Here is a 69,972-nt window from a genome sequence, read left to right as displayed (position 1 = left end):
CCAACTCAACATGTATCTTCGGAGACACCTGTAGAGCTCCTTTATAATCACCCAGTTACGTTGTGACGTTTGGTAGCACACAAAGTGTTCTTCCGGTAAACAGGAGTTGCATAATCTCATAGTCATAGGAACATGTATAAGTCATGAAGAAAGCAATAGCATCATACTAAACGATCAAGTGCTAAGCTAACGGAATGGGTCAAGTCAATCACATCATTATCACAATGATGTGATCTCGTTAATCAAATGACAACTCTTTTGTCCATGGCTAGGAAACATAACCATCTTTGATAAACGAGCTAGTCAAGTAGAGGCATACTAGTGACACTTAATTTGTCTATGTATTCACACATGTGTCATGTTTCCGGTTAATACAATTCTAGCATGAATAATAAACATTCATCATGATATAAGGAAATAAATAATAACTTTATTATTGCCTCTAGGGCATATTTCCTTCAGCTGGCGCGTAGCACAGTAATGGTCGGATATTTGGGGTTCAATTTCCTCAGGGCTATCATGTTCCTCACTGTGTAGGCAATCCGCACTGGCGAATTCCTAACTCCTCAGTTAGAAAAAATTCCTGAGAGACCAGAAGATCTTTGTCTCTGTCACTGAAGAAATTGACTGAACTGATATGAGATTTCCAATTGCTTCACTCGAAAGGATTGAATAGGTGTAGAATTTTGAGATGAGCATCACTTGGAAATTAGTTTCCATAGTATTACCTCGACCCCCTTTAATAGTACGGTGTTTCCTATGACTCAAGAAAGAGAAAATGAAACTATGAAAACAAAAGTCTTCACGCTTCATGATCCTTGCATGAATATCCAAGTCTTAAAGGTCACACTAATTTCTTCACTTTCAAAGTCTTCAGGAGACCAAAGTCTTTAGCTGAAGCCATTCATTTTTAGGGGTCGACTTTCATCGTAAATATCAAACTCCTCATTGACTTATAGCGCATGTGTACACTCACAAACATATTAGTCCCTTAACCTATAAGTCTTCAATACACCAAAATCACTAAGTGGCACTAGAGATGCACTTACAGTTTACACTGCTTCAGAGAAACCGGAAGTGTTGTGAAATGTCTGCAACACCCCGAATGCCAGGAGCAGGGAAGCTGCCCAATGATGTAGTAGAGCATAGATCATGGAAGGGTGTGGTTTGTCAGGCCGGACCAGATTGTAGAAAGGTGTGGCTGTTGGTGAGGGGTGAAGGACCAACATGGCCACCGACGGGGATGATGCAGGTGCATCTCTGGGCAAAGCAGGTGGAGGCTGGGACCATGGTGAAACGGCGGGCGTAGGTTGAGGGCATGGACGCCAATCGACCGGAGCTAGCGGGAGTGCCCTTGCAGAGTATGGTGGCTAGAGCTCGGAGAGGGGCGACATACGCAGAGCTCGGAGGCGGCACATCACAGGCGGAGCTCGTGGGCAGTGGCGAAGGTAGGGCCCGGTGGCCGGAATATGGAGAGGGGCGAAGGTGTTGGCACTGGATCTATCCGTTCTGGGGCGCACGGGGCCAGAGAAGTCGGTGACGTGCCGGCGCGGAATAGAGCCCCGCATCGCCCTTGTCTCTATGTATTTTCGTTCCTGGGAGAGGATAACTTGTGGTGGAGAATTTGGGTCAGGGGAGGAGTGGCATTCCCATTGTAATAACGAGGAGAACTTGGGCTGATCTTCTAGTTCGATAAATGGCAGTTCGGGAATCACCAAGAACCACCAGATACGCATCTTCGGCTTGTGAAAGTGCGTTACGTCGACTAGAGGGGGGTGAATAGGCAATTTTTATGAATTCTTCACTGAGGGATTTCGGGGTGAGGAAATTCCTAAGCGAAGAACTACTTGCAGCGGAATAAGTACTCAGGTATAAGCATAACAGAGCAACAGCATAGTCATCATGATGAAATGAAAGACAAACACAAAGTACAGAAAGCGTAAACATAGGATAAGCAGGATGAAGACAAACAGACTGAAGAATTAGGATTGAGGAAATTAGAGAAAGTCTTCAGTCAAAGTCTTCAAACAGTAATGATCAGGTACATCAACACATAACTGAGGAAATGAAAGGGTTGAGGAAATAGAACCAGTAGGCTTGGTGAAGACAATGATTTGGTCGACATGTTCAAACTGATGTGACAGTTGTACGTCTGGTTGGAGCGGCTGAGTATTTAAACTCGAGGACACATAGTCCCGGACACACAGTCCTCACCGTATTCTCCTTGAACTAAGATCACGCAAATCTCGCCCAACAGTAATGGTAAGTCTTCACAGGTGACTTCCAAACCTTCACAAACTCGGTCACTCGGCAATCCACAATTCCTCTTGGATGCTCAGACCATGACGCCTAACCGTCTGGAGGATACACAGTCCTCAAAGGTAACAAGCGTCGGTTCCACGCAGGAACAATCTCTTCAGTGATGCTCAATCACTTTGATTTTTAGGGTGTTTGGGTTTGGGATTTGGGTATTTCCTCACTTGATGTTTTTCGCTCAAAGTCCTCGGAGGATGGGATGCTCTCAAATGACAAGTGTCAGTTTCTCTCGGAGCAGCCAACCAGCTAGTGGTTGTAGGGGGCAGCTATTTATACCCTAGGGAGCATCCCAACATGATAAGACATAAATGCCCTTGCCTAATATGACCATTAGGTGGTAGGATATTTTTGGAACAGCTGGCGTGCGGCTCAGCAACGGTCGGATATCTGAGGTTTGAATTCCTCAGGGCTATCATGTTCCTCACTGTGTAGGCAATCCGCACTGGCGAATTCCTAACTCCTCAGTCAGAACAAATTCCTCAGATACCAGAAGATCTTCGTCTCTGTCATTGAAGAAATCGACTGAACTGATATGAGATTTCCAATGGCTTCACTCGAAGGATTGGGTAGGTGTAGGATTTTGAGATGACAATCACATGGAAATCAGTTTCCTTAGTATTACCTCAACCCCCTTTAACGGTACGGTGTTTTCTATTGACTCAAGAAGAAGAAAACAAAACTATGAAAACAAAAATCTTCGCGCTTCATAATCCTCGCATGAATATCCAAGTCTTCAAGGTCACACCAATTTCTTCATTTTCAAAGTCTTCAGGAGAACCAAAGTCTTCAGCCGAAGACATTCATTTTTAGGGGTCGACTTTCACTGTAAATATCAAACTCCTCATCAACTTATAGCGCATGTGTACACTCACAAACATAGTCCCTTAACCTATAAGTCTTCAATACACCAAAATCACTAAGGGGCACTAGATGCACTTACAATCTCCCTCTTTTTGGTGATTGATGACAATATAGGTTAAGTTTTCAACGGGGATAAACATATGAATTGAAAGTACTCAATATTGAGGAATTTGATTGCAAGATATAGAAGAACCTGAAGATGTGCATAGTGAGGACTTTGCTTTTGAAGCAATGCACACTTGAAGAGTAGAATCATGGAGATCTTCCCCTATATCTTGTAATTCATACACGCATTTAACATATGAATTAAAGAATTTGAAATGCATGATGAAATATGGTGACTGATGTAATTCATCATGCGTGCATAACATTAAAGAGGAAATACCATGCATAAAAACACAGCAAAAGTATCAGGTCACCATCGGACTTAAGTTTACAACTCATTTAACAAAAGCTTCAGAAGAGCGAGAGTTGCAACTTAACAAACAAAACACCCATATATATACCCGCTTGAAGACTAACTCAAATTTCTCCCCCTTTGTCACCAAATGACCAAAAGGGACGAAAAGTGAGGACTAATGCCCCTGAAGAATTTCTTCACGAAGTCGATGGAGGAGCGCCAGCGTTGTCAGGGTCGGTTGTGGTAGTAGGGCCTGCCGCAATGTCATCCAGATCTTCATTTTCATCAGTATCACGGGATGAGGAATATGAACTGGGCACTAGGGGAGGAACTTGAACTTTCTTGAATTTCTTTGGTGGAGGTTTAGACCAGCCGAAGTCCTGTTGGAAACCCATTTGCTTCAAATCTTCATCACCATAGAGATGAGTGAGAGCAGCCCAGGTGCGGTCGAATACTTCATTGAGGTAATAGTGGTTTTTCTTCACTGAATTGTAAGTGGCAGTCATGTTGTGAAGAATAGTGCCAAACTGACGCTTTACCCGCTTGTGATTGTGATCCACCTTTTGATGAAGACTGAGGAGAAGCTCACGATCAGTCATCACCCTTGGAGCTGTAGCCCGAGGACTTTGCTTTGAAGCATTGGCAGCAGAATCATGAGCGGCAGAGTCATCATTGGTGGAATAAGAAGCAGCTTTGCGAAACTGTCCATCCAATGGATGATTGCCTTCATCAATGATAGCAGTGGCCTTGCCCTTCTCATCAGCTGAGAAAAATGTCCATTTGAGGACTTCAATTGGGGGCAAGTAGCTGCCATGGTTGAGTGTATCAGCTTTGTAGTTGAGTGAAGACCTTTATTTGAGGAATCTCATAATCCAGGGCGCATAAGGCTTCAACTCAAACGGTGACATTGCAACATTCGCCAAAGTCCTCATGAAGAAATCATGATAATTCATAGGAATACCGTGCATGATGTTGAAAAGCAGATTCTTCATGATGCCAACGATTTCTTCATCATTCGAATCATGGCCTTTGATACGACTCAATGTCTTCGTCAGAATGCGATAGACTGTTCTTGGCACATACTGCAATTCCTTCACAAGGAATTTTCTCCCTAAGGCTTGACCAGGCTTCAATGGCTTCATTAGCACGTGCATATAATGATCAAATAACTTGGTTTCAGAATAGATGAGACGTGCAAGAGGAACAGCATCAATGGGATTGTCAAGAGAACTTGTCAAAATCTTCGCCTTCTTGGGGGACGGAGATTCTGAAGCAGTTGATGCTTTCCTCTTCTTCAGTGCAGCTCACTCCGCAGCTTTGGTTTTCTTCACTTCCAGAGCAGAAGGAAGAACTGGGCATGGTAGAGGTGCAGGCGGAGCAGAGGGGATAGGATCAATTTCTTCAGGCTCAACTGATGTAGTTGGCCTGTCTTGAGCAATTTATTCAGGCGCAGCGACAAAGTCTTCAGCTGGCCTGGTAGATTCTTCAGGCGCAACACTAGTGGTTGCCCTCGCAGTTTCTTCGGTGACTGGAATTTCTTCAGCAGTCCTGGTACTAGCAGTTTCATCAGCAGCTTGATTTTCATCAGTGGTGCTGGCATTTTCTTCAGTTGGCTGGGCAGAAGCTTCAGCTTGAGACACTTCTTTAGGTCAAGTGAATTTCTTCCACAGCTTGACGAACCTGACTTTGGCTCCCAGCCAATCTGCTTTGTAGGAATCAAATTCATTGATGAGCTTTTTGATATCAGCTTGCAGTGCAATGAGCTACTCAGGCGAAAGACGGAGGACATTGTCCTTTAGGTAGCGCTGCTTCTTGTATTGCGCTTTCTTCACAGTCTTTACTTGGTCATACTTCCATTTTTCTTCGGCAATGAACGCAGCCAACATGTGACTTTGTTCAGGAGTGAGGCCCAGATCTGGTAGAGGAGTGTTTGTATCCTTGTGCCAGACGTTGATGAAATCCAGGATCTTCTTCGGATCCAGTAGAAGGGGCACAACACTTCCTTTGGCTCTAGCGACCCATTGTTGTTTGTTCCTGATGATTTCAGCTAATTCCTCATCATTAGCTTCATCATCATCAAATGGAATTTGAAAGACCACCTGCTTCTTGTGAGGACTTGGTCTTGTGCCTCATCCAGCAGTGGCCTTGGTCTTCAGCGAAGATGGGCCAACAGAAGAACTTGCAGAAGCTCCTGAGGCAATAGATATGCATGTGGTCCTTTGGCAAGTGGCGAGATGCATAGGTGCCGAGGACTTTGGCGGAGGAGCTGTGGACTTTGAAGTCCGAGGAAGTTGAGCAGCTTGAGGAACTGGGGCAGCTTGAAGAATTTGCCTCGGTGGCACTGAGGAAATTGGCCGCGAGGGCATTGAAGAAGAACTTGGCCGTGAGGGCATTGCTGAGGAAGGTGGTTTCTTGGCTGGCTTCTTTGGCATAGCCTTCTTGCTTGAAGAAGCCTCAGCAGCGGCAGCGGCAGCAGCAGAATCCTCATTAAATTTCTTTACTGCTTCTCTTGCCTGCCTTGCCAACTTTGCCTGCTTCCTGGCCCATTCATTTGCATAATCCTCACCATGTTTAAGGCTTATTAGATCTGCTAATTGGCCAGGTGCCAGAGGAGGTCTTGAGCATGGAGGGTTAAGAGCGAATTTCTTCATGTATTTGGGAGTGACATATCTATACTCCCTCCACTCTCTTGCCCATCTTCTTTCAATCCTCTAAATGCGCACTTTGCGCTCATTCTTCGTTTCCTTGCCATGAGTTGCCTCATCAGGCGTGCAGTACCCTGCATAGATGTCCGCAGGAATCTCAAAAGCAGTATTAAGTTCAAGCTTCTTTCCTCCTTTCTGAGGCCTTTTACCATCTGCCATTTTCTTCAGCTGAGGAATTTGCACAATTGAGTTCTCTAAAGAAGTATGCAGCTTTTCTTCGAGGAACGCCTTGATGAAGAACACAACGAACAAGAGGTGTAGATTTATAAGTTCGTCGGCTCGGATCTTCCATGCCCTAACTTGGCGAAGGAAGACGTCTACGGCGGCGGCAGAGGGAAGATTTCCGCGGCTGGCGCGAGTACGACGGCAATGAGGTCGAGGCAGTGAAGCTCTTCCTCACCGGTGATGATGGAAGTAGTGGTGGCGCTAGGGTTTGAGAAGCTCGAGCGAGGGAGAGAGTTCGAGCGGAGTAAAAAGTGAAGTGAGGAGGGAGAGGGGGTATTTATAGCCACTGTGAAAAATTGTTCGCAACGAAGAATTTGGACGAACGTGCCCCTGACCATTCTCATTCGCACGACATGTGTCACCCACGTACTGAGAAGTGGAGATCGTGTGAGATCCTGGGTGAATAGATAAGTATACCGTGGAATGCATAACGGTTTGAGCGGCAAAAGCCGAAAATTCAGATTTAGAATTTTTAATATTTCGTTCGCAATTTCTTCAGCTGACAAGGACACAGTAAAGAATTTGAACAAGTTTCAAATAGAACGCACATGAAGAATTTGTGAACAAACTGGATTGAGTTTAGCATAGAGGGGGAAGGGTCCGATCACATTCACTTAGCAGAAAAGTCAACTTGAAAAATTAGCACATGAAGAATTTGTGAACAAACTGGGTTGAGTTTAGCATAGAGATGCAAAGTTGTAGGGCTATCATGTTCCTCACTTCAGCAACGGTCGGATATCTGAGGTTTGAATTCCTGAGGGCTATCATGTTCCTCACTGTGTAGGCAATCCGCACTGGCAAATTCCTAACTCCTCAGTCAGAACAAATTCCTCAGAGACCAGAAGATCTTCGTCTATGTCACTGAAGAAATCGACTGAACTGATATGAGATTTCCAATTGCTTCACTTGAAGGATTGGGTAGGTGTAGGATTTTGATATGAGCATCACATGGAAATCAGTTTCCTTAGTATTACCTCGACCCCCTTTAACAGTACGGTGTTTCCTATTGACTCAAGAAGAAGAAAACAAAACTATGAAAACAAAAGTCTTCGCGCTTCATGATCCTTGCATGAATATCCAAGTTTTAAAGGTCACACTAATTTCTTCACTTTCAAAGTCTTCAGGAGACCAAAGTCTTTAGCTGAAGACATTCATTTTTAGGGGTCGACTTTCATCGTAAATATCAAACTCCTCATTGACTTATAGCGCATGTGTACACTCACAAACATATTAGTCTCTTAATCTATAAGTCTTCAATACACCAAAATCACTAAGGGGCACTAGATGCACTTACAGCTTGGACGTGGGTGGTAGTTCATTACTTAGAAGCGATTCTAGGAATCTGGGATGAGAATCTATGTGTTTGTTCTAGATTCAGATTTAGAAGGTCTAGAATCCGAGAATCAGTAGCTGCAGCTCAAACAAAGGCCACCTTAGGATGGAATGATTCAATCATACGAATCAAATGTTCAAAATAACAATTATTTCATAAAGATTGTAATCTTCTAGAATTCTTATAAAATCATATGAACCGAAGAGGCGGTAAGTATTGTTTCGGTAGCTGATGTTAATTATTGTGTCCTTATTGTGTAACTCTTTTGTGTAGTGTTTTGTTGGTTCTTTGGCGCCTAAAAAAGTGCTAGTGTTGTGTATTTTGCTGATTCTAAGTCACCTAATAATTTGCTAGTTCTCAGCTGCAATGAGAGTTCTCAAGACATCAAGATTCATGTAATTCATATTTTCTAACCTTTGGGGAAAAACACACTTTTTTGGCACCACATGAACAAACTATTACATTGTTGTTGTTTTTTTCACTACATGGACAAACTATTACAGCGTGGTGATCTTTTCTTTAGATATACAATAATTTTGGAAAGATGGTTGATAGTTGGTTTTTTAGGGGCTGAGAATTAGTTTATCCTTGTACCTAAATGAACTATTTTTATAACATGATGGACTTTTCTTAAAAAGATTACATTTTCTTTTTTGCAAAATTGATAGGGAATTAACTAACACACGGTCAATCTAGAGATGGGGGCTCCTATTGGTTTTTAGGCAACCGTGAAATTGGTGATACTTATTTTTGCTTAGCCTAGTATTTCTGCCTTGATGGCAAAGTTGTGCTTAAGCATATATAAGTCCAAATAAATAATATAATTTCAACTCACCTCCATGGTCAAATAATGTAAATTCACTCACCTACATGAAAAAGTAATGTGCATAAACAATATTACTCAAACTCACCTCCATGATCAAATGGAATAAGATATTCTTTTTTTAACACGGTACAGACACAAACGCGCATATAAACGCGCATACACTCATCCCTACGAACGCACACACGCACACTCTATCCCTATGAGCAACTCCGAGAGACCGAGCCGGCATATCATCTTAAGATTTTATGAAGTCACCATAGGCGCCTCGTAGTCGACAGGAACGTCTCCTCCCACTGAAAGCGTATCGCCGGAAATCCTGAAATAAATCCAGAATAAATGCAAGCACCATGACTTGAACCCTTGTGGGTTGGTGATACCACTGTCCACCTAACCATCTCAACCATAGGTTTGTTCGCAAATGGAATAAGATATTCAACAGAGGGAAATAGCCTTACAAACATGAGTAAACGTTTCGTTGATAAACATTTACTTTAGGATTTTCTCTGGCATACGAAGACACAATGACAAGGCACATGGATTGTGTGTCGTGATTTCAACGAGGTTCTTTCCCAGGACAAGCATTGTGGCCCTCGGGGTCGATCTGAAGCGCAAATCAATTCATTTCGGGAATGTCTCGTGGATTATGGGTGTTTGGATCTTGGTTTCTTAGGGGCCACATACACTTGGTATAATTCGGCAGGATCCAGAATGCTATGTCAAGGTGCATCTCGACAGGGTTGTTGCTAATAGCGCCTTTATTAACATGCATGTGTTTTGGTGTTGTTGAGTATGTGATCACCACGTCCTTTGACCATTATGTTATTCTTCCAGATTTCCAATCGGACTGTTTGGGGAAATTTTGTTTTTGCCACTCTAGATTTTGCCAATTTTTCTTATGCCACTCTAGATTTGGACATTCACTTTTGCCACTCTTAGATTTTGATAATTATCACAAGTGCCATTTTGTGGCAAAAGCAAAATAATTTTATTTTATTTTTTCCACTCTTAGCACTTGACAATTATCACAATTGCCAATCTGAAAATTTTGCTTTTGCCACGAGAATGACAATTGTGCTAATTGTCAAAAAGTAAGAGTGGCAAAAGTGAAATGTCAAAATTTAGAGTGGCATAAGGAAAATTGGCAAAATCTAGAGTGACAAAAACAAAATTTTCCCGCTTTTAGCAACTCGAGTCAGGCTGCTGAAAGGGGTTAACGGCCAGTGCAGCGGGGCTTTAAATATTAGGTTATGTGGCTCTGGTCTGCTGTAGAAGGGGCGCCTCCAACAAGGCTGGGCATATGGCAAAGAGGGTGAAATCTCCTTGCAAGCTACCTAGCATAATTTGCATCGGGTTGCTGGTGCTTTAAAGGTCCAAAGTCGGGATTCTTTTGGATTGGTTCACCGACAAATTTCCAAACTTGAGCATATCAGTTGTTCATGGTCAGATGCTTCGCTTGCTGATGGGGCATTGAATCTCAATTGTGTGAGCTCATCCAGAAGAAATTATGGCGTGTCATCGGTCTAGGGTGGATTGGCTCCATGAAGGGGAACAACTTCTTCCATGCCCGTGCAACATCACCTAAATGTGCCAATAGGATTCCTTCATTGATTCACGATAATGGCTCTGTTTGAGACACTCAAGGTGAGATCAAAGGTCTCGTGCATAATTTTTATGAGCATCAAATTCACTTCTAAACCTTGTGATGCTACTGATGTTGTCCTTGATGTTATTCCTCACAAGATTTATGATTAGATGAATGATGATATTTGATACACCAATGAGGAGATAAAGGGTGCATTTTTCAGATGGTGGAGTTCTTCTGAAAGAGGGAGAACGAGCACAAGAAGGCGGAGCTGAAGAAAGAGGACAAAGCTGACCCCTCTAGTGTAATCAACCTCGACTCCGACCATGACGTTCAGCCCATTGACGAGAGTGACGAGTCCGATGACATTTACTAGTACAACCTTTAGTTTAAGTTTACATGTGTGTAATTTAAGTTTGAATGTATGTACTCGAACATGTTTGGAAGTTTGGATCGAAGTATGGAATATGATCGAAGTAGTTTGAATGTTTTTATTTAAGTTTTTGTTGTTTTGGGTGCCCTATTTTAAGGCAACTATTGGAGAAACTAGTTTTTTCGTGTCTTAAAAACACATTTTTGTGCCCTAAATTTTACTCCAAAGATTTCTGGTGCCCTAGATGGAGCTATTGGAGAAGTCGCTCGCGTCGCTCCCTGGGGGGCGGCTCGGGCGACCTAGTCGCCGCCGCCCCCGCTCCCCTTTCCTCCCTCGCTCCGCCCGCCACCGCCGGAGGAGGCCGACGGGCAAAGTCCACTCGGCGGACGGCGGTGGCGGGGCACCCTCGTCGCGCGCCGCAAGTCTTCGGCCCTGGACGAAGGCCTGCATCCGGCGGCGGCTGCGTCTGGCCAGGCGCGGGCAAGCCGGGGCGGCGGCCCCGGGATCGGCGGCGGCGCTGGTTCCTCCTCTCCCTCGTCGGGAGAGTGGGGGGCGGCGCTAAGGCTGGCCATCTTCGATCTGGTGCGGCGCATCTGGTGGCGTGCGGCGTGCCTGTGGGTTCGGCCGTGAGGACGGCGAGCCGTAGGCGTGCCAGATCTGGAGGTATTGCCCCTCTCCCTTCCATGCATCCCTTCCCAGTCCCCGGGTCGGTTTGGATCCTGCCGGATCCACCTCCGGTGTGTTCTGGTGGAGCAGATCGGTGTCCGGGGGAAACCTTGGCTACCTTAGGCTGACCGGCAGCGGCGACGCCGATTTTTGGCGCCGCTTTCCTCCTTGGGGGCGTTGCTGAGGGCACCATCTCTCCTCTCCAACCCATGTCCGGGTGAAAGCCCAAGATCCGATGCGGATCGGGCGTCGGCGGCGCCCTAGGCACCGTAACCTTCCTGGAGGCGACGCCAAGGACATTGGGATCGGATGGAAGGGTCTGCAGGTGAGGGGTGGGGGTGTGCTGCCTCCCTTCGGTGGAGCGGTGTTTCGTTCTACATATTCTTGGCGGCGGCTCTTGGCGGCATGGAGCAGCGGAGGCTTGGCGTCAGATGTGTGGTGACGGACACGCGCAGGAGGTCGACGCTGTCTGGCGTCGTGGTGGCGTCGGCGGCAGCGAGACCGAGCAAGGCAGTTACAACAGTACAGCTCTGAAGATGGATATGTGGTAGGTGGTTGTGGCGGCCTCATACCCGGCGGGCGGCCTGGTTGAGGAGCACGCCGGGCTGGTGGGTGCCCATACCCGGCAGGCGTCCAGGTTGGGACCTCAGGTCTTAGATGTTAGGTTTGGCTGCGAGGTCTGTTTGGTATTAGGCCCAGACCATCAGCGCCCCTTCATCAGTTAGATAGGAGTAACGACAGAGGTTGCGAAGATGGTGGCTTTGGTCTTACTGTTGTACGACTTTGTAAGGTTTTGTGCTAATAATTAATAAAGTGGCCGTATGCATCGACCAGATGCAGAGGCCCGGGCTATTCCTCCGTTTTGAAAAAAAAAAGATGGAGCTATTGGGGATGATCTGACTACGTGAATTGATGGATGCGTGCGTATACAATCCGTCCTTGGCCCTACTTCTTATCCCGGGCCAAGTGGCCACCATGTTTTTATTTTGAGCCATGGGCTAACCGGATGATGTGTACCAAGGAGCCCCCCCTGATTTTAGGGGCCCGAGGCGACCCTGGCAGAGACCATGATGACTTTTGCGTTGTGGCACAATCCTTGCGGCGTTTGAGCCTGAATGTTGAAGCATTGGTCTCGAGACGTGTTGTTCAGTTGGCATGATTGTTTACGATCGGTTTTATCTACATGTGTAGAGGTTCAAACGAAAATACCTGTTATCAAAATGGATAAAAAGAGATGTATCTAGAACTAAAATACGTCTAGATACATCCTCTTTTATCCATTTTGATGACAAGTATTTTCAGACGGAGGGAGTACCAGCCTACAAATTCTCTGTGGTGAACTGAAAAATCAACATTCCACAAAACTCATATGCATCTGGAGCTGTCGTACATTCTGGTCCTCTTTACCTTCCTATTACAACCAAGCTAAATCTCACAACAACTGAACCTCTACACATGTAGATAAAATGGATCGTAGTCACTGTCAGTTGAAGCAGAGACAAGCACCCCACACAGTTCACCACTTCGCCGCGACAATTTCTTGACACGGTACCTTGGCTCTAGTTTCATTTGTCTAGCATGAAACTAACTGAACCACAATTTAGAATGTCTTTTTTCGAAAGTATGCTAATGACGTACCTTAGATTTATAGAAGACAGCAATACGTACAAAAAATTACAAAGGCTCGGACACCACAACTCGATGCTGCACGCCCTCTCCACTCGGAACCTAGCTAGGTGATTACTCTTGATACCTAGTCACTCCCGTCCCTCTGGCCTGAGCCCACAAATTCAGGTCCTGGAATATGAGATCCACTGTGGCCCCAAGATTGCATACCGGGTCTCGACCAAAGACTCTCGCGTTGCATTGCTTCCACAATATTCAACAGATGAGCATAACAAATGAGTCAAAACCCTTCCGGTAAGTCTTGGCAATCCGCTTGCGTCCTGTAGCCCACCAATCCTCTACCAGTCTTGGCAACCCGCTTGCGTCAAATCCACAATTTAGAATGTCTCAACCAAGAGTTACTACCAACATGCCAAAAGTAATTATGGCATCCAATGTTGGCCAACATATGTGAATTGGGTGACAAAAGAGAAGCGTGGGGGCAGTAGATGTTAATTCAAGAACTTAAATCTGCCACGGAAGGAAAGATAATGCGGCTGGCTGGTGGATAAGGCGAGTGCTACGCGGCCGAAAGGTGAGTGAGTGCTATAGGGTGTGTGGTGCATGAGGCAGGAGAGCTCTTTTCCTCCTCCACACAGACTATCCCAGCAAGAACCACCATGGCCCTCAGGAGTGAATTGCAGAAAACCACCACATTTCAGCTTAGGTTTGCAGAAAACACTTTTATACGTTTTTGCTGCAGAAAACACTGATTTTTTTCCTAATCTTTTGCAGAAAGCACCAAACCTCCTGTTCGGCGGTGTAAGCACTATTATGACAGGTGGGACCTTGTCTCGTCGACGTGGCGTCACGGCCACGAGCTGACGCCATGTAACGGTGTGACGGTCGGTCATGCTTCGCTGATAGAAACCTGCTCGATCCAGCTCTCTCATCTGCCTCGTCCTGTCCTCTCATCACTCTTTTCTCCTCTCCTCACTTTGTTCTCCTCCCTCGACGCCGCCACACTGCCGACCGTTGTTCTGCTGCTCCCCCGTGGCCATGGTGTCGTGGAGCGACGAGACCAGAGAGGATTCAGTCATGAACATCTCCTCCTCCTGCGATGACATCATCAAGGTCAGTTTGCTAGAGCTAGGGTTATGGTTAGGGTTAGTGAATTGGGGATTTTGTGAATGAGCTCGATCTGACCCTAGGTTTCTCTTTGCTTGCTCCCGCAGCTTCCAGCTATGATGCACGATCCGAATTTCAATGGCACTGACGCAGATGTGAATGTTTCGTGCGAACATGGCGAGCCGGCCAAGCGCTTTATTGCATTTGAAGGGATGCACACCAGTAGGAGGTTTTCTTGGATGTGCTAAGAAGGTATGATCCTTTGTAAAGGAAGGTGTCCATTGCTTAATGTTTTGTTTATGTAGTTGTTAAGCTTTGTTTAGTTTGGTCTTTGTTTAGCTAGTTCGTACATGCCTTGTCATTAGATGGTACACATTGTTTATTGTGATTAGTGATTATTGCTTTGTTTATCAAGTTGTTAAGCTTGGTTAAGTGCTTAGTCTTTGTTTAACTTGTTTTATCAAGTGGGTGGATGGTAGTCATTGTTTATTATGGTCATTGCTTAATGACTTGTTTAATAGTGGTCATTGTTTATTTGTTTAATGTGTGATATGTTTGTTGCACATATTAGAGCCCTGAACCTGTTTGCTTATGGAGTATGGCACTTAAGAGTGGTCTTTATCCTACTCACTTAGATGTTTCTTTATTATTTTATTGTTTATTTTATAGGAAGGCATTAACTGGGGAGTAGTTCAATGGATTGATTTTGAATGGCCAGACTCAATGGAGAAGGCATTGGCCAAGTTATGGGATATGTATGAGGAGATTAAGTCAGCTAGGACCAATGACAATCAGGAGAGTTCCTTTGCAATTCACAACCTGACAGAAGAGAAGAAGAAACTACAGGAGAATTATGACAGTTTGTATGCTGATGTCAATGCTATCTTGGATGCCCAGCAGCAGAGGGGTCTGGAGTTGAACAATCAAAAGGAGCAGAAGGAATGTCTTGATGTGAAGATCGCAGAGCTAGAAACTGTAGTGGCCAACTTGAAGGCAGAGCCGTCAAACAAAGATGAGGAGAAGATGAAAGTATAGGAGGACTATGACAGTTTGTATGCTGATGCGAATGCTCTCTTGGATGCCCAGTAGTAGAAGGGTGTGGAGAGTTAAACAATCAGAAGGAGCAGAAGGAATATGTTGATGTGAAGATTGCTGAGCTAGAAACTGTTGTGGGCAACTTGAAGGCAGAGTTGTCAAAGAAAGAGGAGGAGAAGAAGAAGCTGCTGTAAAATTATGATACTCTAAAGAACCTGACAGGTGCTCAAGCCAATGTGATTAGGAACTTGAAGTTCAATCATTTGAAGGAGAAGGAAAGGCTAACATAAGAGAGGCTTAAATTGCAGCATCACATTTCTGAGCTTCAAAAGTCTGAGGACAAGATAAAGCTGAAGATTCAGGAGGTGAAGGCCATCTTAGATGAGTAGGGTCTCTTCTAGTATGATAATCATCTATCTGTATGTAGATGATAATCTTCTATGGAATACTTTAGTATGAATTTGTGAACCAACTACTTTAACTATGTATTTTGTGATCCATGGTGTTGGATCCAGCAGTGTTGTACTGTAGATGATAATCATCTACTTAGTACTTCAATTTGAATTTCTGAACCCAGTAATTTAAGTATGTATGTTGTGATCCATCGTGTTGGATCCAACTTTGATGAACCTTTATGAATGTGAACCAAGTACAATTTGGTTTATGTGCTTAGTACAATTTGGTTTTATATGGTGTAGATGATTATCTCAGTATTTTAGTTTGAATCAGTGAACCAAGTAATTTAACTTAGTATTTTGTTATCAATGGTACCTTGACCCTCATTTCATCTATTCATCGACAAAATGGCCCTAGGGTATATTCCCCTCATTTCACTGATTCATCGACAAAATGGGCCTAGGGTACCTTGACCCTCATTTCATCGATTCATCAACAAAATGGGCGTAGGGGTACCTTGACCCTCATTTCATCGATTCATCGACAAAATGGGCCTAGGGGTACCTTGACCCTCATTTCATCGATTCATCGACAAAATGGGCCTAGGGGTACCTTGACCCTCATTTCATCGATTCATCGACAAAATGGGCCTAGGGGTACCTTGACCCTCATTTCATCGATTCATCGACAAAATGGGCCTAGGGGTACCTTGACCCTCATTTCATCGATTCATCGACAAAATGGGCCTAGGGGTACCTTGACCCTCATTTCATCGATTCATCGACAAAATGGGCCTAGGGGTACCTTGACCCTCATTTCATCGATTCATAGACAAAATGGCCCTAGGGGTGCCTTGACCCTCATTTCATCATTCATCGACAAAATGGCCCTAGGGGTACCTTGACCCTCATTTCATCAGTTCATCGTCGAAATGGCCCTAGGGGTACCTTGACCCTCATTTCATCGATTCATCGAAAAAATAGCCCTAGGGGTATCTTGACCCTCATTTCATCGATTCATCGACAAAATGGCCCTAGGGGTATCTTGACCATCATTAGCAAGTGTATAATTATCATAACAACAAATTGAACATGATAACAGCAAGACCATCATATGGATCATCAAATTGAACATGATAACAACAATAACAAGTGTATAATTATCATAATAGCAAGACCATCATCAACAAGTGTATAATTATCATAAAGCAAACTGAACATGATAACAACAAGACCATCAAGTTAAACATGATAATAGGAAGAACAATATCATAGTGCATTATTCTCATAAGAGCAAGACCATAAAATAGCAGTTATTACAGTACCATAACATCTAACCAGCATAAATTGTTCCCAAAATAGATCATAGCAATTAACAGTTTTGCCTGATCACATCATCAACAAGTTTTGCCAAAGCACATTAGTTCCCTGAAGCATAAAAGTAATCCTTCAGCCTTGATGGTTTCTTCCTCTGTCTTGGTGCCAAGAAGCTGCTTGGCCTGCTTGTTGGAGTTGCTGAGTTGCTTGGCCTACTTGGCCTGCTTGCTGGAGCTGCTGAGTTACTTGGCCTGCTTGCTGGAGCTGCTGAACTGCTTGGCCTGCTTGCTGGAGCTGCTGAGCTGCTTGCCCCTAGTGGTGCGCTGCTTGCTTGAGCTGCAACAGATGCCCTCCTTGTTGGAGCTGCAACAGATGAAGCTGCAGCAGTAGATGTGGTACCCTCCTCTGTCTTGTTTGACTGCCTTTTACAATGGTAGCAAGTTAATACATTCAAGTGTTACAAAACATAAATAGATGGCACCAAGTATGGCAACAGAGAGTAACCTCATGCCTGTTCTTTCTCATTGCTAGACCTAACTTTAGGGTTTTGTGGCAAGATGTGTATCTGCGACCCACAAGATTGCAATTGATGCATGTAATTGATGCCATCCTAGATGTATCTTTAGGTGTTGGTGGCTCAAACTGGCTCCTTCTCCTTTTTGTTTGCTTCTTCCTTGGTTTATCCTTGAAAACTGGGGGTTCTATGTCTCTATTTTTGGTCTTAGGCCAGAGGTCAGGTCCAGGTACAGGAAATATGATGGGACTGTATGCTGCTAGATACATAGGCTTTTTGAAGAAGTCATGCACAAAATCTTCAGGCCTTAATTTGGCTTTGGTAATAGCAGAGACTGCATGATTGCATGACACTGCAGTCATATCCCATTTTCTGCACCCACATGTCATGTGCTGCAAGTTAACTGCATATGTATTCTCATTGCTTGTCACTTGGTAAATATTTGGCCCAGCCATCAATGCTTGACAGTTCCTAGAGTGTTTCTTTGCTTCTTCAAGTAACTCAGCATATGTTGGGCATATTTCCCACTTGGCTAACTCTGTCTTACTCCTATTTGTATTGAACCTGACCATCAACTTAGTCCTGATTCCATCTACCATGGTCTTTATTAGTTTACCCCTCACATCTAATATCATCTTGTTGAACACCTCACTAATATTGTTGACAACTAGGTTAGTTTTGCAATTGAAGTCCATGGCATATCTAGCCCAAGCATGTCTAGGAATTTTATTTAACCAAGCCCAGGCAGCCTTACACTCTACTTTAAGAGCATCCATTGCAGAAATATGGCCATGTTCAGTATAGGAGTAACTTGCCTTATCCATGTACTTCTTTAATTCTGACCCCCTAAAACCAGCAGTCTGGAAGTTTTGGTAGATGTGTCTAAGGCATAATCTTTGGGGGCAGTTGGGGAAAACTTGGCTCACAGCTTTCAGAAGACCCTATTTGGAGAAATGACCAAACTTACTAATAAACAATGAATATTAACTACTTCTAGCAATTACTATGAACTACTTATATCAACTAGTAATGAGCAATGAATATTAACTAATATTAAGCAAATGATATGAACTACTAGCAAGCAATTATTACTATGAGTGCTAATATCAATTGCTAATATGAGTAATAACAAAGATAATACCTTATGTCTATCACAGATTATGGTGTAAAAACCAAATCTCCCAGATTCTCCACCAATAGTTGCCTTCAGTTCTGTGAGAAACCACGTCCAACTCTTTATGTCTTCTTTGTCCACAACTCCAAGATATTATTATTACCATCCCTTCCTGTGGCAGCAAGGATTTGTGAGAAATCAGGGATAGATGTTATTATTCCCATCCCTTCCTGTGGCAACAAGGATTTGTTGGCCAGTAGAGAGCTTGATGAAACATCCATCCACACCTGCAATGGCACACAAGATATGTTATAAACAAAGTATGTACTACTAAGGGTGCACCACATTTATGTCATTTATGACACAGTTTAGTAGTCACCTATGAATGGTCTGCATCCATTCAGAAATCCTTCCTTACAAGCATTCAAACATATGAACAAACCATGGAACCTTGGATTGATGCTTGGATGGTCTTTTAGGAACTTAGTAGTGACAATGCGCCTACTACCTGGATTGGTGTCTAATACAACATGCAAGTAATCCCTGATCCTGGTGTATTGCCCCCTCTGATCTCCTTGCACCACCTTAATAGCATTGTTCTCAGCCCTGTAGGCCATATGAGTGCTTATCTCAACTCCATACTTGCTCTTCAGATTTTGCATTATTGTACTTATTGGTGTGTTCAGGTCTGTTCTTATTGCTTCTAAAACTTGATGTGTAACCCACTTTGTAGTCACCTTGGTGCTCTCTGCTACAGCTGGACATGTGTGCATGAAATTTGTTTTCCTAATGCAGAAAGTTTTCTCTTTTCCCACCATAGAATCTGCAATGAAGAAAGGGCAGTCTTCATGTGTGCACACAACTACAATTCTGTCATTGCAGTTCCTATGAAACTGATAGTTTCTGTTCTGTGCTATGTGGAAAGTGAGAAGTGCCCTTCTAAATTCGTACACATTATCAAAGCAAAGCTTCTTAGCAAATTGTAGCTCTGGGCTCTCTCTATCCTCATGATACCATACCCTTGGTTTGGGTTTTTAGCCCTAGTCTTACTGCCAAGCACAAATGCTATTCCTCCTCCTTCAAATCACCAGGATCTGGATTCTCACCAGATGATGGTACCCAAACATCCTCAAACTATTGCTCCAAACTAGCATGTGATCTTGTGGTTAGCCCCTTTCTTACTTTCAACTTCTTCCTCTTCTGCCCCTGTGGTAGCACCTCTTTTTCAAGTTCCTCATCATCTCCATGCTCCTCTTGCTCTGCATTTTCCACATGCACTTCCTCTTATATCTCATAAGGTTCATCTACATCAGTGTCACCTTCAAAGTGTAAGAGTGGGTCCTCTCTCTGCCTCCTTAGCTCAGCCATCCTAGCCATGAAATCATCATCTTCCTCCAAGTCAGAGTCATCTTCAGTTAGTAGCACAGGAAGTTTTCTTTTCACTGCATGCACGCTCTCAACATTCTTCTGATGCTGCTTAAATCTCTGAATTTTTGATCTCCTTCTAATCTCCATACTTCTTTGTAACTCCTGTTGCTCCATGTCAACATCATCTCCATTGCCTTGCTCAATAACAACATTTTCTTCATTGCCTTGCTCCATATCAACATTGTGGCTCTGCTGTGTGAAGAAAAACTGGATTGGTTCAGGCTCCTCAACTACTGCATCTCTTTTTGATACTTTGGATGGTGACTTGTACACCACCCCAACATCATTCACCTCATATACAATGCTCTCTCCAACATTGGCTATAGGAACTTGCTGATCACAAACATAACCTCTGTTTATATCTGCAGGTCTGTGCTCACTACCCCTAACTATTGTCAGGTTTACTATGTTCTGATCTTTATTCGCAATGTGATCCAGCATCTCATCCACCTTGTCATCATCACATATCTCCTCCAAACCAGCTACTCCCAACCCAACATCCCTCACATAATACATGTAGTCTTTACTTCCATATCATATTGTCTCTATGAGTGCTAACAGATTATAAAAAGTGATGTCTAAAACACACATAGTCCTTTCCAAGTTATCCCTATCATGAAAGTGCAGTCTAACTTCCCAAACATCATCAGACAAGCTACAAAAAGGAACAATGCTTGTACTTATTAATTAAACAATATAGTACTAACTACAAACAATAGAAGTGACCAATTTAAAATATACAGTGCATGCCAATTTAAATAAGAGGAAATTGTGACCCTAATGTCTACTAAATAAACTAGTAACCCAAATATCATCATTCCAATTTGAATACACTGAAAATATACAATGCATGCCAATTTAAATAAGAGCAAATTGTGACCCTATTTGTCTACTAAACAGAGCATGGGAATAGCACTGACTACTGAACTAAAACAGTATCACTATATTGTCTCCTAAACAGAGCATAGTAATATCACTACAATCTAATTTACAGGCCTGATGAACACTTAGTACTAGGCAAAAAAACCAATTTTGATTTACACACCTAACCCTAACTATGGAATAGACAGAAAATGAGGGGGGGGGGGATAGAGGAGATATCTTACTCCACACCGCCGAATGCAGATGCCTAGTGGTGGCTCCCTGTCGGAGTAGCCACCACAGCATGGGCGAGAGTGCCGGCGGCACGGTACTCCAGCGACGGGGATGGTGGTCTGCTCCGCGGGGCCTGACTAGGGTTAGAGCTCCCGCAGACCTCTTCTGGTGGCTTTGGATCTCCGCCGCCAAGCAACCCTCCTGTGCCATCGCTGCCTTCGCCATCCACTCCGTCGTCGGCGTCCGCGCTCGCCGTTGCCATGAATGAGACAGAGAGAGAGGAGCGTGTCATCGCGGGGATGGTGGGGAATTTTCCAGATGCGGGAGAAGTGCCGATTCGATCTGGTCACTTGACCTAGCAGAGGCGTCGGTGGGCAATGTAGCGCCGTTACACGACGTCATCTCGCAGTCGTTAGCCACATCAACGAGACAGGGTCCCACCTATCATAATAGTGCTTAAACTGCCCGAACAGGATGTTTGGTGCTTTCTGCAAAAGATTAGGAAAAAAAACAGTGTTTTCTGCAGCAAAAACGTAGAACAGTGCTTTCTGCAAACCTAGGCTGAAATGTGGTGGTTTTTTGCAATTCACTCATTTGTCAGTTAATTCTTGTATGCACTCTATTAATCCTAGTACTTTCCATTATTTTTTGATTGTATCCAGGAACTTCGTGCAATGCTGCTAATAATAAAAAAAGCTGGCATTCTCTCTAAAAGCACCCAAGTATCAGCCGGTTTGTGCAAATTTTTGGGTGCAACAGGTCAAAACAGAGGCATCAAAGGTGCAACGATTTTTTACGAGGCCATGCACATTAAGAGCAAAAGTAAATGATTAATATACGAGTAAGAGAGACATAGAGCAATAGTTTTTTTTAGAATCAAGAGCAGTAGTCCTTTTTTAGCAGCTCAAGAGCAATAGTGAATGAACATTTTCTTTTTAGGAATACAATAGTAAATGAACAGAAAACTAGGAAAAAGCTGCTACGGCTCTTAAGGCCCACACGCCTATCTCTCGTCATTCAGCCCATATAGGAGCAAAGTCAAGCCCAACGAGACGTAGTACCTCCCAGCCAGACTGCGCGCCTCCCTCCCTTCACGGCTTCACGCCTGCCGCTGCTGTTGCGCTTCGGTTTTTAGTCCCACCTCGCTCAGCGGAGAGCATCGAGCGGGGGAGCTGGCTATAAGAGGAGGGCGAGGTGCAGCGTTGTTCCATACTTACCTGGACGGGGTCGACGGGCGATCAATAAGGCCCGTGGCCTGGGTCAGTGGCCCACATTGCACTTGGTGGGTGCGCTGGCCCACCATCTCCCCAAGTGGGAGAGTGGACGTCATAATTTGTGGTAGAGGGGGTACGCGTTCGCGCGGCCCCTGCCAATTCTGTAAAATTAAATTTTGGTCCTTGGTCTGGCCTGCTTAGTGCAGCTGTTTTTACAACCCAGTACTCGGTCAGGTACTGGGAGGCAGCCAACAGCAAATCTCATTTGTTTTACACCTTCGATCACACATGAACGAGAGAGGCAAAGGTGTTCTTTGAGCAAACAAAAAAAAGTAATGGTTTGAACTTCTGGTCCAAGTTTTCTTTTAGCAACATGAACGACCTAACATATAAATCTGGTGCTGTCAGGTTGTATATGTTGGTGTTCTTCAGCTTCTGCTTACAACCAAGTGAAATTTGGCAAGAAATTCACTTTTCACACGCAGAAACACCCAGATAAATTCGAGAACTTTTTTTTGCAACTGTAAATTCAAGAACTTAAATCTGCCACGGAAGGGAAGACAACACGGCTGGCTGGTGGATAAGGCGAGTGCTACGCGGCCGAAAGGTGAGGGGGAGTTATAGGGTGCGTGGTGCATGAGGCAGGAGAGCTCTTTTCCTCCTCCACACAGACCAACCCAGCAACAGCCACCATGGCCCTCAGGGTTGCTCCGTCGCCGCTCCTCGCCTCCGGCGGCGGTGCCACCGCCTTCACTACCCCGCTTACGCCCAAGAAGAGAGGCGCCGGCCTGCTCCTCCTAAGCAAGCGCTCCAGGATCTCCGCCCAGCTCGGTACCCACGATTCCTCCTCAATTTCTCTTATGTTGCATTTTGTTTGAGTCCGTATGCTACCCATGTATATGCAGGTGGTGGAGGTGGTGGTGATGGAGAGACCAAGCCTGACGGCAAGAAGTTCATCACCAGAGAACAGGAACCAGAGCAGTAAGGATGAGTTGATGTATGTGTGTGTGTGTGGCCAATTGCCAAATGGTGTGGATAAAATGGATGATGATGATGATGTAGGTACTGGCAGACTGCCGGGGAGAGGAAGGGGGAGAACCCCATGATGACGCCGCTGCCCTACATTGTCATCTTCGGCTTCTCCACCCCCTTCATCATCCTCGCCATCGCCTTCGCCAACGGATGGATCAAGGCGCCCCTCATCCGCTGAGCTCTCATCGGGCTCTCGTCCTTCCCCTTCCGGCGAGAGAGATGATGACTTGCTTCCCTTCTATAGAGATTACTGTAAAGCTGTATGTAATTCATTTCTTCGAAGATCTTTATATAGTGGAGTCACCAGCTGCTCTGCATTCATGACTGCACCTGGTCTTGCATATAGAGTGAAAAGCCCTGTATTTGTTAAGCTTGTGAACACTTTCCACAGTTCAAGATCGATCGATCGATCAAGAAACTGGGGGGAAAAAATATAGAATGGCATCGGTGCCAGCGATTAAAAATTTCAACCAAGGAGGCAAGAATCTACACATAAGCACATACAATACAACATGCCACCGCTACAGATTCATCTCACGTCAGACATACAACAAACAACTAAACCATAGAATACCATTGGCTATTTCTTCTCATAAACTTGCAGATAACAAAGACATGTTTTTGGGGCCTAGCCAATAGCCCGCAGCAGTATACAGTTAAAGCGTTTGCGCAAACGGACACATCATATGGCAGCCACCTAGCTAGCGCGGTTTCCTATCAAACTCTGACTCACGACAGTGTGGGTCAAGCCAGTCGCGACGGGAACTCTTCGCCATGCCCCTACTATCTGTTGTCACAGCCCCCATGAGCTCTCTTAGGCTTTCCACCTTGTTCTCCTGAGCATTGCCACTGGATTTCCTATCTGCTTCCTTCAGCTTGTTTCTGAAACTCTGCTTACGGCCAACTGTGTTAAGTTGCTGCTGCTTTGCTCCTGATGGTGGCGCCCCATGAGGTCCCAGGTATATCTTCTCCTCTTTAGCCTGTTCATTCAAATACGAATTTACATCTCAATGAACTAATTCAAACCACTGCGCTATCCAAGTAGTTGTTCAAGTTGCATGAACTGAAAGTCAAGTCTCATGATGGACATTGCGGCGAAAAGATCTGGAACTCGCCTGCTGAGGTTCAGGATCCCTTGCTTTGGGGACACTGTGTGTAGTAACAGCATCATCATCATCATCATCTTGAATAGTCACATCAGGAATAACAAATCCATCCGCATCTGTAATTGTAGCATCAACATTGTAAGAACTCAAATAAACCTCATGTGTTTTGAATGTACAACAGTTGGACATGTATTGTTGATTTTAATAGCAGAATAAATATGTGTAAAACAGCGTCTCTGCAGCAGTGCCACATTTCACCAAAAATTCTGTAGCATTCAAGTAATGAGCCACAACTACTATTCAATAAAAGTAAGTGATAAGATATATAGTGCAAGCAAGTCACTAGCATAACAGCCGGCGATAGAAGGGAGTTAGCAGCATATAAATCTCCTGATTATTATAATTAACGAACATCCTAAAGCATGCCAAACATTCATATCAACGGTTTCAGAAACAAAAAAAACATTCGTAAGTAAAAATACCCACAAAGGGATGGAACCTGGTTTAGGTATCTCTGTGAGCACATCCTGATTAGATAGCTATGATGGGCATGAACAACTTGTGATTATCACTAGAATATATTAATAACATTCCTATTTCCATTCAATGAGGATTGTCTGCATTGTGCATTGCCTACTGTCATAGAGGAAAGGGCTTGTATTTAAGCATGAATCATCATGAGAAACAAATCGCACCCTTCAGTTGGCATCACTCATATTATTATATTACCAGTTATGAAGGTGAATCAAGAGGGACCCCTCATAATGCACCAAGATATATCAAGACCGGTGGCTCAATGATAGTAAACTTGGCCCTGGGTTGGTACTTATGCGTGACAAATGCAGGCATATACTTTTTAAATTTATTATATACCAAAACATGAATGAAGTTTACACATTGTTTTCTTCAAACCAGCAGATACTTTTTACATCTTGTAACCTTAAGTAAGCAAAATATTGCCCAAAGCAATACGCTTTTCGATTCCACCTCAAATATCTCAAAATTGCTCCAGCACAGCTAGTTTCAACCAGTTTGTGCATATTTGTCCCGCAAAGATAGGGATACGTATAACTTCAACATACCAGGTCTGTTCAAACCGAGTATGATTATTTCCCAGGTAATGCATACTTTCTTGAATTAATACAACTGGTGTGACTCGTCAAAAAGGGCATGTTTGCTGCTCCCAGGAAATTGATATATGTCCCAGGAAAACTCCCCGGACCATGCGCAAGCGGGAGCTACGTGCACCGGGCTGCCCTTTTTTTTATACGTTGTTTTCTTCAAACTAGCAGATGTTTTAAAAGTCTACTATAACAAGCAGTAAGGAAAATATTGCCAAAGCAATAGTAGGCTTTTCCATTCCACCTCAAATTCCTCAAAACTATTCCCACACTACTAGTTTCCAACTAGTTTGTGGTATATTAATAGCATTCCTATTTCCATTCGATGAAGATTTTCTACATTTTTTTTCCGAACCTTGTGCGGATTGTCTACATTGCCTCCTGTCATAGAGGAAAGGCGTCATATTTAAGCATGAACCATCATGGGAAACAAATCGTACCCTTCAGTTGGCCCAACTCATGTTATTACATTATCAGAGAGAGTTGTGAAGGTGAATCAAGCATGACTCCTCATAACGCACCAAGATACCAAGACTGATGGCTCAATGCTAGTAAACTTGGTATTTGGTTGGCACTTACGTGTGACAAATGAAGGCATATATTTTACACGTTGTTTTCTTCAAACTAGCAGATGTTTTTACATTCTATGGCCTAAGCAGTAAGTGCCCAAGGCAATATGATTTCGATTCCACCTCAAATTTCTCAAAATTGTTCCAACACCGCTAGTTTCAACCAGCTTGCGAGTATTGTCCCATAAAGATAGGCGTATAGCTTCAACACACCAGGTCTGTTCAAACCTAGTATGATCATTTCCCAGGTAATGCATACTTTTCTTGAATTAATACAGCTGCTCAAAAAGGGCATGTTTGCTACAGTAATTGATCTATGTCCCAGGCAACTCCCCGATAATACGATGGGTACGAGCAAGAGAATAACAGTCAAAGAAAGCATCACGCATCTAGATCCAACTCCTCTTCAAGACAATCACGGCAGAAGAACATGAGTAGGATACGCTGGTCGCTGGGGGCTTTAGCAAGCTAGAAAAGCAGCAAGAAAGAAGGGCACCGAGCAGAGGCGGTGGTAGTTAGTTTACCCCACTCGTAGTCCGAGGCAGAGGCATCCAGGGGCAGCGGGATGCTTCCGCCGACGAAGGTTTGGTATTGGGTTGGTATTTATGTCCAGGGGCGGGAAAGCTTCCACTCGTCCGGTGGCTCAGTACTAGTAAACTTGGTACTGGGTTGTTATTTATGTGCGACAAATGCAGTCATAACTTTGTTCAGTCTATTTAATATCAAAACATGGATTAACTTCACACGCCGTTTTCTTCAAACTAGCAGGTGTTTTTACATTTCATAACCTATAAGCAGTAAGCAATTCCACCTCAAATATCTCAAAACTGTTCCAACACAACTAGTTTCAACCATTTTAGTTGATACTGTCGCATAAAGATAGCCATATAACTTCAACCCACCAGGTCTGCTCAAACCTAGTATGATTATTTCCCAGGTATAATGCATACTTTTATCGAATTAACACGACTGCTGTGACTCGTCAAGAAGGGCATGCTTGCTACAACAGTAACTGATCTATGTCCCAGGCAGCGATTCCCCGGTAATACACGGATGGGTACGAGCAAGAGCATATCAGTCAGCGAAAGCATCACGCATCTAGATCGAACTCCTCAACACAATCACGACAGAAGAACAAGAGTAGGATACAGTGGGGCACTTCAGCCAGCTAGAGGCGCAGTAAGAAACAAGGGCGCGGGGGAGAGGTGGGTGGTAGTTGGTTAGTTACCCCACTCGTCGTCGGAGGCGGAGGCGGAGGCGGAGGCGTCGAGGGGCGGCGGGGACACTTCCGGCGGCGAAGGGGCGGGGGCGGGGGCGGCCGCCATGGAAACCGGTGAGCGGCGAGGAGGATCCCCCTCCCCCTCCTCCAAGGATACCTACCTCTCGGTTTTGGAATTGGATTCCGATTCCGGTGCTCCTTGTCGCCCGTCTTGGGGATTAATAACGCGCACCGGCCCTAGCACTGGGCCAGCCCATTTTGCGGTGCCTTGCTGGCATCCGGTTTTCGTCTGGCTTTCGTGTTCTGCTCTTCCATTTTCCATTCTCTTTCTCTTTTCATTTTTCATTTTTTTTCCTGTTCTAGGGTTTCCTCTTTTGGAAAAAAAAACAAGAGAATGCTTTTTTCAAGTGCATGTGAACATAAATATCAAGTTGTTTGACGGCACAATCAGAATTGCATTTTAACATTTATATTCTAAAAAGCATAAGAATTTTAAACCATGAACATTTTCAAAAATATATATGAACATTTTCTTCAAAAAAGAGCATTATCCAAGCACGTAATTTTTTACAATACATGAGCATTTTTTAAACAAAGACGAATATTTTATCCAAATATATTGATTTTTTTAATGTTGTAATACATATATGAATAAATGAATAAATTTTTATGAATAAAAAATCTCAGTTGATTATTTTTATTATTTGAATATACTTCCTCCATTCCTAAATATAAGTCTTTCTAGAGATTTCACTATAAACTACATACAGATGTATATAGACGTAGTTTAGAGTGTAGATTCACTCATTTTGCTTCGTATGTAGTCTCTTATTAGAATCTCTAGAAGGACTTATATTTAGGAACAGAGGGAGTATGACAATTCATTTCCCCTTAGTACTTGAATTTTTAATAAATTTTTCTTTGCTACATAAAGAAATAAAAATAACATGATGATATTAGGCCAACCCATTTAGGGCATCCATATGCATTGTATGGTCAATTTCATGCATAATGCGAAGAGTAGGAGAAACCCGTCTCTCTCTTTTGAGGATCAATTCCCTTTTTTGGATTTTCAATATTTTTGGAAAAAATATCTGAACAAAAAATATCACAAATGCAAAGACAACCTATGACATTTGTTAGTGGGTTAGTCCTCAAAATAATTCATCATTTGATGAAAAATGGGGAAAATATACTTGGTTAAACTCTGAAATGAATAGATGTATATGAGATGTATTAGTACCCTAGGGTCCATATCCCAACATCGGTCCAAGTTTATGGCTCATAACTCTTGATTTAGTTTGGGTAGGTCATGCCCTTACTTTTTTTATTTGCTGCCAACAAATAGGTAGCCAAACAAAGTAGTAGCCAATTACCGATGCACTTTTTCGGCAAATAACAACCATGTGTGTTAATTAAGCTCGTAGAGTCATAGTCGGGTTGTTAGAGTCATAAAGTCCATAATTGTAGCAATAACCCCACGAAAAAGACAAAATAGAAAGCACTCCGTAGAAAAGACATGTACACCCTCTATTGTTGGTGGATGATCCACGTGATGGGCTTGAGCACATCAACTGCTCCACACTTCGCAATGACTCCCATGTCACAGTTGCATACCAAAGTTGAACAACAAGCGAAACATATGGCTGTCATCGACAAGATAAGGACACCGTTAAGGGCTTTCAACACGTCCTAACATCCCCACTTGGTCGCAGGCTCCACAACAACCGTAGCTGCAAGAGTGGAGCAAAGAAAACAAACCTGAGCCAACCAAGAAGCTCTGGCATCAAGGCAAGCTCTAAACCAGGGATTCACTCCCTCAACCAGGTTCAATGAGAGGGAAGCTATTATCATGTGTGTGTGAATGATGACAGAACATCACTTGAGGATTTTGGGAGGGGGAGGGACAAATACGAGGAAAGAAATACATGGTCAACACCCAAATCACCTTCCTCCGAATGAGGAGGAGGTAAACAAGAAGAGCCATTGAATGATTGCCAAAGGAATAAATGAAAGGAAGATGAAGGCCAACTTTGGAGACTAGACAAACCAACGGTAAGGGATTTAATAAGGAGAAAAACAAAGAGAAACATACGCATGCTATAGCTAGGGGTGCTACCACCCCGATCGCCTCACCAGATACAAACAAGAGTGACAAGGGATAATTTTTCTGGATCTCAGAGATGTAGACTGAAAGGACCTGGTTTAACCCCCGCCCCTCAAGAAAGGCGATCGCACGTATGCAGGCTTCTCCAATGAGAATCCACAAAAGGGTTGGTAGATTGAATCGAAGGACATAGACAAACATTAGGCGAAGACTGACAATGCGAACTTGCTAACTTGAGAAACTGCCATGAATGACGTAATCAAGGAACAAAAACCTAACTACGCAACTATGGGAGAAAGGGGCCGTCCTACTCATTGCTGGTGAAAGCTAAGATAGAGAGAGAGCGAGGTGATGAAATGGGTGGTCTGGAGGAGCTCCGAAGGTGGGCAGAATGAGGAGGGCATTAAAAAGGTCACTCCATCTTCTCATCAATGCACTGGAACTATTTTTTTTCTATCGTTGGAAGCCCACGATCTACACGCAGTGCACCACGAGCTATAGCGAGACCATGTGTATATGTAACAAATTTGCTGATGGTACATATCTTGTCACATATAAGTGGACACTCGGTATTGTTTGCCATGCATGTTAGTTGAACAACATAGTGATGCTCTGCGACTCGATTAGAAACCACACCTACCACGACATACTACATAATTATAAAACAATACGTATGTCACTTCGATTAATGTTGTGTTCCGTAGCAATCACCGCTTTCTGCTACTCTAACATTCTTGGTCAGCTCCGCCACCGGTAGCAATGCACGGGGCACTTTGCTAGTTCATGTAATGTAGTATAGACTTGAAACTAAGTTTTAGTGAGAATGATGGTTCTGAATCACAGCACATGGAAAAATGGGCACTTATGTCCTATCTAGTGTGGCATGAAAGAATTGTCATCGATTGATGTTGAAACGTCATCAACAATGTAACCTATGGTTGTCACCGGAAAGAGGGGGAACCGTTAAGGGATTTCAACACACCCTAACATCCACACTTGATCACAGGCTCCACAACAACCATAGCTGAAGAGTGAAGCTGGTAAAACACACGGGAGCCAAGCAAGAAGCTCCGACATCTTGGCAAGCTCTCAATCTGGGGGTTACTCCCTCAACTAGGTTCAATGAGAAGGAGGCTATTCCCATGTGTTTGAAGGATGAGAAAACACCACTTGAGAAATTTGGGATGGGGAAGGCCAAATATGAGGAAAGAAATACATGCTCAACACCTAAATCACCTTCATCCGAATGAGGAGGAAGTAGACAATAAGAACCATCGAAGGATTGCCAAAGGAATAAATAAAGGAAGAGGAAGATCAACTTTGGAAACCAGAGAAACCAATGGTAGGTGATTTAGTTTAGGAGTAACCTAAAGAGAAACGTATGAACGTTATAGACTAAGGGTGCTACCATCACGACCGCCTCACCAAAGACAAACAAGAGCGACAGGGATAAAAGAACTGGATCTCAAAGATCTATACTCGAGGGACCTGCGTTACCCCCCGCATCCTTCAAGAAAGGCAATCACACATACGTAGGCTATTCCAACGAGAATCTACCAAAGGGTTGGCATATTGAATTGAAGGACAAAGACCAACATTAGGCGAAGGCCGCCGATGAGAACTTCCTAACTTGAGAAACTGCCATAAATGGCATAATCAAGGAACAGAAAACCTGACTACATAACTAGGGGAGCAAGGGCTCATAGAGAGGGAGGGGTGAAGGGGGGGGGTGGAGGTGGAAGAATGAGGAGGGCGTTAAAAAGGTCCCTCAATCTTCCCATAAATGCATGTGGAACTATTTTTTTCTATCATTGGAAGCCCACGATCTACACGCACTGCGTCATCAACTATAGTGACACCATGTGTATACGCAACCGATTTGGTGATGGTACATATATTGTCACATGTAACTGGACACTCAGTATTGTTTTTGTAGGTAAAGCAGAGCTTTATAAATCAACGGTGCCCAGTCAGATTGCCTAAGACACATTTAGCCACTTCGGGCGGTACAATAGGGTTCCAGCTAATACTATATTTTGGCAAACATAAACAACCAATACATGCAAGCTCATGAGTTTACAGAATTTGCACCTCTACGACATACATTGACACTAAGCTTGTAGAACCAAAGTTTGAGTTGATACTTAGTGTCTTCGATGACTGTTGCGAGAGGTGAGGAAGCCACCTTCCAAAGATGGAGCACATTAGCTAAGAGTAGGGAATCCGTCTTGAAGATCACCTTAAGCCCCAAGATGTGCTACAATTTGTACCGCTACAGACATAGCCAACAATTCAGCGCCAAATGCATCATGCACTTGTTCACAACGCCATCCCTGGCCATGCTATCTCTGACGACCATAGCCAACAACCATAGTTATTTCTAGGTGTATAGGCCTCGTCGAGATTGGCCTTGAGCATACTGTCACCAGATGGTTTCCACTTCACTGCATTGTCACCCCTTCTCCTTGGAATGAACTATTGCATATATTCCATGGAATCAGCACGTACTCGTCCGATCATTTCATTCACTGGGACCGACATCTCACCTTCGCGAACTATGTTTATGTTATTCCACCAGTTCCACCAAAGGGTGACTATTTGGATGCTAGTATTTTCACTTAGCCCCCATAAAGAGTCCATCATTGCATGCACACCTGAGAAACTTCCAAGTTGCTCCCTCACTTTTGCCAACTCCAGACCGTGCCATAGATCCTTCACAACCTTACACTTTATGACAAGGGCCCTCCATCCTCCACAGCTTGAACGCCAGCACAGAAACCAATGTTAGCGGATTTAATTTAGGGGCAAGGGGAAGAGAAACATATGCACACTATCGGCTAAGGGTGGCTTCACCACGGCCGCCTCACCAAAGACAAACGAGAGTGACAAGGGATAAAAGATTATCTTGAACGGGGCCTTTGCTAGTCCCTCTAATGTAGTATAGACTTTTAACTAAGTTGTAGTGAAAATGATTATCTTGAATCACAACACGTGGAAAAATGGGCACTTCTATTCTATCTAGTGTAAACAACAAGGTTGTTTGGCTAGTGTGGCAAGAAAGAACCGTCATCGATTATTGCTGAAACATCATCAACAAGTGAAAACCTATGGTTGTTGTCGGCAATATGGGGACATCGTTGAGGGCTTTCAACACACCCTAACATCCACACTTGGCCGCTGGCTCCACAACAACTGTAGCTGCAAGAGTGAAATCGAGAAAACACACCGAAACCATCCAACAAGCTCCGACATCCAGTCAAGCCCTAAACTAGGGGGTCACTCCCTCAACTATGTTCAAGAAGAATGACATTATTCTCATGCGCATGTGAAGGATGAGTGTGACGCCCGGATAATTAGGCTACAGTAAACCCCGTTAATGATGCCCCGTCACCTCTGTCACAGTAGATGATCTTGGGTTAGTTCAAAAACCGATCCAAATTCAAATTTGAAAATCAAGTTAAACATCAAAAATTTTCAAACGTTAAAACTAAAATGTTTGGTTTGCGGAAAATAATCCATAAATTATTTTGGTGAAGTAACCACACTTTTACAAAATGTTTAAATATTTTGAAATAAATAAAACAGTAGCGGAAACAGATAATTAAATGCCCTTTTCAATTAATAAAATATTAAGCTAATTTATTTAATTGCACGAACTAATGGGGCAGTGACATACTTGTGAAACTAAATTAGGAACTAGTTTTATATATTATCTAAACTATAACAATGTGAAACTAAAATAATACAGAAAAGAATAAATAAAAATAAAACAAAATAAAACAACAAGAGAAGAACACTCCCTGGGCCGTTTGGCCCACGTGGCCACTAGCAGGCCGGCCCACCCTCTACCCTCGGCCTACATACCCCGGTCCAACCACCCCGCAAACCCTAACCCCCCCACTCGCCCCACTCCCTCCCCCGATTCCCCTGGATCAGGATCGAACCCTCTCCCCTCGTCTCCCTCCCAGCGCCGCCTTCCCCACCGCACCCACGCGACGCCCACTAGGGGGGGGGGCTCACCCCCGCGTGACCTGCACGACCGTCGGCCCCGTCCCGAGTGGATCTAGATCGGGGGCAACTGACGCCCCCGACCCGTCGTGCGCCGTCACCGCCACCACCTCCGACACCGCTGGACCGCCGCCGGAGCCCCCCTCACCGTCTTCGCCGGATCGGCCGCCGCCCCGTCGCCCTCGACTCCTCCCCGCTGGACTGCCTCCTCCCGGACTCGCATCACTGAGCCTCGTCGCCTCTTCCCTCCTCGCACGTGAGCGGCTCCCCTCTCCTCTTCCCCCCTCTACTCCCGTTGTCGGATCTAGCCGCGCCCGCGCTCGGGGTGAGCGCGCGCTCCCCGCGCCCCGAGCATCGCTCACATTTGTTGTTCGGCTCCACGCACTTGCTTGCGTTTGCCACTGACGTCCCGTGCACGCGCCCACCTCCCCTGCTCTTGCGCACGTCGCCCGGGGCCGTGCCCCGCGCGCCTGCCTCTGGCTGCCACAGCCACCGTGCCTCGCCCGTCCGCCTACGCCGCGTTGTCGCTCGCCGGCACACGCGCGCCCATGGCTCCGGTCCCCTCCGTCCCGCCGCCCTATTCCGGCCGGCGCTCGTGTGCCCTTGGCCGTCGGCGCCCGTGGCCGGCTCTGGCGCGTCGTCTGGGCGGGTTATGCCCGCACACCGGGGCTCCGCCCCGTTTCGCTAGCGCCCACACCAGCACGCCCCGCCGCCCGTTACCGGTAGCGCCAGCGCCCGCTAAAGACCCCCCGTGTGACAATGACAGATGGGGCCCACGCCCAGAACGAAAATTAAAAAAATAGGTTTTTTATAATAATAATAATAATAAAGATAAATTTAATTAATTAAGTTAATTAATTAAGTTAATTAATCCTATTTAATTAGTCTAATTAACCTGTTAGTTTAATTAAACAAAAATTAGTTTAACCTAAACCCTAATCAACCTATCAGTGTATGACAGGTGGGTCCCACTGGACCCACATGTCAGTTTGACCAGTCAACACCTCTGTTGACTGCTGATGTCATGCTAACGTCATGATGATGTCAGCAAACACTATTCTGGATAATGTTGAATTAAATAAATTCTAAAAATGATTTAAAACTTTAGAAAATCATATAAAATAAACCGTAGCTCAGATAGAAAAACTTTGTACATGAAAGTTGCTCAGAACAACGAGACAAACCCGGATACGCAGCCCGTTCGTCCGCCACGCGTCCCTAGCATAGAGAACCTGCAACATTTCACCTCCGGTTCATCTGTCCGAAAACACGAAACACTGGGGGTACTTTCCCGGATGTTTCCCCCCTTCACCGGTATCACCTCATACCGCGTTAGAACACGTCTAGCTTTGCTTGTTGACCTGTTATGCACTTGCTTGCTATGTATTTACTGTTTCTCCCCCCTCTTCTCTCCGGTAGCCCCCGTGACGATGCTGATGCCCCTGTGGACGACTACGTCACCGACGACCCCTCCTTCTTGTCTGAGCAACCAGGCAAGCCCCCCCCCTTGATCACCAGATATCGCCTACTCTTCTCTATACTGCTTGCATTAGAGTAGTGTAGCATGTTACTGCTTTCCGTTAATCCTATTCTGCTGCATAGCCTGTCATTGCTGCTACAGTCATTGATACCTTACCTGCAATCCTAAATGCTTAGTATAGGATGCTAGTTTATCATCATTGGCCCTACATTCTTGTCAGTCTGCCTTGCTATACTATCGGGCCGTGATCACTTGGGAGGTGATCACGGGTATATACTATACATACATACATACTATACAGATGGTGACTAAAGTCGGGTCAGCTCATTGAGTACCCGCAAGTGATTCTGACGAGGGGGCTGAAAGGACAGGTGGCTCCATCCCGGTAGAGGTGGGCCTGGGTTCCCGACGGCCCTCGACTGTTACTTTGTGGCGGAGCGACAGGGCAGGTTGAGACCACCTAGGAGACAGGTGGGCCTGGCCCTGTTCGGCGTTCGCGGATACTTAACACGCTTAACGAGATCTTGGTATTTGATCTGAGTCTGGCTACGAGCCTATACGCACTAACCATCTACGTGGGAGTAGTTATGGGTATCCCGACGTCGTGGTATCAGCCGAAGCACTTCAGACGTCAGCGACGGAGCGGCGCGCGCCGAATTGGACTGGAACGCCACTAGGCTAGGTCTGCTTCCGGCCGCCCTCGCAACGTGCAGGTGTGCTATGGGCGATGGGCCCAGACCCCTGTGCGCTTAGGTTTAGACCGGCGTGCTGGCCTCTCTGTTTTGCCTAGGTGGGGCTGCGACGTGTTGATCTTCCGAGGCCGGGCATGACCCAGGAAAGTGTGTCCGGCCAAATGGGATCGAGCGTGTTGGGTTATGTGGTGCACCCCTGCAGGGAAGTTAATCTATTCGAATAGCCGTGATCTTCGGTAACAGGACGACTTGGAGTTGTACCTTGACCTTATGACAACTAGAACCGGATACTTAATAAAACACACCCTTCCAAGTTCCACAGACAACCCGGTGATCGCTTTTCTACAGGGCGACGAGGAGAGGATCGCCGGGTAGGATTATGCTATGCGATGCTGGATCCTTGGAGATGCTACTGGATTGCTACTTAGAGATGCTACTTGGAGGACTTCAATCTACTCTCTTCTACATGCTGCAAGACGGAGGCTGCCAGAAGCGTAGTCTTCGACAGGATTAGCTATCCCCCTCTTATTCTGGCATTCTGCAGTTCAGTCCACTGATATGGCCTCCTTACACATATACCCATGCATATGTAGTGTAGTTCCTTGCTTGCGAGTACTTTGGATGAGTACTCACGGATGCTTTTCTCCCTCTTTTCCCCCTTTCCCTTCTACCTGGTTGTCGCAACCAGATGCTGGAGCCCTGGAGCCAGACGCCACCGTCGACGACGACCCCTACTACACCGGAGGTGCCTACTACTACGTGCAGCCCGCTGACGACGACCAGGAGTAGTTAGGAGGATCCCAGGCAGGAGGCCTGCGCCTCTTTCGATCTGTATCCCAGTTTGTGCTAGCCTTCTTAAGGCAAACTTGTTTAACTTATGTCTGTACTCAGATGTTGTTGCTTCCGCTGACTCGTCTATGATCGAGCACTTCTATTCGAGCCCTCGAGGCCCCTGGCTTGTATTATGATGCTTGTATGACTTATTTATTTGTAGAGTTGTGTTGTGATATCTTCCCGTGAGTCCCTGATCTTGATCGTACACATTTGCGTGCATGATTAGTGTACGATTGAATCGGGGGCGTCACAAGTTGGTATCAGAGCCGACTGCCTGTAGGAATCCCCCTTCCACACTCCTTGGCCGAAGTCGAGTCTAGTCATTGCAAAAACTTTTACTAACATGGCTGTGTGCCTTACGGGCCCACGTCGCCATCGGGTGGTATTAGGATCTTTTATTCCTCGACCTTTACTCTGGGATTCTGAACCCTCTTCTATTCGGGTTAAACGATTTTACTAAAAACTAACTTTAGGTTCTCGAAAATACTTTCTCCCAGAGAGCCCCTTCAGTCCAGATGGTCACCGACTGCACCAGAAGATTTCAGAGATACTCTTTGATATTCTCTCGAGACTTTGTGCCCATCACTTTTGCTATTCCCGACCACCGATAAATCCTTATGGATAACTACTTACACTTGCCATTCTTACGATCATTCCCCATTGTTCTTGTTATTACAAGATACCTGAAGTTTCCTCTATTGTTCCGAGAATACTTCGTGCCTACTGCCTAGCAGTTCTTTGCCACATGAATACCCCTTCAAATAAATCCCCGCACTTGTCAAGTATCCGCTCATCCCCAGTTGTTCATGAGTTTCACAAAAGTCTTCAAAATACTATTCGATCTTCCTAAAATCCTCTGGAGCCTTTGGCTCTTGAAATTCTTGCTTGCTCGCATTATGGTTAATCCCATAAGTCTCGTAGTCTTAATGACATTCCTTGTCATTATCATTTTGAGTCTGTTGACTCAATATGTTTGCGAATGCCTGCAATCATCATTGATCCTTATAAATTACTTCTCCGGCTAAGTTGTCATTCTTTTAACTGGAATTGGTTCTCGACCAATCCAATTGTCATTGATTGTACCGTAAGGCTATTCAACTTATCCATCCCTACTCAGAGCATTGCTTCTGATCCCTTGATTTGGAAATCATAATTCCTTTGCATTTGACAATTGAGTTAGTCAGTTGTTTCTATAATCTGATCTCCTTGCAATCTTCTTCCTCTAGTTGAGTACCGATGCTCACGTCAGATCCCTTGTGGACCACCAGATCCTTTGTTGGATTTTATCTGACAACGCCCTTCATATTCAATAACCTTGTGAGCCTTTCCTCTGATACATAATGCCTTTGGTAAATTGTATCCTCTGCTTTCTTAACCATGCTCTGTCTTCGATCTTGAGTTAATTACTTCTAAAGATTCTGGTATATGATTCTAAGATGCCCCGATGGGTTGAACCTATGCCTTCCTTAATGGGTGTGAACTCGAAAGTTTTCACGAGTCGTACTCTTCTGGTATTTTGCCAGATAAAATTTCAAACTACAACTTCATTGAGCGCGAGAAGTGAATGAAAGGTTGTGCATTGGAGAAGTGGGAGTCGACCTTGAACTTTGCGTTCATGCCCATGGACACGATGTACATCCTCTCATCGAAGCTTCTTTTAAAATCAATTATTCCCTTGGTATAAGTTCATCTTATATCTGAGATCTGGCCTTTATGCAATCGTGGTTCTGACCATGTTCTCCTTTAAATATCATGTCCTGTGCAAGTTTAAGCACTTGTCTTCTATAGAGCAATACCCCAGTTCAACTTCTAGTTGATCTGTCGTCGAGTATTACCACCTGGTATCTCGAGATTATCTTGGAACTGCATAATTTCTTATGAGTTCTTCATCAAGTACTACATACTCACCGATTACAATTTTTCATGGGCTCGGAGTTATTGAACACTCAAAGACACCGATAACTGAACCGAGTCCGCTCTACGGTTCAACAACTCTTCAGTAAGCTTCTATAAGTACGAGTTTGTACCCGACCACGCCATTCCTAGCCTGTTTGGCTATATCTTTGCCGTGATGATTTTAACTGTGCTACCCGGTCCTTCTTCTCGGAGCACAATTTCCGACGATGAACTAACCTTACGTCGATCCTCATCGTCATATCATTTCGCCTTGAACAACAAGCTTCGTTTCGAGTTTGTGTCGTACCCTTGGTTCCAATAACATTTCACTTCATCATTACTTAGACTTGATGTCATTGCTGATCGATTACATCTTCATGAACTCTCGCGACAAATGTGTCGTGATCCTCATCAACCTTATGAGTTCTTCCAGGATATCAATTGAATTCATGATGAGAAATACCATCCTTGTCCCTCGATGATTTGAGTTATCATCGGCAACATTCTTGTCTCCCCCCCCCCAACACAAACTTGTTCACAATTTGTGTTGTACCTTGGTTTCCTTGCTATCCAGCAATTGTTCTTCTTTACCTTGGAGTATTACCATCCTTTATGTCAAGAATGTTCTGAGATTTGTTCCACCTCTTGAGAATTCTTGACATAGAAATACTTCTCACCATCACCATTCTTTCTTGGTCCCTGTGTTAATTCCAACAAGTGAACGGTGTTGTTTGGATTCTTTCCTTCTAGCAACCCTATTTTTGAAGTTAATGGTCGAAAGTTTATTCTTAGGCTATTGATTACTGAATCACCATTCTGACATTGGTCGTGCAACCCAACCCATATTTCGGGCGCACCTTTCAACCAATGTTTACTTGTGTATGTTTTCCTCGAGCATACTTCCTTATATCATTTGATCTGACAAATGTTATCTCCTTGTTCACCTAATGGTGGAAATCCATCTTTTGGGAATATCGGTGAATTGCCGTTGAGTTCACCAGACACCTCCTTGTCCTCTCCTTGGTTTAATGGTGAACTATTGCTTCAGAAACCCGCTCCCATAGTTCATTTCCCGAGAAGCTTGCAATGTCATTTCGTCGATTTGTGTTGCACCTTTTCCTCTCGGACCCCCTGAGTCTGAGGTATCATGACACCAATTGGATATGAATCTCGGTCGGATATGATGGATGGGACAACTTTCCATGAGTTATGTTGTTTGTCCTTTGATGACCCGGTAACATGATGTCATGCCTAGCACCCCCCCCCTGGCTGGAGGACCTATCATTATAGATTCCTTTTCAGCAAGGTTATCCATTCATCCATGAGGAAATTGTAAGACTTATTCTACAAGTTATTCCTGATGGATCCTTCATGTTTCCAAAGTCTGGTCTTCACATGAAGACCATGTCAATTCTATCTTGAAGCATGTCTATGGTACTTCGATGTTTCAACAAGAACATTTGAAGCCCAATGCTAAACGTTTCTTGCTCAATTATCCAAACACCGTTGTATGGATAATGTCATGAAAATTTCTCTCCCCTCACCTAGAGGCTTTTCTACTTAATATCATGTCATGTTTATCATGTTCTGCTTGTCCTTGGGAAGGATATACCCCTGAAATATGTGTATAAACACATTTTCCATTCCATTGTTCTATTTGATCTGATGAGCACCTTTTCCTTTCCATTGTTTTGTTTAACCTTTCTTGTGATCTATATGATCTAAGCAGTGATATTCTCCTGCTTATGTAAACACCTCGGTGTACAACTCTGTCAGCAAGACCCTATTACTATTGTTGAAAACATTCCGGTAACCACCCATGGACGAGAACTTTGCCTATTGGCCCGCCTCGTTCAACGAGCAGGAAAATGGTTCTCTTCGTCCCTCGCCCTTGGTATCGATGTTGTTGCCGACATGTCTGACAGGCTACCCTTTGACACACCTTACTATCATGACCGTGCAAAATGTCGGCCCCCTTCCTACTTTCAACCACATGGTGGGCCCGTAAACCACAGTTCCACAGGATCGAAACCTAACTCTCCTGTGCTTCCCTGTTGCCAAAGTTGTTCCTCGCTCTTGGCGTCGTATGTAACTCATGAGGCACCTTCCTAGTGATCAATTCTGGTATCCTACGCAATACTTATTCCCGTTGCTTGAACCCCTTTCAGACTTTGTTTCAAGCATCGAACGATTGCCTACCCACTTGAAACTTCCCATAATAACTCCTTACTTGGCTCTCGATATTTTCGGAGGTTTCAATTCGAGAGTTACTTTCCGCCTCCCTCCCCGATGTTATCTACCAAATAGTCAACCTTGCCGAGGCCCGTTCTCCCGGAATAGTCCCCCTTTATTCTTTCGTTAGTACGATGGAGTTTACGAAGAAAGGATGCCGACTTCATCTTAATGACCTGAAGCAGAAAAATAAAGACATCAATGTAATGGATCGACCACTTCGAGAAGAGCAACCAAGACCGAGAAGACTCGTTAGTTTTTTTCGCTACCAACACCTTCGCCCCTTACTCCACCGCTTAAATCTCGGGACGAGATTTCTTGTAGTGGAGGAGAATTGTGACGCCCGGATAATTAGGCTACAGTAAACCCCGTTAATGATGCCCCGTCACCTCTGTCACAGTAGATGATCTTGGGTTAGTTCAAAAACCGATCCAAATTCAAATTTGAAAATCAAGTTAAACATCAAAAGTTTTCAAACGTTAAAACTAAAATGTTTGGTTTGCGGAAAATAATCCATAAATTATTTTGGTGAAGTAACCACACTTTTACAAAATGTTTAAATATTTTGAAATAAATAAAACAGTAGCGGAAACAGATAATTAAATGCCCTTTTCAATTAATAAAATATTAAGCTAATTTATTTAATTGCACGCACTAATGGGGCAGTGACATATTTGTGAAACTAAATTAGGAACTAGTTTTATATATTATCTAAACTATAACAATGTGAAACTAAAATAATACAGAAAAGAATAAATAAAAATAAAACAAAATAAAACAACAGGAGAAGAACACTCCCTGGGCCGTTTGGCCCACGTGGCCACTAGCAGGCCGGCCCACCCTCTACCCTCGGCCTACATACCCCGGTCCAACCACCCCGCAAACCCTAACCCCCCCACTCGCCCCACTCCCTCCCCCGATTCCCCTGGATCGGGATCGAACCCTCTCCCCTCGTCTCCCTCCCAGCGCCGCCTTCCCCACCGCACCCACGCGACGCCCACTAGGGGGGGGGCTCACCCCCCGCGTGACCTGCACGACCGTCGGCCCCGTCCCGAGTGGATCTAGATCGGGGGCAACTGACGCCCCCGACCCGTCGTGCGCCGTCACCGCCACCACCTCCGACACCGCTGGACCGCCGCCGGAGCCCCCCTCACCGTCTTCGCCGGATCGGCCGCCGCCCCGTCGCGCTCGACTCCTCCCCGCTAGACTGCCTCCTCCCGGACTCGCATCACTGAGCCTCGTCGCCTCTTCCCTCCTCGCACGTGAGCGGCTCCCCTCTCCTCTTCCCCCCTCTACTCCCGTTGTCGGATCTAGCCGCGCCCGCGCTCGGGGTGAGCGCGCGCTCCCCGCGCCCCGAGCATCGCTCACATTTGTTGTTCGGCTCCACGCACTTGCTTGCGTTTGCCACTGACGTCCCGTGCACGCGCCCACCTCCCCTGCTCTTGCGCACGTCGCCCGGGGCCGTGCCCCGCGCGCCTGCCTCTGGCTGCCACAGCCACCGTGCCTCGCCCGTCCGCCTACGCCGCGTTGTCGCTCGCCGGCACACGCGCGCCCATGGCTCCGCTCCCCTCCGTCCCGCCGCCCTATTCCGGCCGGCGCTCGTGTGCCCTTGGCCGTCGGCGCCCGTGGCCGGCTCTGGCGCGTCGTCTGGGCGGGTTATGCCCGCACCGGGGCTCCGCCCATTTTCGCTAGCGCCCACACCAGCACGCCCCGCCGCCCGTTACCGGTAGCGCCAGCGCCCGCTAAAGACCCCCCGTGTGACAATGACAGATGGGGCCCACGCCCTTAACGAAAATTAAAAAAATAGGTTTTTTATAATAATAATAATAAAGATAAATTTAATTAATTAAGTTAATTAATTAAGTTAATTAATCCTATTTAATTAGTCTAATTAACCTGTTAGTTTAATTAAACAAAAATTAGTTTAACCTAAACCCTAATCAACCTATCAGTGTATGACAGGTGGGTCCCACTGGACCCACATGTCAGTTTGACCAGTCAACACCTCTGTTGACTGCTGATGTCATGCTAACGTCATGATGATGTCAGCAAACACTATTCTGGATAATGTTGAATTAAATAAATTCTAAAAATGATTTAAAACTTTAGAAAATCATATAAAATAAACCGTAGCTCAGATAGAAAAACTTTGTACATGAAAGTTGCTCAGAACAACGAGACAAACCCGGATACGCAGCCCGTTCGTCCGCCACGCGTCCCTAGCATAGAGAACCTGCAACATTTCACCTCCGGTTCATCTGTCCGAAAACACGAAACACTGGGGGTACTTTCCCGGATGTTTCCCCCCTTCACCGGTATCACCTCATACCGCGTTAGAACACGTCTAGCTCTGCTTGTTGACCTGTTATGCACTTGCTTGCTATGTATTTACTGTTTCTCCCCCCTCTTCTCTCCGGTAGCCCCCGTGACGATGCTGATGCCCCTGTGGACGACTACGTCATCGACGACCCCTCCTTCTTGTCTGAGCAACCAGGCAAGCCCCCCCCCTTGATCACCAGATATCGCCTACTCTTCTCTATACTGCTTGCATTAGAGTAGCGTAGCATGTTACTGCTTTCCGTTAATCCTATTCTGCTGCATAGCCTGTCATTGCTGCTACAGTCATTGATACCTTACCCGCAATCCTAAATGCTTAGTATAGGATGCTAGTTTATCATCATTGACCCTACATTCTTGTCAGTCTGCCTTGCTATACTATCGGGCCGTGATCACTTGGGAGGTGATCACGGGTATATACTATACATACATACATACTATACAGATGGTGACTAAAGTCGGGTCAGCTCATTGAGTACCCGCAAGTGATTCTGACGAGGGGGCTGAAAGGACAGGTGGCTCCATCCCGGTAGAGGTGGTCCTGGGTTCCCGACGGCCCTCGACTGTTACTTTGTGGCGGAGCGACAGGGCAGGTTGAGACCACCTAGGAGACAGGTGGGCCTGGCCCTGTTCGGCGTTCGCGGATACTTAACACGCTTAACGAGATCTTGGTATTTGATCTGAGTCTGGCTACGAGCCTATACGCACTAACCATCTACGTGGGAGTAGTTATGGGTATCCCGACGTCGTGGTATCAGCCGAAGCACTTCAGACGTCAGCGACGGAGCGGCGCGCGCCGAATTGGACTGGAACGCCTACTAGGGCTAGGTCTGCTTTCCGGCCGCCCTCGCAACGTGCAGGTGTGCTATGGGCGATGGGCCCAGACCCCTGTGCGCTTAGGTTTAGACCGGCGTGCTGGCCTCTCTGTTTTGCCTAGGTGGGGCTGCGACGTGTTGATCTTCCGAGGCCGGGCATGACCCAGGAAAGTGTGTCCGGCCAAATGGGATCGAGCGTGTTGGGTTATGTGGTGCACCCCTGCAGGGAAGTTAATCTATTCGAATAGCCGTGATCTTCGGTAACAGGACGACTTGGAGTTGTACCTTGACCTTATGACAACTAGAACCGGATACTTAATAAAACACACCCTTCCAAGTTCCACAGACAACCCGGTGATCGCTTTTCTACAGGGCGACGAGGAGAGGATCGCCGGGTAGGATTATGCTATGCGATGCGACTGGAGATGCTACTGGATTGCTACTTGGAGATGCTACTTGGAGGACTTCAATCTACTCTCTTCTACATGCTGCAAGACGGAGGCTGCCAGAAGCGTAGTCTTCGACAGGATTAGCTATCCCCCTCTTATTCTGGCATTCTGCAGTTCAGTCCACTGATATGGCCTCCTTACACATATACCCATGCATATGTAGTGTAGTTCCTTGCTTGCGAGTACTTTGGATGAGTACTCACGGTTGCTTTTCTCCCTCTTTTCCCCCTTCCCTTCTACCTGGTTGTCGCAACCAGATGCTGGAGCCCTGGAGCCAGACGCCACCGTCGATGACGACCCCTACTACACCGGAGGTGCCTACTACTACGTGCAGCCCGCTGACGACGACCAGGAGTAGTTTAGGAGGATCCCAGGCAGGAGGCCTGCGCCTCTTTCGATCTGTATCCCAGTTTGTGCTAGCCTTCTTAAGGCAAACTTGTTTAACTTATGTCTGTACTCAGATATTGTTGCTTCCGCTGACTCGTCTATGATCGAGCGCTTGTATTCGAGCCCTCGAGGCCCCTGGCTTGTATTATGATGCTTGTATGACTTATTTTATTTGTAGAGTTGTGTTGTGATATCTTCCCGTGAGTCCCTGATCTTGATCGTACACATTTGCGTGCATGATTAGTGTACGATTGAATCGGGGGCGTCACAATGAGAAGGAAATAAATGCATGCTCAACGTCCAAACCACCTTCCTCCGATCTGGGAGGAAGTAGACAAGAAGACCCATCGAAGGATTGCCAAAGGAATAAATAAAGGAAGAGGAAAATCAACTTCGACATCTAGAGACACCAATGGTAGGGGATTTAATTTAGAAGTAAAAGAAAGATAAACATACACACATTATCGAGCAAGGGTGCCACCACCACGGCCGCCTCACCAAAGACAAACAAGAGCGACAAGGGATAAAAGAACGAAATCTCAAAGATCTAGACCCCGAGGGACCCAGGTTAACCCCCACCCCTCTCAAGAAAGGTGATCACACGTACGTAGGCTTTCTGCACTGAGAATCCACTGAAGGACAAAGACGAATATGCGAAGACTGACGACGACAACTCCCTAATTTGAGAAACTTCCATAAATGACGTAATCAAGGGACAAAAACCTAACTAGTACAACTAGAGGAGCAAGGGGTCTCCCTACTCACCACCGATGAAGGTAGAGAGAGAGGGGAGGGGGCCAATGAAGGTGTGTGTGTGTGGGGGGGGGGGAGGGTTGTGTGGAGGAGGAGGAGGTCAAGAGGCGGAAAGTACGAGGAGGGCATGACAAAGGTTCCTCAATCTTACCGTCAATGCACTTGAATCGGTTTTTTCCATCGCTAGAAGCCCATGGTCTACGCGCACTGCATCAACAGCTATAGCGACACCATGTGTATATGTAACCGATTCGACTACAAGGTTGTATGGCTAGTGTGGCAAGAAATAATTGGTCCAAGGAGCCAAACGAACCCCATTGAGAGATAACCCGAGGGCGTAAATGCAAGAAGTCCATTGAGAGGGGGAGCAGGAGCACGGGCGCCGTGAACTCAAGCGGCAGGCGGAGGAGGGAGACGACACCGGAGCGGAACGCTGGCGAGGGCAAAGGCAAAGCTACTCCCCGTTCCGCTAGAAGAGATGGGATGGGAGAAATTACGCGTCGCCCACCAACGAGCCCCACGCCTCCACCCTTCTCCTCCCCCCCGCCCGCATCATCCCCCCCTCCCCTCCCCACCCTCGGCACATCATCCATCCTCACTCCGCACGGGCCCAGCCCAAATACCCTCCCGACCCTCCACCCCTCTCGCCGCAAACCCTAACCCTAGCCCCCCGCCCCCTCGCCGCCGCCCCAATCCGCGCCGCACCGGCGGCCGCTCCCCTCCGAGGTAACGATACGCTCTATCTACGGTTCCTGCCCGCCGCCGCCGCCGCCGCCGATTCCGGTCCATTTGGTTTCTTCTCCGCCCGCCGCGCGCTTGCTCGCACCGAGGGTTTTGGGGGGTTTTGGGGTGCACGCGCGGGTTCCGAATCCGTCCGAGCTGCTCGCCGGCGCGCTCGTGGGTGCTCAGGGCTCGTCCTGGGGCGGGGCTTCGAGGTCCCAACCTGCTGTCGCCGCTATTTCTCCCAGTGTATGCATATGCTCTTGCTGCGCTATCCTGATTGGCGGGGTTCGGGCACATGCTCTTGCCGCTATCCTGTTTGGTGGGGTTCGGGGATGGGGCTCTCGCAGTTCGTGGTGGTCTGGTTACTCGGTTGATTGTTTTTTTTTTGAGCGTACTCTGTTGATTGATGCATCTGCTGGCTACCTGCAATTACTGTTTATATGGTACCATGATTGTGATGTGGCATTTCATTTCAATGCACGCAGGTAAAGCGCGGCCTTGGTCCGGGGATAGGCGCCTTCCGTGATGGATGGGCTCGGGAACTCTGCGCTGAACGCCTCAGAAGCGGTGATGAAGAGGCCCAGGAGCGTGGCGTCCAGGAGGCCGAGGCCCAAGGAGCAGCTCGCTTCCGAGTACAAGGACATATCGTGCGCGCCTTCGCGGAGCATTTCCCCCGAAGACGAGGCCGCTGCCGAGGCCAGCGGTCAACGGCGGAAGGAGCTGTACCTCAACGGGCCTGAAGGTAGGGGCTCCACCCACCATAGGAATGCCCTGTCCAAGAAGATAAAGAAAGAGGAGGGATCTGCAGGGGATAATGATATTGGCCACAATCGGAGCAGCAAGCCCAACGATGCCAAGCATATTACTCATGGTGTTCTTGCACTGGCTTCCTCAAGAAACTCTGGATCCACTGACGCCTCGCAGTTGTCCTCAAGGGACACCCCTGTGCCAGTGGAAAATAGGGTGAGAAAAGTTAAGCTCAAGGTTAGCGGACTTAACCGAATCATACCAAAACAAGAGCCTGTTGACGTTGGCATGCCTGGCACATCGGATGTCTCTTTCCATCGCCAAAAGCAGAAGGTTTGTTGTTTCTACTTAACGGAGAAACCTGCTCAAACGGAATATGCTATCATATAGAAACTTGCTTAATTTTTTCAAGTAGAACTAAGTATTGTCTGTAGGTAATTGGTGAGAGATGCTTTTACTTGTCATTTAATAGTAGTACAATGTACTTATTTTAGAGCTCAACTGAAATAACTCAACCCCATCCAATTATTGCCGATGTGAAAATAAGACTGATACAGCTGTAACAATGATTATTCTTTTGTCGCTTGTTGGAATGTTGGTATTTACTCTAGTGACGTAATCTTATATGCTTATGAGTCAATGTCGTTTTGCTGTCGGTTCAACTCTCTTGTCTATGCCTTTGCAAAATGCCCTGTTATGGTTTCTCTTAGGTATCTGATTGACTGAAATGGTAAATATGAGGTGTTACTATTTAATTTATGTTCATAGCTTTGAAAACTGCCCATTTTCATTTTTTGTTGGTACTATATTTAATTTATGTTGAGGTACTATATTTAATTTATAACGAATACTCTTTTGTCGGTTGTCGGACTGGTAGTATTTGTTGTAGTGAAGTCATCTTATATGCCAACGAGTCAATGTTGTTTTGCTATTGGTTCAACTCTCTTGTCTATGCCTTTGCAAAATTCCCTGTTATGGTTTGCCTTATCTTATCTATGCCTTTGCAAAATGCCCTGTTATGGTTTGCCTTACCATGCCTTTGCAAAATGCCGTGTTATGGTTTATCTTGTATATGCCTTTGCAAATTGCCCTGTTTTGGTTTCTCTTAGGTATCTTGACTGAAATGGTAAATATGAAGTACTATATTTAATTTATGTTGATAGCTTTGCAAACTGCCTGTTTTCATTTTTTGTCGTGCTCTAAGTGGGTCCTGTCTTTTTATAGGATTCTGGTGAGCAGAAACATCACAGCACAAGAAAGGTTAGTCATGGTAATCACGTTGATGGAAAACGTGGAGATAAGCATGACATTTCACCATCTTCTGACCTGGTTCGCAAAAGCAAAAGGGTCCCTAAGAAGCGAACTCTTGATTCTGATGATGAAGATGGTGAATTACTTTATCTTGAAAAACTTAAAGTGGCTAAAGCTGCACCAGAACAGCACATGGCTACTGACCAGCCTCTAGCTTATGGTTATGGTGAGGATGGTCTCAGGAAGAAGCTATCCAAGGTTTCTAAAAATAAGAGCACTCCTTATGAAGTGGACAACGACTTCACTATGTCACAATTTAGCAGAGATGTTAGGAAGAAGGTGAAACTGGAGGATACCAGTGATTTTATTGTAGAGGAGGAATTTGGGTTGGATGTGTCTGATAGATTAATTGAAGCTGATTCACCTTCGGGTGTAAAGATTGAAGCTCCTGGCCTAACAACAAGGCAGCGAGCCCTCCAAGGCAGGGGTGGCCATGGTGAAAGCATGATTGAATTTCCCGACGGGTTACCAGCTGCTCCATCATCTAGAAGTACAGTTCCTATGTTAATATGAGTATATTATTGATAACTAATGTACTGTATCTCTGATAAAATGCTAAATGGTCTTGGTATTTAACGCTGCAGGGCAAAAGGATAAGCTTTCAGATGTGGAGATACAAGCCAAAAAAGCAGAAGTGGCTCAGAGGCGTAAGATGCAAGTAGAGAAGGCAGAGAGAGAGCAACAGGTTTGTTTTTCTTCTTGCTCATAGCTTCCTTTCTTTTTTTATGTTGGGTGACCCAATTTTAATGGTCCCTTCTGTACAGGCTGAAGCAATGAGGAAAATATTGGGGATTGACACTGAGAAGAAGAAGGAAGAGAAGAAGCAGAAAGAACGTGAAGACAAGGTACAATACATCGGAGTTGTATAGTAGCTGTCCTTTCTTCCCTTGCTAGCTATAATGGCAATTGCATCATTTTTTTTTCTCATTCTTGCCTCGCAGGAAAAGCAAGCAAAATTCGAGGAATATAAAAGAAGCTGCATCCAGTGCGTAATGCGACCAGAAGGAACAGTTGTTACATTCCCTGATACCATGGGCCTTCCTAGCATATTTAACTCCAAACCTATCAGGTTAAACACAATGCCTACTTGTGGCTATTTCACACGCATCATTTGTGAGTGACTAGTTCATTTTGATTCTCATTGTGGTAATGTGTGCTTACATTCAACACCCATGGCTTGGCTTTCATTTCTCCAGCTACCCACCTCCAAGGGAGAAGTGCGCAGGCCCCTCGTGCCCAAACCCTTACAAGTACCGTGACTCCAAGACGAAGCTCCCGCTCTGCAGCCTGGAGTGCTACAAGGCCGTCCAGGGAGGCGCTGGGACGATGGCGTGCTGATGCTACAGAGTCGGTGGTGCAAGTAAACGCACAACCGTGGGCGGACATGGAGGAGCTGGAGAACTGCATCTCACCCAATGCCCTGCCTGTTTTGCCGTTTTTGCGTTGCCTTTGCTAGTCTGAGGATTGAAAACTGAGCGGTGACGGATGATGTTGAGGTGCCTGCTGCTGGTTTCCTTTGTTGGTCCTCGTGGATGTATGTATGTAGTAGCTGGGTCGTGCAAAAGAGTCTGGTTTATGCGTGTGGCAAGTGGAGGATTAGTTGTGAATTGTGTACAGTGATGGTCGGGCTTGACGCTAAGGCGTTGGCTATGATGGTATGAGTTGACTTCGCTCGTTATCCATCATTGTTTCTCGTTGTACTCTTGTTCCGGTGTTGTGATCTCTCTCTGGAAGCAGCCGTCCACGGAGTCCATCTCTGTGGGCTGCCGTGACAATCCACCGGTAGCCCATCTCTGTGGATTGGAGTGGTAATTCACTGGAAGCGGCTCCATCTCTGTGGTCTGTGGTGATAATTCACTGGGAGTCCATCTCTGTGGACCGTCGTGATAATAATTCATTGGAAGCAGCTGTCCGGGAGTCCATCTCTGTGGTCTTGTACTGTCCTGTTCTGCGCAGGTTGTGCTGCAGCCTTCTTCTAGATGAATTGTGCTGGAACCTGGTAAGGATAATGACCACGGGCGCCATGTTAACTTTGATTTCCTTTTTCCTATTGAAAACCATCATTGATAGATGACGCCGAAAGTTGGCATGCTATATATAGAGGGAGTTGCTTGTAGCTTTGGGCAGACACAACCACGACACAAGACCATCATTCCACGAGCAGATCGACAGGGCCGGGAAGAGCAAGTTTAGGAGCAACCAACCAAGGATGAAGAGTAGCACGCTGGTGGCGATCCTGGTCCTCCAGGCCGTCATGGTCATGGGGATCCTCGCACACTCACAGGCAGCGGACACGGACGGTACGTACTACGTTGCTGATGCTTATCGTCGTCGTTCCAATTACTCATCTGTCCCGCGCGCAGCAACGTCTGATTCCATTCCGTCGACCGTGCAGACGATTTCCCCAAGTGCTGCGACCACTGCAACTCCTGGTCGGGGGCCCAGTTCTGCGACGACGTCGGCCCCAAGTGCCGCGACGGCTGCGTCAACTGCCGCGTGGTGCAGACCCGCCCCGTGAAGACATTCCGGTGTGGAGATGGACGCTCCGCCTACCCATACATCCCTGCCCGCCGCCGTGCAAAAAGAACTGATCGCTCCACCTCATCACACAGTGAGATCGATGTCGGGCCGGAAAGTAGTAGTACGTATAAAATAAAAAAGGCTCCGATGAGATGCGCAGAGCCGTTGTGGTTGTACATGCATGTCTGTCGCCTACGCCCAGCAACAACTGTCGTCGTTCTCTCTACTTTGAGAGATACAACATATAGTTGATGTTGCTCCGTAATAAATAAATAAATAAGCTTTGTAAAACCTGGTTCCATGTCCCGCTGGTAGGCATTACAGTGATTCAAAAGAAAAGTTTATATATGGTCTCTGCTCAATCAAATGAAAATCAGTTTATTTGTGTGATATGTTTGTACTGTCCAATATAACGGTGAACGGATCCTTCTCGGTGGTCAAGCATATATGTACAGTTGTCACACTCGATGTGACTCGGAATAATTTTGTTTTCCAACATAAGGATAAACTCCGGCTTTGCATCAAAGATACAAAACGCAAGAAGGATCAGGGGAAAGGCTCACAACTCCTGTTAACTGACGGCAAAGTGGGAGAACAGCTGGAAGTGCAGGAAGTAAGTAAGAAAGGAGGAGAGGAGGGGGAAGATGACACTAGCTCGCAGGGAAGCAAGAGGCATAAGGTTGATGAGACAGTTTCTATGGACTTGGCAATATTGGCGGCCCCTGTTCCGGGGGACCGCCAGGCTCAATGATACTCTTAGGGTGGAACTGCCGCGGGATGCGTCAGTCCCGGGCAGTTCGAGCACTTCGGGAGGTCTTGAGGTGCTATAAACCAGGTGTGCTTTTTCTTTCAGAGGCACACCTGTCTGACGCGGAGGCGGAGAAGCTGATGACAAAGTTAGGATTCCAGAAGAGGCTGGTCGATCCGAGCGATGGTAGGGCGGGGGGTCTTGTGATGTTTTGGAGAAGCGAGAAGAAAATCACAAAACTTGATGTTACGAGTAATTTCATTGATGTCATTATTGATGATGGGAAGGAGTGGAGATGCACTGGTTTCTATGGAGAACCGGCAAGAGAGAATAAGCATAAATCGTGGGACTATCTTAGATCACTGCACCAGGTCGTGGATGCCCCCTGGATGGTGTTTGGGGATTTTAACGAGATTCTTTTTGCTCATGAGAAGGAGGGGGGAGCAGCTCGGGAGCAGCGACAAATGCAAGGGTTTAGAGATGCGTTGGCAGATTGTGATCTAGATGATATGGGAGCCTCGGGAGATAGCTTTACTTGGAGCAGAGGCCGGATTAAGGAGAGACTGGATAGGGCGGTGTGTAATTCAAGGTGGAATAGCATTTTCCCGCATGCAGGGGTGATAAATGGGGAGATGACGAAATCCGATCATCGACCCTTGGTGGTGGATACAGAATATTACGCGGAACATAGTAGACCGAGGGAAACTAAAAGAAGGTTTGAAGCAAGATGGCTCAAGGAGGAAACGGTGGAGGAGGTGGTTCGTACGGCGTGGCAAAGGGCGGCGATGCTAGGCCTAGGGCCATTCAAGATGAAAGTTGATGCTGTACACACTGATTTACATAAGTGGGACAGGGAAGTGTTGAAGAGACCGCAGAAAAGGATGGTCGCACTTAAGGCGGAGTTGGAGGACCTGAGAAGGGGTCCGGCTACAGATGCAGCCATTGATAGCCAAAAGGAAATACTGCTCGTCATTGAGAACTTGTTGGAACAAGAGGAGATCGAATGGGTGCAGAGAGGCCGAGCAAATTGGTTGAAACATGGTGATAGGAATACAAACTTCTTCCACATGTATGCCTCATCTAGGAGAAAGAAGAATACTATCAAGAGTCTACAAGATGAGAATGGAGTGGTGCAGGAGGGGCAAGCGGAGATGGAGAAGATCGTACAAAATTATTTCACTAACTTGTTTACCTCGCAGGTGGCGATTCCAAATGAGGAAGTAATCCAAAAAGTGATGCCTAAGGTGACAGTGCAGATGAATGAAGCACTGTTAGCTCCATTCAATGAAGAAGATGTCCGACGAGCATTGTTCAGTATAGGAGATTTCAAGGCTCCTGGACCGGACGGACTACATGCTGCTTTTTACAAACGGTTTTGGAATATGCTTAAGGAGGATCTGGTGAAAGAAGTGTTGGAAGCAATCAACACAGGTACGATCCCAGTGGGATGGAATAGTACTACTATAGTGTTGATTCCGAAAGTGGCAGCTCCGAATAATATCACTCAGTTCAGACCGATTAGTCTCTGTAACGTGGCCTACAAGATCATCTCGAAGATGCTAGCTAATCGGTTGAAAGGAATCTTACCGGAGATAATCAGCCCGACACAGAGTGCCTTTGTCCCCGGCAGGTTGATCACAGACAACATTCTTATTGCGTATGAATGCATGAATACTATAAAAAGAAAGCAAGGCAAGTCAGGGCTATGTGCGGTGAAATTAGATATGCATAAGGCATATGATAGGGTGGAATGGTGCTTCCTGAAGCGCATGATGGAGAGGTTGGGCTTTGACAACAGATGGATCTCGTTGATAATGGCATGTGTGTCATCAGTTTCATATAATGCATGTTTCAATGGGACAAATACGGATGTGTTCTACCCTTCAAGGGGGCTAAGGCAGGGAGACCCCTTGTCTCCTTACTTATTTTTGCTATGTGCCGAGGCCTTGTCAAGTTTGCTGCAAAGGGAAGAGAATAACGGGAACCTAGTCGGCGTGAGAGTCTGTAGAGATGCACCACAAATTTCACATTTACTCTTTGCGGATGATTCACTAATTCTGATGAGTGCAGACAGGACCAATGCAGATTGTCTACGGGATATTTTGGATGCATATTGTGAGAGCTCGGGCCAGTTGGTGAGTGATGCGAAGTCCAGCATCTACTTTAGCCCGAATTTGGCAGTGGAAGAAAAAGTAATAATCTGTCAGAAACAGCGTATATTCACGGAAGCGATGAATGATAGATACTTGGGTTTACCGGCGATGGTGGGCGTGGACAGGAGTGAAGCATTTGAGTACCTCATCGACCGGATCAATCAGTTATTGAGTGGATGGAAGGAGAGGATGCTATCTACAGGAGGGAAGGATGTGCTCATTAAGGCTGTTGCTCAAGTCATGCCAGTTTTTGCGATGTCGGTGTTTAATATCCCGAAAAAAGTTTGTAAAGGGATGACGGATGCCATATCAAAATACTGGTGGGGCGATGACGACAACCATAAAAGAATACATTGGGCGGCTTGGTGGAAACTTTGTATACCGAAGAACAAAGGGGGATGGGGTTTAGGGATTTACACAACTTCAACCTCGCTCTGCTTGCCAAGCAGGTTTGGAGACTGTTGGAAAATCCAGATTCCTTGTGTGCGCAGGTCCTAAGATCAAAGTATTACCCGGATGGAAAACTTCTGGAAGCAAAGATGAAGAGTGGATGCTCTTTCACATGGCAGAGTATATGTGCTGGTATCTGTACTTTCAAAAGAGGGGCCATTTGGAGGATTGGAGATGGTATTCAAGTTAATATTTGGACCGACCCATGGATTACAGCGAGTGCGGATGGACATGTGGTCACCCCGAGAGGAGCCAACCTGTTGTCGAAGGTCTCTGATCTGATAAACCCGGTGACAGGACTATGGGATCAGGAGCTGATTATGGATACATTCTGGCAGGTGGATGCGGAGAGAATCCTTGCTATTCCGCTAGCTCCAGCAGGAATGATGGATGATTTTGTGGCCTGGAGGTTCACAAAGAACAACATCTTCACGGTTAGGTCAGCATACCACGCGGAATGGGATCATCAGTTTGGAAGATGGTTCGAGCGAACGGAAGGCCAACCGTCACAGCAATATCCTGTTTGGGAAAATTTGTGGGAATCCACGCTGCCGGGGAAAGTCAAGATACATGCGTGGAAGGTGCTGCATGGGTTCTTGCCATGCTTTGGAGTCCTCGCGAATCGTCACATAGTAATGCCCACAAACTGTCCAATGTGTGCAGGAGGGTGCGAGGATATAAAACATGCCCTGTTTACTTGACCAAGAGCGGCAGAGATATGGAGATGCTTAAAGCTGGATGGGTTTGTGGAGGAGGCATGCGAGGTGGATCGAGCTGGGTCATCGGTGCTGGACTACATTTTATGTGCACCACGGCGAGGGAGCTTACTACCGGCTGTCTCTGCGCAGACATTAATTCTTGTGGGGTTGTGGTATGTTTGGTGGGAAAGGAGGCAAAAGGTTCATGGAGAGGAAGTTCAAACGCCAGCCCGATCGGCGATGTCAATCGCGGCTCTAGTTGCTAACTATACGAATGCCAGGAAGAAGGAGACGGGTGTTCAGAGGGGCGGATGGACGAAGCCTAGGGAGGGATTCGTGAAGCTCAATGTCGATGCATCATTTTATGCACATAATCTGAATGGAGCAGTTGGAGCAGTGCTCAGGGACGACAAAGGGGGGTTTCTTGCAGCCTCCAATGACAAGCTCGAGCATGTCTCCGACGCAGCATCAGCAGAAGCATATGCCTTGAGACACAGCCTCTTACTAGCGCAACAAATGGGAGTGAACAAGCTGGTTGTGGAGGCGGATTGTGTGGAGGTGATCAATACAATGAATTCGGATGGCTTCACGGCAACGGGAGCGGCGGCAATTTATGCAGATTGCACTGTCTTATCATTAGGTTATACTTCGGTTTTTTTCATTCACTGCCCTAAAGAGGCAAACTGTGTTTCTCATGAATTAGCTAGGCTGGTGGTTTCTAGCCCACCTGGCTTGTGGGTTGAGGAACCACCGGCATCTATTGTAAGGTGGCTGGTGGGTGATGTAACGGTTATTTGATCTAATAAAGAGGCTGAAGTTTCAAAAAAAGATACAAAACGGACATTTGTAGTCCAGTGCAGCGATGGACGGATCCTTCTCGGTGGACGACAGTTCATGGCACGCAAGAGCTAGAACATGCGGATTTTCGGCCACATGATTGCGTCGTGATCTGTAAAGTGGATAGGTCATGTGCTTACAGCTTAATCCCGTGCGAATTCCGGCATGATACAGGTTTTGGCTGACACATCACGGTTCACCCACCACACCTCTCATGCGTTTTCTCTTAACTTCACAATTATAAGCCAATGTATCTTTTGGATAAAAAATCCAATTTGTATTTCGTTTGCACATTCGTGTTAGTTGTGACGGGGGCTTTGGGAGGAGGCCACTCTTCAACATGTTTGGACAAGTTTTTGAAACTTCACCAAGTTTCAACTACTGAAACTTGATAAGAACGAATGATAAATTCACTCTCATTCACCAAGTTTCAAAACTTCAATCGAAACACAAAATTTAAACCCTAAGGCCTAGTTTGGCAATATAGTTTTCTCAAAACCGTAGTAATCTCAAACCTCAGTACTCAATTGCCTAGGCAACGAATATTCAGTTTCTAAAAACCACAATCTTTTCTTCTTCATTCTAGCAAAAAAGTGGTCAAGACTTCTTAAATACCACAAAAAACCATGGTATATATTGGAGATACCACAGTTTATAAAACTATGGTATTTGTTGAAGCCAAACACCTAAAAGTTTTGAAAACTATGGTTTCTGATAAGACCATAGTATTATCCAAATACATAAAAAAACTGAGCTGCCAAGCACAACCTAGTTTCTAAAACTAAAACTTAAAACTAAACTGTAAGCCCTAAACTCTAAACCTAGAACTCTAAAAGCAATGAAACTCAGGAAATTTTTTGACGAAACCTCGTTAGAGGGCTAGGAGCTTTGGCATTGCATTATGGAAGAAGATAGTTGATCCAGTTTATGAGGGAAACCGGATCGGAAAACCTAACAGAGTGGCCTATGAGGAAAACCAGACTGAAAACCGCACAAGCGATGAAGCCTCGCCGACCACACGACCCAAGGCTACAATTGCAATAAACACACGCACCCAACTCCGGAGCCGCCGCTCCGACGTCCCCCGCCCGCCCGCGAGCCACAACGCCGCACGGCTCAGGCGCCTTGTAGGCCTTGCTACCCGAGACGACCGCCCGCAGACCACGAACGCCGTGCCAAACATCCGGGGCCGCCGCCCCGACTTCCAGTTAGACCGACCCCTTAGATCGCGTCGACCTAGCCGACGAACTCGGTACCCCCGCAGCACGAGTTCTCCGCCCATGCCAAGCAAAGCAGTGGATCTACCCCTTAGGGCCGTCATTGCATGGCCATCCGAGGCCGTCGCCTCGGCATACATCCACCGTCCGGAGCCGCCGCCCTGACTTCCACTGCCTCGACATCCCACCAGAAACACAAAAGCCACAAGCGCCAACCGGACCTTGTCTCCAAAAATGTCGCCTCCAAGAAAGATAAGCGACGTAAGAAAACGCCGCCACCATCCGATCCAGCAAAATAGATCTGGGTTTTCACCCAGAAGACGAGGTCCCATTGGTTGGAGGTGGATCGGGTCTCCTTGACAGCGCCACCAAGATGGAAACGACGCAATAGAACGGCGCCGTCGCCGGCACCGACCAAGTCGGGCAAAACTTTCGTCCAGAGCACTGCGAGAGCCATCGTCACCAGATTGCCACGAGGACCGTCTGGCCGCGGAGGTGGGGAACGGGGGGGGGGGGGGGGGCTAGGTTTCGCTTGTGGTATGCCTTGTATGTAAAATGCGGTATTTTTTTTTAATTTTATCACTCCCAAGTTTGAACATGTAAACCTTGGATTTTTTTTAAGAATTTGTCATAATATACTCAAGATTGGTCTTATTCGAAAGTTCGCGTCGCAACAAACACAGATATGCAAACGGAACTTAATTTGGACTTTTGGTTCAAAAGATATAAGAGATTGATGGTGCGATGACGGATGATGTTGAGGTGCCTGCTGCTGGTCCTCGTGGATGTATGTATGTAGTAGCTGAGCCGTGCAAAAGAGTCTGGTTTATGTATGTGGCAAGTGGAGGATTAGTCATGCATTGTGTACAGTGAAGGCTGGCTTGAAGCTAAGGCGTTGGTCATGATTCATGATGGGGTATGAGTTGAGTTGGCTCGTTATCCATCATTGTTTTTCGTTGTACTCTTGTTCTGTGTTATGATCTGTCTCTGGAAGCAGCTGTCTGGGAGTCCATCTCTGTGGGCTGTCGTGATAATTCATTCACCGGGAGTCTATCTCTGTGGACTGTCGTGATAATCCACTGGAAGCAGCCCCATCTCTGTGGGCTGTCGTGATAATTCAGTCACTGGGAGTCCATCTCTGTGGACTGTCGTGATAATAATTCATTGGAAGCAGCTGCCTGGGAGTCCATCTCTGTGGTCTTGTACTGTATGTTCTGATGCCTAACAAGTTTATCTCAAACACCTATCCACCTAGTTAGATAACAATTGAGAGATGACCGAAAATTGGCATGCCATATATAGAGAGTTGCTTGTAGCTTTGGGCAGACACAAAGCACAACAAAACCATCATTCCACGAGCAGATCGACAGGACTGGGAAGGCAAGAGCTTCGCTCGACAAGTTTAGGACCAACCAACCAACGATGAAGAGCAGCACGCTGGTGGCGATCCTAGTCCTCCAGACCGTCATGGTCATGGGAATCCTCTCACAGGCCGCCGCCAAAGGTATGTACGTACGTTCCAGTATTCTGTCCCGGCCGCAACAACGTCTAATTGCATGTTTGTGATCGATGGCGTTGAGATCTTAGCTCATAAGTACGTACATGTGATAATTAGCTGATGCGAATCCAGTTAGCATGCAAGATTGAGATTTGATTACATGCGGATGCGGTTGGTGCAGATAATTTCCCCAAGTGCTGCGACAACTGCAACTCCTGGTCGGGGTACCAGTTCTGTGACGACGTCGGCCCCAGGTGCCGCCGCGGCTGCGCCAACTGCCAGGTGGTGCAGACGAGCCCCGTGAAGACGATCCGGTGCGGAGATGGACGCCCCGTCTTCGACGGGCGCGACACGCCCACGCCCTGCCCGCCGCCGTGCAAAAAGCACTGATCGCTCCAGCTCCCGCAGACACTGATGAGATCGATGTTGCGCCCAAAACATAAAATAAAAAGGCTCCGATGAGATGAGATGAGCAGAGCCATGCCCAGCCTTCTCTTTCCTTTGAGAGATAATAATAATATAGTTGATGTTGCTTTTTAAATAAATAAATAAACACGGGTATCAGTTTATATATGCGTCTCTGCTTAATCAAATAAAAATCAGTTTATTTGTTCGATATATTTGTGCTGTCCAGTGCGCAACGGTGAACGGACCCTTCTCAGTGCTCAAGCATGTAAGAACGGTTGTCACACTCGGTGTGAGTCGGAATAATTATTTTTTCCAACGTTTGCAACGTAAGGATAAACTCCGGCTTTGCACTGAAAGATACACGGCTTACGTTTGTACTGTCCAGTTGTCATGGTGATCTCACGGCAGATGTCATAGGATGGCTAAAGAGTGGGACAGACACAAGGGCACCGGTGGGTTCCAGAGGCGAGGTTGGCACGCGCAAGTTTGACACGAGACGTACCCAGGTCCGGGGCTCTCCGGAGAGATAATAGCCCTAGTCCTGCCGAGTATGGTTTATATGAGGATGATACAAGCTTGCTCCTAGAGCTGTTTTGGGGAGGAAGCAAGACGAGCCCGTGCAGACGCTGCTCCTTCTCTCTGTGGGTGGACACGTGTGTATGTGTGGATTCTACTGATGATCGCTTCGCCCCTGTACATGGAGGAGCACCGGGGGTCTTATAGGCCGCCCCCTCGGGGTTACAATGGTAATACTACATGGGCACGGGGCCGGGTTGTCAGTGACTGGAAGCCGGCGCTTGGACCCGCTGGGTACCAGGGTATGCCGGATTCTCCGGGAAGCACCGTGCCTCGGTTTGCCGTACGTCACAGAGTGGTTGAGTCGGGTCAGCAACAATGCCAGGACGCCTGGTCACCGTCGGTCCTTGTCGATGGGACGGAGGCGCACAATGGCCATCCCCGCGTTGGTGAGCGGAGTAGGTGGGCCACTGTAGCCATGCTCACCCTCTCGTGGGGCCCTGCCTTGCCGTACGCCTAGAGGGAACGGACGCTAACCCGCCGCCGGGTTGAGGGGCAGGCCGTGGTTAGGCTTGTTTGTCTTCTTGGTGTTTGTCTTCTTGGAACCAGCCGGCATGCGCATGCCGGCTGGCCGGGTCGCCACGCCTGGCCAGGTTGCATTGGGAAGCCAGCCAGAGTGAGCGGGTTGAGGGGCGTTGCTGGCCTCGATGTTTTTGAAAGGGTTCTGGGCTTCGTTGCCTGCCCGGGGGCCATCCCCCCGACACTAGTCCCTGAAGCTGTGAAGGCTCGCCGGCTTCAGGCAGGGGGGCCTTCGCAGTTTCACCCCCGAGAAGGTGGCTAATGTTGATGAGGCTTGCGACCGCCGGGTCCGGCAACACCAACTGTGTGCCGGCTTCCGGAAGCCGGATCGCGGCATCCCGGCATGAGCGGGACACTGAGGAGTCCGCCGAATCTTGAAGGGGAAGGGACGCGCCTCCTTGGCCTCATTGAAGAGGCCCTGACAGGCTACGCGCGCGATGGGACGTTGCGATGGGCTGGGGCCCGCCACTCCGTGCCCTCGTCCCCCGCGCAGGGATTTAATGTGGCGGCCGCGGACGGTTGCCCTTCTCGATGCAGTTAATTCACGCGTGGGTCGTGCCCGCGTAATGCAGGGAAGTGGAAAGGGTGGGCGCAACCGATCCCACTTCCCACGTCCTTGTCGTGGTTATAAATCGGAGGGAGGGAGCGGCAGAAATCATTCACGCACGCGCCCTACACCCCCTTCTTCTTCCTTCACCTAGCTCTCGAGCCTGAGACCATTTTGTCGCGACGCTCCGCCGCCACTCTACCTCCAACGAGCAGTGCCCAGCGGCTGCTTCGGTTGCTCCTTCTCTGCCGCGCCTTCCTCCGCCAATCTTCCCCATCAATGGAGCGGCCCAAGGGGTCGTGGGAGGGTCCGAGACCACGACGGATGATATCGAGTACCTCCGCAACACGAGGCGGCTGCTGCCGGTGATGGAGGTGGCAGCGCGCGCGCTCGGCAATGATATCTCACCGCGACCAGAGGGGACTGAACGTGTGGTCTTCCTCACCCACTTCAAGCGCGAGTTCGGCCTTCCGGTGAGCGATTTCTTCTGCTCCTTTCGTAACTTCTTCGGGCTACAGCCGCACCACTTGGGGGCGAACGCGGTGCTGCAGCTCTCCGGCTTCGTCACGCTGTGCAAAGCATATCTAGGCATGGAGCCCACAGTGGACCTCTAGGTCCGGTTCTTTTTCCTGAAGCAGCAGGGGCCGTCGGCCGGCGTGATGTCCGCCTGTGGAGCGGCCTCATCTCGGTCCGGTGGCATGAGACATACCCCAAGATGCCGCTGGAGGATTCCGCCAAGAAGTGGCAGAACTCCTTCTTCTACGTCCGCAATCTGGGCGCGGACCACATCAACTTATCACCGTTCACCGACGTGACGCGGAGGCCAAGCTAAACTGGAATTACAGCCCCACGCACCCGCCGCAAGCGCTGGTGAACATGAGCCACCAAGTGGCGAAGATGGTGGCGTGTGAGGGGCTGAAGGCGACCGACCTCATCACGGCCTTCATAGCGCGCCGGGTGCTGCCACTACAGCACCGGGCGCATATCATGGGCAAGATGGACGGCCCGCAGGACCCCACCCAGATGTCGCTGCGGGAGGCGGTCGCTGACCGGGTCAACAACATCTCTAAGGCCAAGCTCGTCATGGAATGGCGCTATGGGAAATCACCTTACCACCAAGGGCATCCGGCACCCGCGGTGAGTCCCTGGTCTCCGTACTTTGCTATAGCTGAGCTCTTCTTCCGCCCTGACGCTGCGAAGGACACGTTGTTGCTTGTAGTTGAACGGATGCCTGACGAGGAGAAGGCGTAGGTCCTGGCGGTCGGGCGAGTCGGCCTGACCGAGCGCGCGCCCACCGGCGAGGATGAGGAGCCGGCCTAGGGGAAGCTGACGGGCGGTGAAGCCGGCATGGCGCACCACAGTGGTCAGTTTACGAACCCGGCCCTTCTGCGAGATTGGCCGGACGATGACGAGGCGTTTTTGACGGAAGTTGGTGGCGCAGCGGCCCCAGCAGGAGGAGACAGCCGTGCCAACCACTTGTGGCGGCTGAGGAAGGCGGCTGGAAGACGGCCTCACGGGAAGGATTCAGTGGAGACGACACGCCAAAGCCAGCTGCGAAGCACACGGTGGGAGCGCCGCCGCCAGGAGGCAGGGGCGCCGCCAAGAAGCCGCGACGGGTTCTCCCAGCCGCGCCGCCGAGGCAGGCCATCTCGACAGCGATCGGGTAAGCGTACTTGCTGGTTTCCATTCGCGTGCTTGATCTTGTCTTCCTTATGCTATCCTGGCGGCGCGCAGGACGCCACTGGGCCTGGCTATGGCGGCTACGGAAGCCGTGGCAGGGGCTAGCCCCGTGCCCCAGAGGACGCGGACCAGCGCCATCGACCGGACAGAGAGCTCGCCCGAGGATCTAGACCTGGACCCGGAGGACACGAAGCCATGCGCCTGGCGGGATCGGAGCAAGGCCGAAAACAAGCTAGCGGAAGTCTTGACCTAGGCCTGGGAGAGGGTCTCTGCCACGAAGAAGAGGGCCACCATGGACCCGGCTTGGCCGGAGGTGGCGGCGGGCACGGAGCCGGCCGCGACCATCATCGAGCCCCAGACGAACGAGGGGCGTACCCGGGTCGAGCAGGTGGAGGTGGAGGATAGCGATGCCGACGAGGACGGGGAGATGGCTGCGGACGCCCCGCTCCAGGACGACGCGAGCCACCGAGAGGGGCCGGAGGGGAGAGGCTTGACGAGAGCACCACCCCAGACGGAACACCACAGGGGAGCCGACCGGAGTGCCAGAGTTGACACCGGCTGGAACGCCGGAGGCAACGCTGGCCGTTGAGGAGCCGGCCAGAGGCGAGCGCGCCTTGGCGATTCGGTTGCCGACAATGGCGCCGAGGAGTGGACCTGCTGCGGGAGGATCACAACCCCGAGCCGGAGCCGGCCAGGCCGTGATTGGGCCGCGCACTCAGGAGAAGGCGGTGATGGATGCCGTGCGCTAGAACCTCCACGGATGGGAGGAGTGGCTTCAGGCCTTCGCCCAGAGCGAGTTGGAGCGGACAAGGGAGCCAGAGCGTTCCATCGTGGTAAGGATCTGCTTCCTTTCTTGTTTCTGCGGCTTGTTAGTGGGGGCGCACTAGCGCACCCACTGGGTGTAGCCTCCGAGATTCCGGCCAACTATGAAGTAGTTGGGTCGAATCTTAAGAGTATTTTGTGGTTTTTTGTCAACTTCTGCCTTCCTGCAGAACTTGGATGGCTTCCGTGTTGGCATCTGAAAGATTGTGGATAGGCGCTTTAAAATAATTACGATTTAGGCTTGAACAAATGCGGAATAAACCTAGTGATTAATTTGTCAAGCACAAAACCTACAACAACTAGCCTCACCTATGTGCACCAACAACTTATGCTAAGCAAGATAAGTAACTACGTGATAGCAAGATATATGACAAAGAACAATATAGCTATCACAAAGTAAAGTGCATAAGTAAATGGCTCGGGTAAGAGATAATCGAGGCACGCGGAGACAATGATGTATCCCGAAGTTCACACCCTTGCGGATGCTAATCTCCGTTTGGAGCGGTGTGGAGGCACAATGCTCCCCAAGAAGCCACTAGGGCCACCGCAATCTCCTCACGCCCTTGCACAATGCAAGATGTCGTGATTCCACTAAGGGACCCTTGAGGGCGGTCACCGAACCCGTACACTTTGGCAACCCTTGGGGGCGGTCACCGGTACCCGTCAAATTGCTCGGGGTTATCTCCACAATTTAATTGGAGACCCCGACGCTTGCCCAGAGCTTTTTTTTTGAATTGGAACACCTTGCATTCCAAGAAATCACCGATGACCAGCCATATCGGCGGTCACCGCATCGGATACAACTTTAGGGAGGTTTACCGACCACACATGGTAGCCGGCATTGTCGTCCACCTACCAACAGCCGCAAGTTCATGGGCAGGAACATTACACAAGCGAGGGCAGAAAGAGACATTCCACTCAATAAAACGAAGCTGGAGGGGGTATTTGATCTCACGGAAAAGGGCGCCCAGGGTGGAACGGTCCAGTGTAGTCGTCGTGACAGCTTGCTGGATCCCGATGCAGCCCGTCTAAAAAACAAGAGAGAATTCCTTATTTGGCCCTTTCTTAAAATTCTTTGGCCCTAAAAACTTTATATTTCCTTTCTTGACACTTAAACTTTCTTTTGTTCCCTACATGACACTTCCATCCAACTTTCCATCCGGCTGTGTTAACTTTGACGTACAAAGACAATTTTACCCTTGATGATAGTGTGTCAGAAAAAAAAGGAAGAGAAGGCGCGTGAACACGAATGAATGAAAGTGTTGTACTTCGGAGGGCTCACGTTCAAATATCCATATCCGCTACCGCCCATATACAATCGTGTTGCAGCTCCATCCATGAGAGCCTGCCACGGTACTCATGCACTAACGAATAGTGCGCTGCATGTTTAATTGTTTAGGGTTACTGCTGCCGTGGGCTTGTACTGGGCTTCCGTGTCCTCAACGTGATATCGCACGGATACCTGTATTGGCGCCTCCTCTACAAAAAATGTATTGGTGCCGTATTGAATGTATCTGCAACGTATTATATGCGGACACGCTGATCCTGGACGTGTCAGAGGAGCTAGCACACGGGTACGTTCAAAGCTAGCACAAGAGGAAGCTAGCAGCTTGATTGATTTGCCTGGAAACGAAAGAGTGCACGCTCGTCTCATGTGCGTACGTGGACGGTAGAAGCTAGTTCTCAATCAATTGGATCGATTCGATCTGGACGGAATACTCTCATAACTATCTTACGAATTCGATCTGGACGGTAGAAGTTTAGATGATTATTAACTGTAATATTAATCTGTATTACAAATTTATACGCTACAATGTGACTGAATGAGTCATCATTGTTCCACTCATAATATAATAATAATTATTAGACCCCTACGATATCATTTTATGATTAGTACTATTTTTGTTTGTTTATTCAATCACAATAAAATATATATCACATTACCTCTGTGTTTGCATGTAAATGATCTTGTCACACACTGCACTAGGGTAACATAGTCTTTTTAGGTCAGACTTAACACCGTTACTAGGCAAAACTGACGGAAGTGTCATATAAGGAACAAAATAAAGTTTGAGTGTCAAAAAAAGTAGAACAAATTTTTAGGGCCAAAAAGGGAAGCAAATTTTAATAAAGGGCCAAATAAGGAATTCTCTCTAAAAACAACCCGTCCCATGCCATGATCTTCAGCTAGCTTCATTGCATGCATCAGGGCACACGCCTCCGCATGTAGGGCTTCGCACATGTGTGTTAAGTTACCCGCCGCAACAAAGATCACCTCTCCAGTATGATCACGAGCGATGCAACCCCAGCCAGCATGCCGGGACTCCGGGTCGAAAGACCCATCAATATTAATCTTGACGACATCCGTGGCCGGGCAAGTCCATCTGGGCTTTGGTTTTGCTTTGCTATTTCCTTGCTCCCGAAAGAATAGGCGCCATTCCATAATGTGTTTTGCCAGCGTGAAGCCAAACTCCTGGATCGTAGCTCTTTGAGTGTTGTGGTTAGCCTTGTTTCGCTCCGTCCACCACATCCAGAGAAGGAAGATAGTATGTAATTTCTCATCCTCTGGCAGGGAAACAATGAGGCTAAGGAGTTGGCGCGGTGACTGGCACGAAAGTAGCTTCTGCCTTGTCTGCTCCAGCCCGCACGCCTTCCATATCTTCTTCACCTCCTTACAACGAAGGAAAACGTGGCCTTCGTCTTCCTGTAGCCGGTGGTATATCACACAGTCCGTCTCCAGCTACACGCCGATTCGCTCCACATTCCTCAATAGAGGATGGCTGTTATGGGCCAGTTTCGACATAAAATGATGTACTTTCCCAGGACATCGCACCTTCCAAAGCTGCTGCCACATCTTCCTGTCTTCATCTCCCCCGGACGAGCTTTCCCCACGCGGGCAAGGCCGTTGTCTCTGGAGCATGTCAGTGTAAACCCTATATGCCGATCTGACCGAGAACAAACCCTTGTTGTCAAATTTCCAGGCCACAAAATCCTCATGGTGTTCAAAGATTGGAATCTGCAGGATCACTGCTGCGTCCCCCTGGCTAAAAGTTTGTTGCACTAGCTGCTCATCCCAGGCGTGAGATTCTGGGTCAATAAGTTCAGAGACTCTTGTCAACAAGTTAGCTCCCTGAGGAGTGCGCGGGAAACATACTGGCCCTGACGGCAGCCACGGATCATGCCAAATGCGAATCTGCTGCCCGTCGCCCACTCTCCAAACCATTCCCTCTTTGACCACTTGGATTCCTTGCAGGATACTACGCCACACATAGCTAATTCCGGGTGTTGGCACCGCCAATAGAAGGTCGCCACTAGGGTAGTACTTGGCGTGTAGGACCCGGGCGCAAAGGGAGTCAGGAGCTTGGAGAAGGTGCCAGACTTGACGGGCTAGCATGGCGATGTTGAAAGCGTGAAGATCCCGGAATCCAAGACCGCCTTGCTCTTTTGGCAAAGTCATGCTCTCCCAGCCCACCCAGTGGTGCTTATGTTCATCGTCTTGGTTTGCCCACCAGAACCGGCAAATCATAGTGCAAATGTCATCACAGAGGCCCTTCGTCAGGTCAAAACAAGCCATGGCATAGGTGGGAATTGTTGGAAATATGCCCTAGAGGCAATAATAAAAGGATTATTATTATATTTCCTTGTTCATGATAATTGTCTTTTATTCATGCTATAATTGTATTATCCGGAAATCGTAATACACGCGTGAATACTTAGACCACAACATGTCCCTAGTGAGCCTCTAGTTGACTAGCTCGTTGGTCAACGGATAGTCATGGTTTCCTGACTATGGACACTGGATGTCATTGACAACGGGATCACATCATTAGGAGAATGATGTGATGGACAAGACCCAATCCTAAGCATAGCACAAGATCGTGTAGTCGTTTTGCTAGAGCTTTTCCTATGTCAAGTATCTCTTCCTTAGACCATGAGATCGTGTAACTCTCAGATACAGTAGGAGTGCTTTGGGTGTACCAAACGTCACAACGTAACTGGGTGACTATAAAGGTGCACTACAGGTATCTCCGAAAGTGTCTGTTGGGTTGACACGGATCAAGACTGGGATTTGTCACTCCGTATAACGGAGAGGTATCACTGGGCCCACTCGGTAGTGCATCATCATAATGAGCTCAGAGTGACCAAGTGTCTGGTCACGGGATCATGCATTACGGTACGAGTAAAGTGACTTGCCGGTAGTGAGATTGAACGAGGTATTGGGATACCGACGATCGAATCTCGAGCAAGTAACATACCGTCTGACAAAGGGAATAGTATACGTGGTTGCTTGAATCCTCGACATCGTGGTTCATCCGATGAGATCATCGAGGAGTATGTGGGAGCCAACATGGGTATCCAGATCCCGCTGTTGGTTATTGACCGGAGAGCCATCTCGGTCATGTCTGCATGTCTCCCGAACCCGTAGGGTCTACACACTTAAGGTTCGGTGACGCTAGGGTTGTATGAATATGAGTATGTAGCAAACCGAATGTTGTTCGAAGTCCCGGATGAGATCCCGGACATCACGAGGAGTTCCGGAATGGTCCAGAGGTAAAGAATTATATATAGGAAGTGTTGTTTCGGCCATCGGGAAAGTTTCGGGGTCACCCGGTATTGTACCGGGACCACCGGAAGGGTCCCGGGGGTCCACCGGGTGGGGCCACCTATCCCGGAGGGCCCCATGGGCTGAAGTGGGAGGGGAACCAGCCCCTAATGGGCTGGTGCGCCCCCCAGGCCCCCCCTGCGCCTAGGGTTGGAAACCCTAGGTGGGGGGCGCGCCCCACTAGCCTTGGGGGGCACTCCACCCCCCTGGCCGCCACCCCCTTGGGAGATTGGATCTCCCAGGGCTGGCGCCCCCCCTGGGGGCCTATATAAAGGAGGGCAGGGGAAGGGCAGCCACACCCTGTGTCTTGGTGCCTCCCTCCCCCTGCTACACATCGTCCTCCTCCCGCAGCAGCTTGGCGAAGCCCTGCCGGAGTTCTGCTGCATCCACCACCACGCGGTTGTGCTGCTGGATCATCATCAACCTCTCCTTCCCCCTTGCTGGATCAAGAAGGAGGAGACGTCATATGCTCCGTACGTTTTTTGAACGCGGAGGTGTTGTCCGTTCGGCACTTGGTCATCGGTGATTTGGATCACGGCGAGTACGACTCCATCATCATCGTTCTCTTGAACGCTTCCGCACGCGATCTACAAGTGGTATGTAGATGCAATCTCTCTCCCATGACTCGTTGCTTAGATGAACTCATAGATGGATCTTGGTGAAACCGTAGGAAATTTTTTAATTTTCTGCAACGTTCCCCAACAGTGGCATCATGAGCTAGGTCTATGCGTAGTTCTTTATTGCACGAGTAGAACACAATTTTGTTGTGGGCGTAGATCTTGTCAACTTGCTTGCCGCTACTATTCTTTTCTTGCTTCAGCGGTATTGTGGGATGAAGCGGCCCGGACCGACCTTACACGTACGCTTACGTGAGACAGGTTCCACCGACTGACATGCACTAGTTGCATAAGGTGGCTAGCGGGTGTCTGTCTCTCCTACTTTAGTTGGAGCGGATTCGACGAAAAGGGTCCTTATGAAGGGTAAATAGAAGTTGATAATATCACGTTGTGGTTATTCGTAGGTAAGAAAACGTTCTTGCTAGAACCCAATTGCAGCCACGTAAAAGATGCAACAACAATTAGAGGACGTCTAACTTGTTTTTGCAGCAATTGTCATGTGATGTGATATGGCCAGAAGTTGTGATGAATGATGAATGATATATTGTGATGTATGAGATCATGTTCTTGTAATAGGAATCACGACTTGCATGTCGATGAGTATGACAACCGGCAGGAGCCATAGGAGTTGTCTTTATTTTGTATGACCTACGTGTCATTGAAGAACGCCATGTAAATTACTTTACTTTATTGCTAAACGCGTTAGCCATAGAAGTAGAAGTAGTCGTTGGCGTGACAACTTCATGAAGACACGATGATGGAGATCATGGTGTCATGCCGGTGACGAAGATGATCATGGAGCCCCGAAGATGGAGATCAAAGGAGCTATATGATATTGGCCATATCATGTCACTATTATATGATTGCATGTGATGTTTATTATGTTTATGCATCTTGTTTACTTAGAACGACGGTAGTAAATAAGATGATCCCTTATAATAATTTCAAGAAAGTGTCCCCCCTAACTGTGCGCCGTTGCTAAAGTTCATCGTTTCTAAGCACCACGTGATGATCGGGTGTGATAGATCCTTACGTTCACATACAATGGGTGTAAGACAGTTTTACACATGCATAAACACTTAGGGTTAACTTGACGAGCCTAGCATGTATAGACATGGCCTCGGAACACAAGAGACCGAAAGGTCGAACATGAGTCGTATGGAAGATACGATCAACATGGAGATGTTCACCGATGGTGACTAGTCCGTCTCATGTGATGATCGGACACGGCCTAGTCGACTCGGATTGTGTAACACTTAGATGACTAGAGGGATGTCAATCTGAGTGGGAGTTCATTAAATAATTTGATCATGAACTTAGTCTAAAATCTTTGCAAAATATGTCTTGTAGATCAAATGGCCAACGCTCATGTCAACATGAACTTCAACGCGTTCCTAGAGAAAACCAAGCTGAAAGATGACGGCAGCAACTATTCGAACTGGGTCCGGAACCTGAGGATCATCCTCATAGCAGCCAAGAAAGATTATGTCCTAGAAACACCGCTAGGTGAAGCACCCATCCCAGAGAACCAAGATGTTATGAACACTTGGCAGTCACGTGCTGATGATTACTCCCTCGTTCAGTGCGGCATGCTTTACAGTTTAGAACCGGGGCTCCAAAAGCGTTTTGAGCGACACGGAGCATATGAGATGTTCGAGGAGCTGAAAATGGTTTTTCAAGCTCATGCCCGGGTCGAGAGATATGAAGTCTCCGACAAGTTCTTAGTTGTAAGATGGAGGAAAACAGTTCTGTCAGTGAGCACATACTTAAAATGTCTGGGTTGCACAACCGCCTGTCCCAGCTGGAGATCAACCTCCCGGACGAGGCGGTCATTGACAGAATCCTTCAGTCGCTCCCACCGAGCTACAAGAGCTTTGTGTTGAACTACAATATGCAAGGGATGGTGAAGACCATTCCTGAAGTATTCTCAATGCTGAAGTCAGCAGAGGTTGAAATCAAGAAAGAACATCAAGTGTTGATGGTCAATAAGACCACTAAGTTCAAGAAGGGCAAGGGTAAGAAGAACTTCAAGAAGGACGGCAAAGATGTTGTCGTGCCCGGTAAGCCAGTTGCCGGGAAGAAGTCAAAGAATGGACCCAAGCCTGAGACTGAGTGCTTTTATTGCAAAG

General features: G+C 47.0%; 6 protein-coding genes and 1 non-coding gene across 7 annotated transcripts; 6 read left to right on the top strand and 1 right to left on the bottom strand.

Moving 5' to 3' along the window:
* The first annotated feature begins 22,127 nt into the window (after positions 1–22,127).
* Positions 22,128–22,288, top strand: LOC123117940 (U1 spliceosomal RNA). Its single transcript, XR_006457570.1, has one exon. It is a non-coding gene; the product is annotated as a U1 spliceosomal RNA (small nuclear RNA).
* Positions 22,289–22,693: 405 nt separating this feature from the next.
* Positions 22,694–23,634, top strand: LOC123113906 (uncharacterized). The gene is made up of 3 exons (XM_044535226.1): positions 22,694–22,963; positions 23,038–23,113; positions 23,195–23,634. Exons 1-3 carry the CDS (start codon positions 22,825–22,827, stop codon positions 23,340–23,342), a joined length of 363 nt encoding a protein of 120 aa, XP_044391161.1. The 5' UTR covers positions 22,694–22,824; the 3' UTR covers positions 23,343–23,634.
* Positions 23,635–23,723: 89 nt separating this feature from the next.
* LOC123113905 (uncharacterized) lies at positions 23,724–27,380 on the bottom strand. The gene is made up of 3 exons (XM_044535225.1): positions 27,189–27,380; positions 24,280–24,386; positions 23,724–24,144 (listed from the first exon to the last, which is right to left on the bottom strand). Exons 1-3 carry the CDS (start codon positions 27,283–27,285, stop codon positions 23,866–23,868), a joined length of 483 nt encoding a protein of 160 aa, XP_044391160.1. The 5' UTR covers positions 27,286–27,380; the 3' UTR covers positions 23,724–23,865.
* Positions 27,381–32,285: 4,905 nt separating this feature from the next.
* Positions 32,286–36,268, top strand: LOC123115175 (neural Wiskott-Aldrich syndrome protein-like). The gene is made up of 3 exons (XM_044536413.1): positions 32,286–32,321; positions 33,223–33,550; positions 36,155–36,268. The coding sequence occupies exons 1-3, from the start codon at positions 32,286–32,288 to the stop codon at positions 36,253–36,255; spliced, it is 465 nt and encodes a 154-aa protein (XP_044392348.1). The 3' UTR covers positions 36,256–36,268.
* A 9,419-nt stretch (positions 36,269–45,687) lies between these two features.
* On the top strand, positions 45,688–49,630 carry LOC123113903 (uncharacterized). The gene is made up of 7 exons (XM_044535223.1): positions 45,688–45,895; positions 46,378–46,972; positions 47,864–48,440; positions 48,535–48,635; positions 48,715–48,795; positions 48,892–49,019; positions 49,147–49,630. The coding sequence occupies exons 2-7, from the start codon at positions 46,418–46,420 to the stop codon at positions 49,286–49,288; spliced, it is 1,584 nt and encodes a 527-aa protein (XP_044391158.1). The 5' UTR covers positions 45,688–45,895; positions 46,378–46,417; the 3' UTR covers positions 49,289–49,630.
* Positions 49,631–49,736: 106 nt separating this feature from the next.
* Positions 49,737–50,804, top strand: LOC123113904 (uncharacterized). Its single transcript, XM_044535224.1, has 3 exons — positions 49,737–49,949; positions 50,052–50,250; positions 50,346–50,804. Exons 2-3 carry the CDS (start codon positions 50,160–50,162, stop codon positions 50,720–50,722), a joined length of 468 nt encoding a protein of 155 aa, XP_044391159.1. The 5' UTR covers positions 49,737–49,949; positions 50,052–50,159; the 3' UTR covers positions 50,723–50,804.
* Positions 50,805–57,795: 6,991 nt separating this feature from the next.
* Positions 57,796–58,688, top strand: LOC123117405 (uncharacterized). The gene is made up of 2 exons (XM_044538171.1): positions 57,796–58,077; positions 58,253–58,688. The coding sequence occupies exons 1-2, from the start codon at positions 57,996–57,998 to the stop codon at positions 58,459–58,461; spliced, it is 291 nt and encodes a 96-aa protein (XP_044394106.1). The 5' UTR covers positions 57,796–57,995; the 3' UTR covers positions 58,462–58,688.
* The last annotated feature ends 11,284 nt before the right edge of the window (positions 58,689–69,972 follow it).

The sequence above is a fragment of the Triticum aestivum genome, chromosome 5B (genome assembly GCF_018294505.1).
Source record: "Triticum aestivum cultivar Chinese Spring chromosome 5B, IWGSC CS RefSeq v2.1, whole genome shotgun sequence".
Lineage (NCBI taxonomy): Eukaryota > Viridiplantae > Streptophyta > Magnoliopsida > Poales > Poaceae > Triticum > Triticum aestivum.
Note: the sequence above shows the minus strand (reverse complement) of the source record. Positions and strands in the feature narration are given on the sequence as shown.

What these genes read in the sequence shown, in the direction of transcription:
- LOC123117405 (XM_044538171.1), top strand. Translation starts at nt 57,996, where the DNA reads ATGAAGAGCAGCACGCTGGTGGCGATCCTAGTCCTCCAGACCGTCATG. An exon ending in CTCACAGGCCGCCGCCAAAG is followed by an intron (nt 58,078 to 58,252) that starts GTATGTACGTAC and finishes CGGTTGGTGCAG; the next exon opens with ATAATTTCCCCAAGTGCTGC.
- LOC123113906 (XM_044535226.1), top strand. Translation starts at nt 22,825, where the DNA reads ATGGCCCTCAGGGTTGCTCCGTCGCCGCTCCTCGCCTCCGGCGGCGGT. An exon ending in CAGGATCTCCGCCCAGCTCG is followed by an intron (nt 22,964 to 23,037) that starts GTACCCACGATT and finishes ATGTATATGCAG; the next exon opens with GTGGTGGAGGTGGTGGTGAT. An exon ending in AGAGAACAGGAACCAGAGCA is followed by an intron (nt 23,114 to 23,194) that starts GTAAGGATGAGT and finishes ATGATGATGTAG; the next exon opens with GTACTGGCAGACTGCCGGGG.
- LOC123113903 (XM_044535223.1), top strand. Translation starts at nt 46,418, where the DNA reads ATGGATGGGCTCGGGAACTCTGCGCTGAACGCCTCAGAAGCGGTGATG. An exon ending in TCCATCGCCAAAAGCAGAAG is followed by an intron (nt 46,973 to 47,863) that starts GTTTGTTGTTTC and finishes GTCTTTTTATAG; the next exon opens with GATTCTGGTGAGCAGAAACA. An exon ending in AGAAAGAACGTGAAGACAAG is followed by an intron (nt 48,796 to 48,891) that starts GTACAATACATC and finishes CTTGCCTCGCAG; the next exon opens with GAAAAGCAAGCAAAATTCGA.
- LOC123113904 (XM_044535224.1), top strand. Translation starts at nt 50,160, where the DNA reads ATGAAGAGTAGCACGCTGGTGGCGATCCTGGTCCTCCAGGCCGTCATG. An exon ending in ACAGGCAGCGGACACGGACG is followed by an intron (nt 50,251 to 50,345) that starts GTACGTACTACG and finishes TCGACCGTGCAG; the next exon opens with ACGATTTCCCCAAGTGCTGC.
- LOC123113905 (XM_044535225.1), bottom strand. Translation starts at nt 27,285, where the DNA reads ATGGCGGCCGCCCCCGCCCCCGCCCCTTCGCCGCCGGAAGTGTCCCCG. An exon ending in CGCCTCCGACGACGAGTGGG is followed by an intron (nt 24,387 to 27,188) that starts GTAACTAACCAA and finishes CTACAATTACAG; the next exon opens with ATGCGGATGGATTTGTTATT. An exon ending in GGGATCCTGAACCTCAGCAG is followed by an intron (nt 24,145 to 24,279) that starts GCGAGTTCCAGA and finishes TTGAATGAACAG; the next exon opens with GCTAAAGAGGAGAAGATATA.
- LOC123115175 (XM_044536413.1), top strand. Translation starts at nt 32,286, where the DNA reads ATGGGCACTTCTATTCTATCTAGTGTAAACAACAAG. An exon ending in TATCTAGTGTAAACAACAAG is followed by an intron (nt 32,322 to 33,222) that starts GTTGTTTGGCTA and finishes CCCCTGGATCAG; the next exon opens with GATCGAACCCTCTCCCCTCG. An exon ending in CGCCTCTTCCCTCCTCGCAC is followed by an intron (nt 33,551 to 36,154) that starts GTGAGCGGCTCC and finishes TGTCGCAACCAG; the next exon opens with ATGCTGGAGCCCTGGAGCCA.